The 60,948-nt window shown below is 37.2% G+C and overlaps 1 long non-coding RNA gene across 3 annotated transcripts; it reads right to left on the bottom strand.

Moving 5' to 3' along the window:
• Window positions 1-861: 861 nt before the first annotated feature.
• LOC113748155 (uncharacterized) lies at window positions 862-55,674 on the bottom strand. 3 transcript variants are annotated; one of them, XR_003464167.1, is made up of 5 exons: window positions 55,568-55,674; window positions 53,007-53,086; window positions 5,603-5,682; window positions 2,131-2,268; window positions 862-1,686 (listed from the first exon to the last, which is right to left on the bottom strand). It is a non-coding gene; the product is annotated as an uncharacterized LOC113748155 (long non-coding RNA). The 3 variants fall into 3 exon arrangements; XR_003464166.1 differs by lacking the exon at window positions 862-1,686 and adding an exon at window positions 1,698-2,032; XR_003464165.1 differs by lacking the exon at window positions 862-1,686 and having other exon boundaries at window positions 1,698-2,268.
• Window positions 55,675-60,948: the final 5,274 nt, after the last annotated feature.

Raw genomic sequence — 60,948 nt, 5'->3', positions numbered from 1 at the left:
TTCTTAGTATGTAATTTTTCTAATTCAGCCAATCAAGCTGAAACCTAAATGATTGCAGTTTGATTGTATGTTGTCGCTTGCATGTAGATAAAGAGAGGAAAAGAGTGTATGAAGAAACTGTTAACCGAAACTGTCACCAACAATAAATTAAATTTTTTTTTTTTTGAGAATAGATTCTTCATGTCACACTACAGTTAAAAGCGAGGCAGGAAAAACACATGACCGTTCTCTTTTTTACTACCTTCATGTATAGATACCATACTATTCCAGTACACCAGGCTATATTTACAGTGTGGCAAGTGGGAAATATGTGCTATGTACCCTTTCATTCAACTTACCGTCTGCATGAAATTAGTCTTTGATTAAGAAAGGCAGCAGGTAATTATGTAATCAGTGACTGGGTCGGTCTAAAATGTGCATTCTGGGTGTGTGAAGGATCACTCTAAAGATGCCATTCAGTGGTTCGAGAAAGGCAAGCATAGAACATTAAAACAAAAAAACAAAACAAAAAAAAAGAAACATTTGTAAAAATATTTTATTCGTAATAATTTCTTTATTCTAGATGTAAGCTTATTATTTTTTTTGTTAAGCAGATACAAGTGAATACAAAATTTGTTCTTGATCTTGTATTTCTTAATCAAAATATAGTAAAATCACAATGATTCTGCTTAACCACTACATATAGATATTGGTCAACCCTGGAAAATCTATTATGTCTGTAAACCCCAGGAAAAGTTGCTGCTACCGTGGATCCAAAAAAAGAATAAAGAAAGTCAATTTTCTATTATTTCTATGATGTCCAACTTTTATTACTTTAGGCTAATTTATGTTTTATATATTCTTTTATATTTCCAGAGCACATTTTACAAAGTTAGTTTAAAATGTCCAGTGTGTGATGCAGGTGGCTATATTTACAGAATAGGGCAAAGATGGACTATAATATGCATAACTATGTTTTTTTTAAATGTATAATCACCTGAAAATAAGAATCATTATGCTTTTATTACCTTAGAAATGGCATTTTACATCTACAGACTCCATGTTGTACCACAATGTTTTTAAAGTAGCCCACAGCAGAACAAATCAAACACTGGCTCTGGATAGTTTTGCTTTTTTCATGAAATTTATGGCCACCATATTTTCTCCTTCACACCTGAAATAGTGGAGAGGTTTGCAATCCACAACTACACGAGTAAATGGCACTAACACCCTAATCTTTTAAAAGTCACGCTGAATTTGGCACTGTAGTGATCATACAACATTTGTAAATATTTAAAATATGTGCAGATGATAGTTATAAAACAGTTTTGTTTTATTATAGTCTGACATTAAACAAAAACACTTTTTTTGTCCTAAAGCACAGTGCGCTGGTCGAAATGTAGTAACATCAATCACTGAGAGCATCCAGTTTGCATTTTTCACAAGAAAAACTGAATTAGATTTCCTTCACTGTATGGAGTTTTGGCAAAGCCTCGTATGTTTTTGCTGCACTAACTATTTATGTCCCAATTAGGAGTCTCAGAGTGTCACATTAAGAATCTTATTAATAGGGAGTGTTACTTATTTGAGCGATCTCATTTATTCTGCACTGTCTACCATTTCTGTCAATTTATAGCACTCCAAGGGAGGCACCTGATGACCAGCTCAGCCTTTCTTGTGGTTCACGTACTGCAGCGCCAGCATTGGCTGTCAGGGACATTTAACACAAAATTTGCATTATTTATGAGGCTACCTTTGAAATGCTTTCCTTAATTATGTTCCAAATTTCCATACAGAACTTGTGCAGACCACTTAAAACATCCTGAAAACACATGCCTAACGCAGCAATCGCAGAAACAGAGCTCGGTGTCTAAACAAATTGAGTCGTGACACAGTTGCTGATTGATCATGTTTACCTCACCCATCTTGCAACTCACATTACGGATAAATGAGTTTTAACCAATTTACAACACTTAAAGCAGTATGGTTTCCTTGGTTACTTTTTTGTCCAATCACAAAGCCCGATGCCTGTCTTCACCCCCCACCACTCAGCCTATAAATGGCAGATTAAGTTAGGGGACTTGGATAAATCCATTCTAAATAGCCTTGGGTTACACTAAAACAAGCAAAATAAGGCAGGAACTAAATTACCTTTGTTTGTGCCGGTGAATGATATCACTCAAAGTCACTTTCATATAGTGTATCAGGGGGAAATCCTCCTGATTGTTTGAGGGAGTGTTTAGTGAGGCAAAATCCAGTTATCCATATCGTCTCCATTGTGTTGTGGATCTACCAACAAAAATTATATATACTTTTTAGTGCGCTCAGTCATTAATGTGTCCAAATAATTAGGCTTTGAATCAACGGCTTTTAAAAACCTGTCACATGTAACACAAATAACTACAGCGTGACCCTCCATATGAACCCAAGTTTCAAATCTGCAGATTTAAACAAAACAAGATTTCGAGATTTCTCAAGTCTCACCAAGAAACCACTTCTGAAGAATAATCATCTATGATTGTCTTTGTGTTTTGGCCGCCAGCATAGCCATTTAAAGGTGACATTTAGGATTTAAGTGACTGTGAAAATGTTGTGTTACTGCCAAGTGAGTGATACAAGCTCAGGTTGCAATATACAGCTCACTATATAGTTCTGATAAATGCTTTCATATTAAATGACTTCAAAGGACACATTCTAGGATAAAAACTACCCTGTCTTATCTAACCTGGTATTTGGAGAAAAAACAGTCACAGGTATAGGACGGAAAGAGAAATGTATATTGTTCAGTGAATATTTGGCATGATTGAATTATATTTCCTTTCAAAGTAACAGAGAAGTAATCAGGTGCTCCTTCAGTATCTGGCAGAATGATGAATTTCCTCATTGGAGCCTTCACTGAAGTGTTAATGTATTTAACAAATTGCATTCTACTCTGAAACTGATCCATTGTGGAGAAGGTGTGGCAGCTGGGCAGTTGTTATTTGCCTTTGTGCTACTTTTAATGCAACCCTGTCAAATTTCACTGACTTTAAAGCCATCAGCAAGAGAAAGAAAAATGTCATGTGAAATTTTGCATATACATTTTAAAATTCATATGCTAAATCCCATATTAATACCCCTACATTATGTGCTTGATTTAAAAATGTCCCACGTTTCCTACAGTTTGTATCAAATAAGACACAGTGTCAGAAAGCAATGTTTACCAACGCTGGAACAGTAGATGGCATCTGAATAACAGAAAAATAACTATAATCATAACCAGACAAAAATCAGCACCTGGTACCTCATCTGTTATGCTCACCATGAGTCCTCTCCCTTTTTTTTGTCTGTCTCTACCTCCTACTATCAAATGAAGGCAAATAAACTCAAAACTATAACTCAAACACAATAATAATAATTACTTTAAAATCTACAGGAGCAAATTCTTGTAAAAGCGTGTCCAGTGAAAGATGATATGAAGACAATAGTTATAAGTAGTAGTGTGGTTATACCATTATGGAAACTTTACATTACATTACATTGCATTTAGCAGACGCTTTTATCCAAAGCGACTTACAGAGGAGGACATAAGCTGAGAAAGGTGTAAAGGAGCACAGAGTAGTTTTTAGTTTTGTTAGTTTTGTTAGGCAGGGAAGCATTCTCGAAACAGAAAGGTTTTTACAAGTTTTTTAAAGGTCGAAAGGGACGTTGCTGTCCTAGTAGCCGTTGGTAGGTCATTCCACCATTTGGGGACAACCACAGAGAAGAGTTTAGAGTGACCTCGCTTTGCGAGAGGCGAGGGTACAACTAGACGGTTTGTATGAGCGGAGCGTAGCGCCCTGGTCGGGACGTGAGCCTTTAGTAAGACGCTGAGATAGGCAGAGGCAGATCCTGAGATGGTTTTGTAGGCTAGCGTCAGAGCTACTGTAGGATCTTGTGTAGTTGGACGCATGAGAACGCATATAAGACTGGATAACTTGGCTGCATTTATTTTGACTATGATTTTTCCTAATTTGTCTCTTCTCAGTCTCAACTTTATGGAAGTACAATAGCCAAGACCACCTAGACAAAAACAGTCATGACCAATGCCAGACTGTATCAAGACCAAAAGTTTAAGGTCTTGAGACAAAGTCAAGACCAATAGCAAGGATATAGCCTACTCAGGTGAGTGAGGCGTAGTCATTGCCATCTCAGTAAGCATTGCATCACTGGTTACATACTCCTGTGTGTTTTCTATCTTGGCAGCAAACTGAGTTATTAGTTTCATTTGAAGCAGGACATTTAATATCCAATCAAAGTAATGATGGAAACAAATAATTCAGACAATGCACAGACACGTTAGTGTAATCCCTGCATTTGTGATCTTGACTGGCCCTGAAATAAAGTCAAGACCAAGCAAAAATACAGTTTATTTTCGAGATGAGATTGTAACCTTCAAAAAGTGGTCTCGAGAGTAATCTCAAGATGAAGATCGAGTACAACACTGATCACTGGGTTATCCCTTTTAACAATGTTTAGCCCTTGAGGGGAGGGTTGCCCAAACAGCCTGGTGAGTCAACCTCAAGGCAAACAGTGAGTGCTAAAGCAGGATTCACCCATGCAATGTGTGAAATGTGCATACCGACAATATAAGATTTTTATATCTGTGTGCTCTAAGTGTGATTGGTTATCAATATGCAACATTCTGTGTGACAGCAGTGCAGACAAATGGATAGCATCTGAACAGATGATGCATCCAATCTGTGAGCATGCTCTTGGCTTTGCTGTGAAGACACCTAATTTTTCTAAAGCATCGTCACACGGGTCGACTGCAACCCGTCTTCTAAGATGCCTTTGCACATTTCACATGTATTCACCAATGACAGGATCTGAACGGCGCAGCTTACAAAAGGGGAGGAGAGACAACAGAATCAACTGAGAGTGGGTGGTGTGACTGCTTTGAGGGGACAGAGCCAGAGATGCAGAGAGAATGTGGAGGAGAAACCTCTATGAAAATGAACACACACATAAAGAGAAAGAGAGATTTGGGAGATCTAAAATAATAGTGACATTGTCTCTAGACAGCACTCATTATTTCTCTATTCAGTGAGCTCAGTGCTGAAGGGACATGGCTGAAATACAACTTCAAAATACATTTGACAGCACGAGCTGAAATGAGGCGGTGGATTTACAGTGCCATACAGTATCAGCGTAATATTCAACTCCTGTCATCACAAATCACAGCGTACTGCACACTGGATAAATCCTACAACTTATTTGCAGAGGAGGGATATTTTCTGTTTGTTTAAAAGGAGAGGTAGGAAAGATAAAGACCATTTGATTTAAAAGCCCTGATCAAATCTTGTGCTACCAACACCAAACCAGAATATGAGATCAAGTGTCAAATGATTTGTGAGCCATCAGAGTGAAGACACCTCTCTGTGTTTGAGCTTGCTGTAAGAACTATTTGACCTAAGATTCATCCCCATGAGCTACTGGTGCATTTATCCTATGCACATAAAAAAACACGAGTCATGCCAACAACAAATCTTTTCAATTTGGATTGAGCTGTAACCAGAGAACGACTGGAATTTCTGATTGATGAGTGACTTTCAAGGGATAGTTTGGGATTGTATGACATACTTATGTATAGTCAGTGTGTTACCTTCAGTAGACAGTGGTCAAGAAGTTCCTGGTTTGGAGAAGCAAACAGAAATCCCAGCATGGAAGTAGAGCAAAGCACTTCTGTGGACAGGGTCAACAGAAAAAAGAGATTTTAGCCAAGTAGAAAAGGCCTCACTGACTTACCTTGCCATCAGATCTCCAGTGTAATGCTCCATGCTTACAGTTGGGTTTAGGCATAGGAATACATAAGTTCTATGGGTGAGACGTGGTAGCACCAACGGAAAGGGTTGTCTGACAGCAAGTTGCAAGAATATGCACACGATAGCGTATGCTTAAACTGATATTGATTGTTCTAGATTTGCCTTTTCATGTGGCTAAATAGCTGCTTCTTTTTTTTTTTTTGCTGACCCTGACGACAGCAGTGCTTTTCTCTGCTCTTGTATTGGGACTTTGGTCTGCTTCTCCAAACAAACCACCGTCTACTCTACTGACTATTCACAAGAACCCCATTCAACCACATAAAAAAAGAGCAATTAAACAACTGTGGCAGAGTAATTATCTATGAACTAACTAGTCCATTAATGAAGTAGCTGTTTTATTTCTAGTCATGTATTAAAAGAGTAAAGACAAAACACACATTTTACTCAGCACTGCAAGGAGCCAAAATACAAAGGATCCTTCTGAGTTCAAATATCATTCAGCAAAACACATAATCTGCTTCCAAATTTGTTCAGTATTATTTGTACAAGGAAGCTTGTGAGCTGATAGTACACTGAAAGTCACCGCTGTCTTGCTTCTTGAATACTTGTTGTGCCTGTCTTGTATAAAGTACTTTGATTGCATTAATATGCCACTGCTTTGTGACAAAATGGATGTCACAGTCTGGGCAGTAAACAGAACTGAACTACAGACTACAGTGTGACACCATCCTGTTCCACTGAATGAATCCTGATGACTACAAAGCCAAAAAAAAGGGGAAAAAAAACAGGGATAAGATCTAGGGGAGCTGTACTCTTTGAAGACATGAATAAGTAAGAAAAACAAATCTGTCTGCTCAAAATGAGTGGCCCATATTAATCAACTAAATGACTGCGTACAAGTTGCCCTTTAAAATCCCAGCTGTCCCTTGGGAAGTGCTGGCTGTTAATATTTAATACATACACGTGTAGTGTCACAAATCAATCTGTCATACAAATTAGTTAAAATTAATTCCATTGGTGGTCAAAAAGTCATCTGATTAACATGAAGTGCTGACATCGGTACTGAGGGGATTTACAGTGCAGTTGATATTGTCCCTGTGGCTTCTCTTGTGTGAGATGGTGATGGCTTTTTCCATTTTCCTGCCCAAACTGCATACAACGAGACCATTGTCCACATTTTTGTGCCGCTTTAAATGTGAATGATAGTGGAAAGTCATTCTGTGGTTTGTTAAGGTTAATATGGCTCAGGAACTATTAGAGCTAAAGGGTCATTTTGTTCCAGCTCTGCTTTGGTAAGCATTCGACTGGGCTGGGTGTTAAACAGATATTTCTAGCTGGCGTCAAGGTGGCAGCGCATCATAAATATGTATGTACCTGAGGCGCTCATGGAAAGCAATAAGACATCATCATCACAGAGATCACCCTGCTGTCACTCCCCTCTGCAGGGCCCATTAATAAACACTGACAATCAGAGCCCTTGACCTGCCCCTGCCACCGTGGAAGGGTGAGGGGAGCGGAGCATCCCTATGTCCCCGAAGTCTCTGTACACAAGCTTACAGCTTTTTTTTTTACATTTTCTTGAAGGTCAGGAACATATTTTAATAACTATCATTTATTAAAATCTTTAATGGTTGCAGCCATGTAGAATTTAACTGAGTGATGATCATCACAGAGCCCTTGTTAAGGTCTTTGTCATTATGGGAAAATTATATTTGACATAGCAGGAAAAGCACATTTGATTATAGATCACAGTAGGTGTTCAGCTGTGGGTGAATCATCAACCAGATGTACTGGCCACAGTTTTGCAGGTGTCATTACTACTTTTCATCATTACTACTTTTCAAAAGCCTATTTTATTCCCCTTTTTACAGTTTCGGTTGATTAATTCAATAAAAACTGTGTCCTCTTAGTGTGTAACCACCAAAATCTAGATGGGAGGCGCTTTAAGTTTTATCATAATGTTAAAATGCACATCTGAATCAGAGTGCAATTATTACTGTGCACTCACAGCACTTTGCAAGCAGTAACAAGAGATTTTGAAGATCAGTCCTTGTTCAAATAATTACACATACAAAGAGGCAAAGCTAGGGAACATTGTTGATCACACGGCCAGTCTTAGAGGAGACCTGGAGGAAAAAAAAGAATAACTGGTCTTTAATCATTAGGTGAAATCATTCATTCAACTCATCTTGAACTGGAAGAGGTATCTAGACAAAGTTCATTATGTAATCTAATCAAAATAAAATGAGCTTTTTAAATGTACTGGCAATTAAAGAATACAGCCTTAAAATTAACCTACAACATAAACTTACAGATAGAAACTCTATTCTCTGCAGTCAATCATGTCATTCAATATGTATCCCAGTTCAATCCAATCAGACAGATCTGCAGCTCTACTGAGGACTTCTACACACAAACTAAAGAGCTTGAAACAAACGGCTTCAAACAAAGAGGATATAGAAGCTAAGAGACTTTGATTAAAAGTGCCTAATCATGTTTTTTCAACAAACTCAATGCCTTGCCATTACTAACCCCAAAGAAACCCAGAGATGTTTGAGCTATTCAGTATTCACTGGTATCCAAAGCCAGTGTAATCAAAGAACATTGGCATATTATTGATACGAACCCAGTGCTTAAGAACTGCTTTTCTAAGCTCCCTTGTGTGGTATATAAGATACCCCCCTGACCTACGTACAATGATGGTGAGAGCAGAACTTCCACTCCATCAGCATCACATCCCTAGCTCTGTCCCCTCTGGAAATTACCCATGTGGTCATTGTCATTTTGCACACAAACTGATTCATTCATCCACCCCCAGATGGGAAGAAAATACAACATTAAAGGTGTTATTTCATGTTCCACTGCTAATATCACATACAGTGCATGCTCAAATGCCCATGTGGATTGGTAAACATCGGCATAACCACCAAATCTTTAAAAGCTCCTATCGCTGAACATTGCAGTACTGTCAGAACAAAGGAACACCTAGTCCTGCGGCTGTACACGTCTCCAAGGCGAAACACAACACTTCCACTCTCAGATACATGGGAATTCAGGTAATAAATCATTTACAAAGAGGGGCAGACGAAAACTCTGAAAACGTAAACTCTTCTGGATACATACTGTACACTGGGTACTTTGGTCACTAGAGGCCCAAATGAGGAGTTTGAAATGAGACCATTTGTTTGAGTACATACTACTTCTTTTTTTTTTTTTTTTTTATTCAAAGCTTCTATTGAGGTTTTCAAACAAAGCCTTAAATGTCTGGAGTCATATTTTAAAACATCATTAACCTAAAAAAAATTAAAAAATTGTTAATTTGAATAAAGTTAGTCATTGGATTAAATGAGTCTTTAAAGGTAGAATAGGTAGGATTTATCAATGTTGTCCCCACAGAGAGAGAAACTGACCAAGAGACAGAGCCAATATGAGTGTGTAATTAAGAGAAATAAAACATGAATTTAATTTTTCACAGCGACACGTAAAGTGCAAATAAACACAGCCACCCCTCTGCACAGCCTGCAGGATGGAGCGACCTTGCTGGATTGGAGTGCAGTCAGTTTTATTTTAACCATTAGCTATATGTTTTTCTAACAGTAACACTGCCATTCTATATGCTCTTCCATATTTTTATGCTTTAAGGTTTTAGCGTGATGTTTAAGCCAAACAACCTGCTTGGTGTTATTTGACCACTTGTTGACAACCATCTAACCATAAAGTCATAAAAGCTTATGTTAACAATTATTTCAAGTATCTAACCAAAAAAAATAATTCCAAGTATGCATACAGGTTTTAGGATTCTAGGACTCACTTCTGCAGCACTCTATAGGTAGTTTATACGTACGTCATGTATATACTGAGTTAAGTATGTAGCTATTGTTTAAAATATATAAACAGTATATAAGCAATCCTACTGTTAGTGTGGTTTTGTTGCTTTTTACTTTTAAACACACACTAAAGCTATGGAGCACGTGGATGTAGTTGACACATGTCTTTGTCCAAAAAACTCCACAGTTTTCTTTCTTGTGATTTATTGAAAGTCTTTCTATTGAGCATGACAAACAATAAAACTGCAGTAATCCAAAATAATAATCACGAGCACGGTCAAAAACTAGTGTGCTCTCCTCCATATTTTCCAACACAAAACAAAATACGCACATATCACGTTACACGTCTCAGCCAATAAGAAGAGTGCAGTTATTATTAACTAATAGGCATTCTTGTAACTTCAATATTTGCAATATGCAACAAATCTGCATTATTTATCACCTTATATACACCATATACAAAATGGCTCTAACACCAACTATTTGACTGATGACAATTTGCAACAGGTGTGGTGTATCATGCTTATCAAGTGCCTTGTGCTCCAAACATCGGTATCAATAAAAATCCTTTTGACGAGAGCTACTTGTTCTGCAAACATAATATTTATCAAAGAGTCACAGATCGCTATCAAGGAAATTTATTTTGTCTCTGTGACATCACCGATAAATTTCTGAAGAGCCATTGTGGCAATACCGCCTCCCAGCTAATCTAAAAATGGGCAAAGATGTGAATCATGGGTGGAGCTGAGGCAGGCTGTATAAAGCCTGAGTGCTCAAACAAGCCACCTGTGACAGCATCAACCTGTCAATCAAAGCATAACTTTAAACCGTAATATAACTTCAATAGGCAAATTATATGAAAGTTCACACTCAGTATAGTACGAATAGGGAAATTAACCACAGAGACCAAAACCGTTTTTTGTACCAGCTGTAAACATGTTTATTTCTGCTGTGATGTTTGGACATTTTAATATGACAATGATGACTTGTTTTATAGCCAGCCTTAAGTGGCCATTCCACAAACTGCAGTTTTTGGCACGTCGTGTGAGTTTCAGTGCACAGCCACAAGGGTTGCTCATTGGTTTCGCATCATGATCAGATCTCAGGTAGGTCTAACCACAAACTATATGGTTCAGCCACAATATTTAGAAAAAATCCTCCAAACAGCAAAGGAAGGTAAAGTTCATACACATTTCTTTGACTACCACGCATCATGCTTGTTCAAAGTCCACCTACTGTATCTAACATCCATATTACAATCTGATCTCAATGTTGGCAGTTGTGATAAGAATCTTTAAGATTTTTTAAAAAATTCTCATAAGAATAAGAAATGCAATGTAAATGCAGTGATCAGAAGCCATTATTCAGAGTTCAGATAGCTTCAGGTGGCATGTTAATGCAAGGTATGAGGTTATAAAGACAAATGTATAGAGCAATGAAAAGTGAACAGACCCAAGCGCACAGCAGGCCCCTCAGTTCAGTTTCTAAAATACCACAAAGCAGAAATCAGTTTCTAGGATTTTGTGGCAATACAATCAGTTGCATCCAAAATATTGTAAATGGCAGATGGACAAATACAGACAGAGAGAGCTGAACCATAAACCCTGCCAAATGTCATTACTGGGGACAACAATCCTTTATAGAAGCAACAGTGTGTCCATGCATCACTATTACAACAAAAAAACAATTTAAAAAGTACCTTTAAATGAATGGTATTCCAAACAAACAGATTTTTTGGTGATTTATGTATTACAGGGAACCTTTAGATGTTTCAAGTGAACAAAATGATGAAGATAAACAAAATGTACGAATTCCTGAGCAAAATTCCACACTGCATTTCCTTTCACTCAAGGACAGCAAGTGTCTATCCATGTTAAAGCAAACAGCCTTTATGGAGAGACAGGGAGGATTTTGCCTCCAGGTAGTAGAGGCATTGGTGAATGAACAGGAGACCTGTCAAACCGGAGTTGTTCTCCTCTGCCTGTCTGAGAGGATTAACCTTTGTTTACCTCCACACACGGGGCTTCCACAGCCATCCAGTTCCCTCAGAGCACTGGCAGCAACAGCATCTTCTCCTTAGGCCGCCACCCATCTCACATCCTCTCAATCAGACATTTTGTAGATGGGATTCATTATTTCTATTCCAAGAATTATTATTAGAATTATTAAAAGTGGATTAATAGTGCACTGTAAATGTTTAAAGCACATTACATATGACATATGTAAGATGCTATTATTCTGTGTATGCAACAAAATCATTTAATTTCTGGATAGGATTTTATTCTACATATATTGATGGTTTACTCAACAGGCCAACAAAAAGTTGCAAAGAAAGAGATGCAAAACAATCGCAAAGAGACAAAAAAAAAAAATAGTACCAAGAGATGCCCAACTACAAAGAAACACAAAACGACTACAAAGAGATGCAAAATTACACCACAATGAAAACAAAAAGAGACCAAATAAAACTAGTATAAAGAGACACACAACAGGCAATGCAAAAAGAGATGCATAATGACTACAAAGTCACACAACAATTACAAAGGCACATAGTTATTAGGCTACAAACAACCACAAAGAGCTATCACGGCTGTTACAGGCAGCAACCTATGTGGCTGGAAAATAAGGCCAATGCGGATAAAACTGTAAGGCCTTGAGCGGCCACTTGAGGCTGGCTACAGAACATTTCAATCTCCATAAGCACTTATATTAAAATGTCCAACTTCACAGCAGAAATAAACATGTTTATAGCCTGGTACAAAAAACTGTTTTGGTCTCTAAAGCTAATTTCACCATTCATGACAACTGTACTGAGTGTGAATTTTTATAGAACTCACCTGTTCAAATTATATTAATGGTTAAAGTTACACATAATTAACAGTGTGGTGGCAGGCGGTGACAGGACAGCCAACATGGCGGCGGCCAGCACCTCAGATTTTAAGCTTTAAAGTGGTGCTTTGGAAACCTACAGGTGACATCACGCATATGCTGTCCAGTCTTTATATGTTATACTGCTCTGTTCCCAGGGGCCCATTTTCTCCCAGATATAGTATTTCAATAGCACTATCAGCTTTATTTGTATTTAAATAATAGCCCATAATTTAGTAAATCACATACAGCAGTCATGGTTCTGGGGTTATAAAACAATAAATCATTGATGTAATTCCACCACATATTTGCTTATGTCATTTTTAAGTGTTGTGCAAACAGGATGGAGACCTCTACTGAAATGCTGTGCTAATGAAAACGTGAAATTAATAAATGTTCTACTTTGTGAAACCATGAAGTGCGTTTTAATCCATTCAAAGGAATATTTCATGCAGGACAAATATACAGATCTCCAATTTTATACTGCGTACTATGAATGCATGCCAAATGAACCATTAAAAGTTTCTATATTTTAGGGCTATTCTGACACCCAAAGGTTCAGAGTCCACTGTCAAATACAGTAAAAGAAATACTGGTCAAATGAAAATGCACTTTGAAGATCTAGGTCTGAGGAATTCTTTTTAATAAATTAACTGGCAATATACATGAGAGACAATTCCACTGAGGTAGCACATGTCTTTTAGCTTCTCTCCGCTCTCTCCCCTATTAAGGTCTGATTTATGGCTTCATAACCGTAATTGCTGAAGGGCAGCTGCTCTATTGCATGATTCAACTGAGTTTCCAGGGTGTCAACTGCTTCACCTGCTGTTCTGCTTGGAACTAGACATCACAGGTAGCACTCCTCTGATAAATAACACCATGCACATCCTGGCTGAGTTAAAGAAAACCACAACAAGAAATAACTTGAACTGAAGGGAAAAAAAAAAAAAATCTGTGTATTCTATCATTACATGTACTTCATCAAGTAAAAACGTCGGACCCCCTGCATAAACCTTGTGATTTAGAGAAGTAATTAATGAGATTACTGGATGCGTCCTAATATGAGCAGCCGGATACAGGAGATGACTGCCTGTTGTGTGCTGTCATTTGATAATACAGATGTACATTTAGGAATATCTAATAAGACCTTTGTGATGCAGTTGCATTACCTTACAGACTGCTGACAACTCACCAGCCCTCCTGCTTTAGGATGCTTTCCTTGTTTTGCATTTCAAATGCAATCATGGATAATTCTGCCGCAATTTATTTGAGTGACAGAATGACGGTGGAGTAATGACTGCAAAAGAGCAGCTCATCATGTCGTCACTTCATGATTCAAAATTAAAGAAATCCACAATATGACAATAGGTTGTATATTTTTTTTATATTTATTTATTTATTTTTTCTGGGCTGTTTGAAATATTTTGGATATTTCTATCATTTTAAGGAGCTTGCTTGTGCTGCCAGTCTAACTCAGAGTCATTGCCAGGCTGTTATACTGAATAATAAATTGTTTTTCAACGTCTGCCTGGTAAAATAAAGGTAAAATAAAATAAAAAAATAAAAACCCAAATATGCGGCTCATAAACTTGTTGCTTTCAAATCAGTCAGATTCCAGTTTGACAAACCAGAAGACCAGAGGTGATGTTAGTTTTTTTCTGTGCACCAGGGTATAACACACATCATAATTCAATCTTAACAAGTGAAATAAAAATACTTGACCTAAAAATCATGCCACAAATACTGGTTTCAACTGAAAATGTATAATAAGTGTTATTATTATGTTATTATCACAGATTTCATACTTACTGTAACACCTTGCTGAGTGAAGCTGAGTTAAAAAGAAAGGATTGCTGTGACATGTTGTCACCTTCAGTCATTTCTCACAGCTGACCTTCATATGTCAGAGCTGGAGATATATGATGTGTTGTACCTCTGTGCCATCCAGGACATTTTCCAATTGCTTGTGCATTTAAATCAAATCTTTTAATCTCAGCATTCAATATCTTGCAGTACATCAACATATGAAACACGTCTTTAAAGTAATTTAAAACTCAGTTCCTTTACAGAAAACTAAAGCTGAGAACAGTAGGAGTAGTGCTGTAGGAGCACTTCTGTCACGCATCAAGCATACCAAATATGACCCAGGTGATTCTCTTTTTAAATAAATGTATATCACATTCTTTTGCCTGTGTGCACACAAACTCCTGGCAAAGCTTTCAAGATATCAGCAATAAAAGACAGAAAGCATAGGTGTTAGAAATCAAATGGTCAGTGGAGGCATGTGTATTTATTCTGCTGTAAAAGTATATAAATATATATAAACAGAATTTTCCTTAATCCACAATCAAACAGACCATCTCTTGTCAATTTGGTCTTACGATACACAAATACACTTTTGAGCTGACAGGTTCAGAATTTGTCTTTCAGTCTAATTAGACCTGTAATGTGGATGGTTCCAGTACATTTCACCAGAAACACATTCATCTGTAGAAAATGCATGACATGTAATTTACACATGACTAAATGCAATTCGACATTCTGTAAACTGCTTGAATGCAAATAAAAAACTGCAAAATACATTTTCAAATTAAATCAGGTAGCATCCGTCCATATACAAACTGCTGAAGGTATTAAATCATCTGGAGTCAACACCACTTACACCAGCATGGTTGCTAGACAACATAAGTAATGACTTCAGGCTTGCTGACAGAAATGTAAACGTATGAACTAAACGAGAGTAACAAAGACATTGGTTAGGTTATCTAACACACAATTCTGGGCAAATAATGACATATTATTGATCACTGACAGAACGATAACAGCACAATATCGCAGTGTAGTTTGGGACAATAAAAACACTGGTGATATTACTATACATAGCATCATCAGATATTCTCTTCCATTATATAGGATTGTGATTTTTGGGCATTTCATTGGGTAATAGCAGTAATATAATGGCAGCGATTCTAACTGGGTCACAAATGACAAAGAGCTCCATGTGAATTTTGCTGTCCAAAGGAAAATAAATAAAAATGAGTCTCAGACCTCTAAAGAGCGTCTGCAATGTAATACATCTCATCTATTGATTCCTGGACATCAGAGCCTTGTGTTTAAACAATAATTGATTTGTTTCCTCGCTGTGTTTCTGGAATTATTGATCTGAACACAGCAGCCGCTATTGTATGGTGCTAATCGGTTTGGGAGGGGTTGTTCAAAATGTCATTATGAGTGAAAAAATGGAGAAAGACAAGCTGTGTTATGCTTGTGTGATACTAAAGCGATCCACAGTTTGAACCATGTCACTGTACAAAACAGTTTACTTCTAAAATGATGGACTCAACTAAATACTTTATACACTGCGTTGTCTCAGACCTCACAATAAGATGTTGATCTTTCTACTTGTACCTGAACTTGTTTAATGCACCAACGGTCCCTTATGGACTCTTTGTTGGTCAAAAGTTTTCTATCCTTGCTTACTTGTTGGCATTCATACCATGCATGTAAAGAAACATTTTGTAAGCTTCTGACTTCTGTGTGCAAAATACATGCACAACATTGTCTTATTAACATAAGATTATCATCTTATTATTCTGGAGCATCTGGGGAGTCCTGAGCACCAGCAGGCCTGCTAACTAGGTGTTTGTTTGGAGAGTCGATGACTAATTTCTTAAATGGTCAAACAGGTCATTAATTCAATCGGTTTAACACTATTATTGTAGGCAATTACTCTGTAATATTGACTTTTTCTGTGTAAATATGACAGTGGATGCGATGACATCTGGCTAGAATCTAATGTTGTGGAGCCAGCTCATAGTTTTCTTGCCAACTTAGACAGCAAATTCTTGGATGCTAACTTACAGTTATGCTGTGATATTATCTTTCTATCTTTATACAAGCTCTTACACTTTTTGTTGCACTTAACCCTAAACATAGTAATTCAACCAGTGCTGTGATAATTGCTTTACTGATGAGTTTGACACAAACCCATATTTCCACTCCAGCTTATATTTTTATCCTTGCAAAGAATGCCACATTATTCTGTATGTCAGGAGGTAAGCTGCAGAGTAAATGGAGCACTTCCATCTTGCGCACACACACACATTAAAACGAAAGAACTTTGACATACTTGAAAGCAAGTGCGGCATTTAATTTTTTTATTTTTTTTTTTGATAATCAATTCTTAAATTTAAAGAGTGCCTTCCGTGACACTGAAAATAAACTAAACATTTGAAGTCTGCCTCTGTCACAATTTACTGCACACTTGAGCAGCTTTTCTTCCTGCTTTTGCCAGTACTTTGTTCTTTCATTTAAATTGGAGCATTTTCCACAGAGATATGCCCTTCATGGAGTTGGGCTCTGAAAACATCCACTGATTATCAAACAGCATTGCAGTGTGAAAAATGAACCAACCTCTCCCAGGTTAACCTCCAGACACCCTGCAGCATTCACATGTGAGCCCATCACTTAATTGCCTAAAAAACATTCACCCATTTGGAGCACAAGCTTTGATTGGCTGCAGATTGTAAGTATTAATTCTTTTTAAATTCAAATTTGAATTTAAACAAGACCAATATTTTAATGACCAGAGAAGGAAGTGATGGGAGATAACAAAGAGATTGTGCCGCCCCAAGAAGTACTAAACTTGGCTGTGCAAGCTGTTTTTCTTTCTATTAGGGTGAGTTATAATAATGTAATAGTGTTGTTATAATGCAAGTGACAATTAGTGGCATAAGAAATATTGGTGGCATGACCATTTGTCTAATCTGGTTTCAAAACAAGAGTTCTAACTTGAGGAAGAAATTTGACCATATTCAAGATGAAAGACAATAAAAATATTTGTTTCATTGCCAACACGACTGTTGATTAGCCATTACTTCAATGAAGGATTTTACACTCTCTTCCATCATTGTAGCTCAGCATAACATGGGGAGACTCTGTGAATATTAAATCTTTTTGGACTCATTGGCATTAAATAAATATATAAAAACTACATCAACTGTTTTTTTTTATTAAAAATTAGGTCTGCATGCACTATTAATTAGCTGCCAGTAAGATATTACAATATTTTAATTAGATATCCAGCATCAATATATTTTCTGAAAGTCAATACACTAAAATGTACAAAAGTCAAATGTTATCCAAGACATGTAACTAAAAGGGAGCATTTGATACAGACCTTAGAGAAGGGAGACGGAGAGATGTTGGGGAGAAAATGGGTGTTCAGGGTGTCATTTGAGTCATTTTTCTTTATACCACAAGTCTCTCTATTCATTTTTACTGTTTCCAACTGTGACAAAAGCCAAGTAAACCGATAAAAACCACTTCATAGTATTTCATCATATTACACTGACACAACTGTCACAAAAAACTGCTTTGCATGATGCTAATAGAATATGACTTCCCCTGAGCTGTATTTTCTGAAATCATACACAGCTATTCTGAATTTGAGGGCAGAGGATATGTTTTTGGCTGCTCCCAATGGCATGCTTCCATCACATTGGCTGTGATTGGTACAGTTCTCGGCAGCTGGGGGATGTAATCTGCTTATTTTGAGGAAACTAGATGCACAAGAATTCTGGTTGGGTGTATAAAGAGTCAACAACCACCTACTGTTGTCATGACAGAAGACAATAATTACGATGGACCAAAAAAGGACATGAATCCTGTGTTGACAGAACGCATCAAAGGATCTTTTTGAACTATGATTCAGACAACCTGTCAGGTCAACAATCTGAGTAAAGACACAGGACAAAAAAAAAATTCTGCACAGTACATTTCTGGTAAAATGGTTCATACAAACAAAAGCCTAATCCAGCTTTTTATCAATCAACATCTTTTTCTTTTGTTGTCTTTTAAGTGCTGTCTATTTTACAGCTTGCTCATTTTTCTATGGTAAAAAGCATATTTGTATATAAATGTGTATTTGGCCTCTCCTCTGACAAACATTTCAGTCCAAATACAACTTTCAACCGCTAATGAAAAATTATTTCAACACAATTATATTACACTGTTTTATCTGGGACGGTTGTCATTATGTTTTTTTTTTTTTAAGAAAAGCTCCATAATAATCTAAGCTCAATGGCACTTTGAAATGCAAATATTCCTGAAAAGAGACTTTGCAAAGCAGTGAAATTAATAACTGGTCATACAAAAAAAATGGTTAGTCTGTTAAAACAGAAACTGCAAGGATACTTGGATTGGGTTCTGAATGCAGGGTCAGATCACATCCCACAATATGTAGTCACAGCTCACAGTGATGTCTTTTGAGAAGGACTCTTTTAATTCCCACTTTTTTCTCTGCAATCACAGTTGTTAGTGCTGATAAGGCTTTAATTAATCAATAACCAAGACCCATTTGGTTATCTAAACAGTGACCAGCCCTCTAAACACCTTTAGAGAAAATGCTTGGGTTAGCAGACCCTGCAAAAGACACCACGATGCTTTGCATCAAAAACTCTACGTGAGTGAGTCATTTTCAAAACTGGGCTTGTTTCTATGAAATATCAATATGGTCTTACTATCTGGTTGAAGTGATTCCTTACCTACCTTCAAAAGAACAAATGTACAAGGGTTTAGATCTTACAATATTTGTGTACAATATCTGTATATTTATCAGAATCTAGACGATATGATGAGCACTGATTATAAGTAATTGGAGCCCCGTTGAGGTTTTTAAATTGCTTATTTTGTCTGATCAACAACCCAAAAACCACAGGAGGTATTCAGATCAAATCGTGAAAAAGATAAAAAGAAACAAAACCTCTGAAGTACAGCACAAGATAACTGATAAAAACACTAATGCTTGATCCTAAACACGTATAGGAAGGAAAGAAAGAGGCTGAGGTGGTAAACCATGTGAGCACAGGAAAATAACCGCATACAGCGAAGGCGTGATCCAAAATTATAACACCCTCATTCTCTGCTGGGAGCCGCTGTGCTGTAGTGTAGCAAAAGTGATATTCTGTTGGACATGTTCAAATTCAAAACTATTAGAAGTAGATTGTGATTCAAAATGCAGAAAAATACAAAGACTGCCTGCAACGAGCAAAATGTACAAGTAAAAGGAAAGGCCTGGCAACACCACTGAAATTTGGTCAAAGAGTGGCAAAGTGCCAGTGCAGTTGTATTACTTTTTATTGATCCTCTTATCTTTAATTACAGTTAATAAGATAAAATTAGGCAAACTGTTGTTGTTGGCTGGAGAGTAAGGATTTAAATTAGTGTTCACTGAGTAAAGGCTGGGTACACACAAGTTCCTGTAGCATTATTTCAATAAAATGTTCACAACACAGCCTCAATTATAAAATTACTGACAGAATTGAATCATTTTAACTGCTTCCAATTATTGACGTCCTATAATAAAGACTAAAATGGTGTAGTGTGACCAGATTACTTTGTTCTGTCGGCAGAGAGCTTGTTCAGAATGCAAAGGAGTGCCAACTACAGCGAGTTGTTAGCTACTCCAACTTTGAAACATCCGGTAGCAGTAAGTGACCACTTGACTAACTGCCAAGCTGAAACAACTGCTGCTGTTAAGGATCACTATTACTATGTCTATTTTTATTGGTATTATATTAAGGTAATTATTTAAGCTCCTACTGGGGTGTAATAGGTTTCCTTGAAGGTTTTAATGTTAATGTTAATGTTTTCAGCTAGCTATAGTCCCTCTAATATATTTAATATATATTTTCTTAGCCTTTTCCAGTCCCGTTACATTTCATTCATTTGTTTTTTTTATTTTTATTGTTGCACTGAGTCAGGAGGATATTTGAATTACAAATGACAGATTATCAAATGGAAGCCAAATTTTGATGACACTATTAATTTCATTGATGGGATTTTTACAATTGTTCTCATAGAAAATATAAACTCTAGACTTTTAATTAAATCAGTTTCACACATATTTTCAGATTCAGCTGGTAATGAGACATTGTCTGGGACATGCAAAAGCTTAACGTGCATGGATGGATTTTGCAGTTTTCTGGACAGGATTAAAATCACTGGCTAGTGCATGCAATAATACAATCATTGGAGCACACAAAGAGACATAAATCCCAATAATTCTTGAATCTAAAAGTAGTTGTCATGCAGCCGTTCAAGAAGTATTTGGATCTTTTACTTAAAGTCAGTGTTAAGGCACGTCTGAGATTTCTTTCAAAATACAATAAATATGTTGGAAAATAGTTGATGGAAACATGTGAAAAGACTTTGAATGATATATGATATGAACATAAATGAATACATTTACTCTTACCTTACATGGACTTTAAGTAAAAGCAATTATTAGTATAACATTACCATTCATGTTGTAGCTGGTTGAGGTTGAGCCAATTCTAACTACCATACTTGTAGATAGACCAATGACAATCATTTTGAAATCATTATAGTTTTTTTAAATAAAATTATATATTTTAACATACATTTTAACATACCAAGAAAAATACTGTACATCAAAATTGTACTTAAGTACACCACTTGAGTAAATGTACTTAGTTACTCTCCACCACTGCTGTCATGTCAATACAAATTACAGCTCAGAATGGAAATCACAAAGAACCAAAGAGGGACATGGCATGCCAGTCCAAGTTGTAATGACTGAGCATATGTCTGTACATGCATCGTTGCTCATGATGCGATCAGTGAAATTATACTTGGAGTCAATAGACATGATCAAATTGTCGCTAATCTGACAGGCTCATTCATCACCCAATGGCAGATTCCTTCCTGTCAGCGCCAGCCTCTCAACCTGTTCTGCAGAGCTGCACTGATCGAAATATAAAGTATTGTTTGGTGCAGGTGTTGAGAGTTTTCAAAAAGCTCAGAATAAAACTTCATTTAAAAAAAAAAAAACTTCTTAATATTTAGTCAAGGACAACAGACATCTAAATGCGCATGTCTTCTAACATATGTCATATTTGTATTTTTTAAATTAGTCTTTTATATGTGCAAATGATCGTCTACGTGTACTCTCTTTGACACTCACCTACCTTGAATTGCCCCTTAAGGGATGAATAAAGTATTTCTGAACGGAATTAAAACACTACGTCACTATGTGACTGCAGATGCACTGACAAGGGAACAATGCAGAATTCATACACAGTACTATTTAATTAACTTATATCATTGATTCTCGTGTCCCATTTATTTGTGCAGCTGGAGCACAGGCCAATCTAGCACTCCTCCTTGCCTCTCTTGCCTTCACCAACCGTTACAATCAGTAAGAGCAAAATATTTATAAGTAAGCTAAACTGAGGAAGAGATTTAAATTATTGAATAGGCCTACTTATCATTTCTTTATCACTCACAGAAAATGGGATTGTTTGCCATCATGCACTCAGTTTGTGCTGTGGAGATTAATTCCTAACTGAAAGCAGGTGATGCACAGCTCCAAATAAACAATAGTTATTAAATAATTTACTTACACCCCTTATATCCTAATTAGGCATGTTTACTTTGGCAATAATCATTTTCAATTTCACGGCATTTTAACTTGAAGTTAATTAAAACAAGGTTGTTCATTAGCATGGTTCCAGACCCTTCCCACCTGCACCATAATGCAATGCAAATAGGTAGCAGGGGGAAACTGAAGTGCTTTCACATTTCCTTCAAGGAAGTCTCCAATGAAATGACCGGAACCGAAAAAGAGAACACAAACAATTAAAACTAACTCCACAAATGTCCTTGCAGATGGCACAAAACACAGTGTGAATTATGTTTGTGTTCATAATAAACATATGGACAACTTGAGCTTCCTTTTCTCTGCTGAGGAGACATGTTACATTACATTACATCTGCATTAGAGCATAAAAAAGCTAATTATTTCCAAAGCTGTATGTCACCGCTGCCCACATGTTATAACATCATGCAGATGACAGGCAGGAACAATCAGGTGCTTTTCAACATTGTAAATGAAATACTCTCCAGAGGGCTGTGTTTGGCCGATGAAAAATAACCCAATTAAAAGATGCTTGACAAATGACCTTTCTGGGGGTAAAAATAATGAGCAGAATAGTGCCTGGTAAACAGTTGTACTGAGAAACACAAAACACACAGGTTCTGTGACTTGAAGCAGCGCTGATGATATTTCTGCTCTCAAACGACAAGCCGTGATATGAGTTCACTGCAATTCATAATTTCTAGGCTGTATTTATTTCTCATCAAAGCCAACACCTTCCAAAGAAAGCGGTTCTAAGTTAATAATATTTCTTGTATAGCTTTGCTAGGGTTTCTTAAAACTAAGACCCTTAGGTTTCTGTGAAGTGGTTAGAGATAATTGAAATGATCTTTGAAAAACAGCAAAGCATCCAGTCACAGTTGTGCAAAATAGATTTGCCGGTATGAGACATTTATACAACAGTAGCAGTGATGCAACACATGCTATTACTTTCATCTGTAAAAATTCAAAGGACAAAATACTTCTCGAAGCTTACCTCGGAAAAACCCAGAGAATCCCAAGATAACTTTTAAGATGCTTGTATTTTTGAACGAAGCCACTTCCACACAATGATGCTAGGCTTTCTGTTTGTCTGAGTGATGCCCTCCCAGTTTGATGCATCATGCAATGAAGTGCCCTTAAGTTTTTAAATGTAATTAACTTGTGGGCCTACTTCTTGTACAGTAAAGTATGACTGTTTGGTACTGCAGTGGAGTCTAGGTTCATTGCAGGTTTATTTATTGTAATCCAATCCTATTTGAAATAGGCCTAATGAACTGTCTCCCCTCCTACAGCTGAGATAAAATGTGTTTTGGTGCAGCCACAGAGAGTATTACTACAGTACAATACTACAGTACAAAGACGAATCTTAAAACCAACGTTGACTTAATTTCAATATTACTTCATTTCAGGTCGCACATAGAGTCACATGGTAGCACTGATGTTTACTTTCATATTGTGTTTTTTGTTGATTGTGATTTTATGTGATTGACACCATGGTGTGGTGCATGTTTGTCTTCAGCTCTGCTAAACAATCAAGGTTGCGCTCTGGTTTGCATGATGACAGTGTTGTAATAAGTTTCTTCTGGATGTAGCAGCCATGCACCACGTCATTGCCTTCATTATCCCACCAAAGGAACCCTACCTCCCTCTGAGGCAAGTCGTTTTCATAGTGTGAAGTGTTGGGGTGGGGGTGGGGGACTTCTGGTGTTTCACAACCCACGGCTTCACAGACCATGCACCCTGATTGATGTTTTTATAAGTAAGACCTTGCACTGCTTTCCCCCTGGGCCGTGCCTATGCTTCCTGGTATCAATCACATATCATTTCCATTCTTGCGCCGTCGCCTGACAGAAATACTGTAAAGGTGATCTATGTGTGTGTGTGTTAAGTAATTATTAAGTGTCCAGCTACACTAATAAATCATTCACATCATACCAACACCCCTCCGTCTAACCTCTCTCCTTTGCCCCATTCCCCACTTGCCTTTTCACATTCTCTCTTCTGCTTTCTGAAACAACATCAAAGCTGCACAGTAGCTGTGGTATGGTCTATTTCTCTTTCTCTGGAGTACAGTTAGTTTCCAGAGGACTTTTAATTGCAGTGAAACAGCCTGAGTGAGGGAGGACGTGCCGATCGGACATCTTAGGAGGCCTTGGACTGCTGTGGCGTTAATGAGATGGCTGCCATCAATCAAGTGCTGTGGGAGATGACTGTAAATAAGGCTGTGATCATGGGAGGTGTGTGGTTGACAGGCAGGGTTCCTGGCCCACTTTACTCCCTCACATCTGATTTATGTAAACATGTGTCAAAGGGTTTATAGAGGCCAGAGATCAAGGATTGGGACAAACACCACATCATACCCCATCAGCCCAGCAGCTCTGGAGACAACCAAGAGAGCTAGATAGATAGAGTTGTACAAGTTAACCAACAAAGTAAAGAAAAGAGACAGGTGGTCATACAGTATGTCGGCTGTGGTCGTCTTCAGACATGTTAAATGTGCTACAAGGAGTCTTCTGCCAAAACCCACCGGGAGTGTTTCAGAAGCACCAGATTTGTCAGAAGTTGTCATTTTCCATGGTTCAGGGGTTTCTAAATATGCTACATTGTTCCCTTTTGGTTATCCTCTATATAACCTGCATAAACAAACAAGACCACAAGACTATCAACAAGAAGATTGTCTATTTCTACATAGTTACTCTTAATGCCTCTCACCGTGTTGAATTCAGTCAGTTCAACAAGGCGGTGGAAACACAGAGGTTGCCATAATCAGTAACAAATTAAAGTTCCTTGCAGGGGCTTTAAAGTTCATTAAATAATTTGATTTAATTTGCCCATCCATGACATTACTTGCACTCTCATGGAAAAGGACACAAGCTGTTGTTAGCTGTGATTCATGGTTATTAAAATGGATTTCAATGGTGACCCAGTTTCGCTGCGGGAAAAAAAGGATGTAAATAAAAACTTCTTAAACCACTCCTGCATCATGACATTCTACTGTCCAACTGTATGGTCCCAACCTTCATAAAAATAGGGACTCCTCAACCTTTTCAAGCTTTTGAATAGCTGCATGAGTTGTGCAGCTTGATCTGCTCTGTGCTGCTTGACGCAGCTTCCATCAAAAACAAATTGACTAGAACAGCTGCGATTAGCTGCAGCTGACGAAGTGCTGCGTTGTCCTTCTTTGTGGATTCTACATTTTCGCAGTGATTTACTTTCAGAATTAATTAACAGCCACTGTAAAAAGACACAGCCCTCTTAACTTGCTACAGTTTTGCATTTGATTGCCGGTATACAAGTGTGTTAACTACAACTGAACATCCTCTGTTTCACATTTGTCTTATTATTTTATCTTAATGCATATTGCCGTCTCTGTATATATTCTTTGGGATCTTTTTGTTGTATATTTTTCATTTTTGTTATGTGACCGCTTGACCTCGTTTTCAGTGTTATTACATGAGTGATTCATGCTGTTTTTTCTCTTCGAACTAGAGGCCTTGCTGATTGAAAATGAGTAAGCAACTTATCTTTTTCTTTTTCTAGAATGTTTTTTTCAATTTATAGCCTGGTATTAAATTGTTAAAAAAATCTCAATGTAGTGTTGTAGCATGCACATGGTTCCTGTCCTTCTCCTTCTTTCCTTGCAAACTATGTATGTAGCCCAGTGTTATATGAAACCGGATCTTGGATGTGAAACTAAAGTCTATGTGTGTGTTTTATATCAATTGTTAAAATCCAATAGTTTATTAATCATGATTTAAAATGACTGTATATGTTTTGTTAAAAACACGCATTTAATTTTAGTGTTGTGACATATGTGATGGTCTGTGTCATATGTGACTATTTTTTTAATGGGAAGCCTTGGGAGAAGAGACCAAACCTCCCAGTTGGCAATGGTTCTGCTTTTATTTAACTCCAGATATAAATAATGTAGACCTTGTAGCATGGCCGATCAGATGAGCTACATGTGTGTGACTATATGTCTGTTTATTGGGCTGGGGGAGTTCACAGCAGTACTGTGGCTGAATGGATCCAGTACACACAGAGACATGACTACAGCAGCTGCTGTTGTTTTTCTAACATGCTGTGTTTTGCTACAGGGACAGCATGTTATATTTTCACCCTCTTTCTTGAGAAAGTAGCAACTTAATCACAACTAAGTAATTTGTCATTCTGATATAAATATTAAAAGTAGAATCAGAAGCAAAGTAGAAAACAGAAAAGAGAGAGTGTGTATATGAAGCCCACCCACTAGTCTGACTTAAGCTTATAAAACATTACATGACAGTTTTCGGTTTCTATCAGTGCTGCCAGATTTACTGTCGACCCACAGGTCGGCCAGCCCACAGAGGAAATCCCACAATTCCAGATGGCCTGACCACCCCTGCTGTCAGATCATCGACTGTTTTGTTTTTTTAAAGCCAACTTTAATCACAGTTAATGAGTGACAAATTACCATTTCCCTTTCCTGTTTGTTTGTTGATGGATAGCAGTCTGGTCTGAGCAGATCAGGGATGCAGTGTTAGACACAGGAAAATGAGCAAGACTACCACGTGATAACGTAAATTTAATCTTGGATGAGATAATTTTTGCCATGACAGATCAAATTTATAATTGTGGCAGGTCACCATGATAAATTTTTTTCTATATGAGGGAACAACTGATGCACAGGTCCATTTCTTAGAGGTTGACTTGAAAGTTGATTTGTGAGGTTTCATGAAAGGCTGATATTTTTGAGAGCTTGTGCCTCTCCAGCACCTTGCCTGTCCTGCACACCTGTGGCCTTCCCTTTCTTGCAACTACAGCTACTGATAGTGGACTTTAAGCTTATGATGCCAGTGATGTCTGTGTTATAAAATGGCTGTTGTCAAGCAAACCCTTACTTGGTCAGTGGTGCCCCAAAATTTACAAAAACCTTTAAGACAGTTTGAAGATATGTAGGCACTATTGTGTGGTATAACAACAATAATGATTTGGAGGTTTCTTGCAAGAAAATGACAAAACAATAGGAGGAAAAGGAAAAACATATGTATACAGCAGTCTGTGCAGTGTCAACACAATTATAACTGATTAAGCAAACATTACTTTCCAGCCTGCTGCTGCTTCTCAAATAAAACACCAAATGACGATGTGACTTATGGAGATAATTAAACATTACTGTTCAGATGGGCTGTTTTCAGAAAAGATTAGAAATCTAAGTGAGGTGATAAGGTCACCAGAGAGGGTTTTGTAACATGCATTAATACGTCTACTATAAAGCGAACACTGTACATGCAAGCCCTGAGGGTTCAGAAGGCTCTGGATTTCAAGACTCAGTATGCAAGCCTCTAATGCAAATTAGCTGTGAAATTACTACTTTTGATTTTATGTCCTGGGATAAAGAAAAAAGAAGAAAAAAAAAGATCAGCATGTTTACTAACACTTCAGATAAAGTATTTGCTTTCTCCCTCCATTTTGGAGATATACACAAATTAACCATCATCACAACTCATGCTTTTTCATAAGTCAGTGCAAATGTTGCATTTTATTAATAATAGAATCTCTTGGCAATTGCTAATATAGGGAAGCATCAGAGGAGCCTCTGGTATATCAGGAATGAGTACAGAAATTTGCTCCTGACGTAAAGTGCAGCCATGAAAATATGAAAACAAATTCCATATTTTCTGAATGTGATTTGATCCGGGACTTGCTAAAAGCACTGCTTGTCCATCTGGTTAGTCTGGTGAAGTGAAGAACATGGCCCCCGCAGGAATCTGTGAGAGGTAGGCATAGTTGATGTCTGTTTACATCCATATGTACCAAAAATGCAGCAAGTTTAAGTACTATAGCTCCATGTGAAAATCTCTAGTCTACTGACTATCTCTTAACAGAGGTAGTTAAACAGATCCCTGGAGCCTCTCAATCAAAATGTTTGGATTAGATTAAAACAGTGTGCCCTTATACACTCTGGATCACACAGAAAATTTTGAATGATGGCTTTGTTGTTTTGGTCTACAACTTCTTGGATTTCAACTAAACAACAAAATCAATTAGTATGAAAGCCACTGTAGAGGCTTGTCTCTCCAGTGAACAAGTGCCATCAGTCATGATCTGATGCAGAAAACTATTTCCAGTCCATTATTTCTCTTGCTTACTGCCTCTACTACCAAGACTATAGTCTCTACCTTCACTCACCTGAGAAGGCCTGAGTACCAAACCGAGGATATAAATCTACTGCTGAGCTGTGGCAGATGAGGTGAGCGATGTGATACTATTAACACAGAGGACTGAGAGAACAGGCAATGTTGGAAAGTTTTTCCAACAGTTAGGCTTCATCAGTCTTATCACCTGTTTTTAGAAGACGTCAACCTAACACTAAATTGCTCTGTTCTTCTAGAACTTCTACTTTTAACTGTGGGACGGACTGCACAAGCAGTGACACATACACAATGTTTTCACTGTTGGTGATCATCTTTTGAGCAATTTTTACATTTACTTAACTTACACTTTATTTATGTACTTCAGACCCACTGTTCCTCTCCCCAGGGTTCAGGCTTTTGAATTAAATGATATAGAACACATCTTATTTATTTGCTCAGATTTAATCTGAACCTACTCATATTCAGAACAGCTGTGGCTCAAGAGGTAGAGTGGGTCATCCACCAATCACATGATCAGTAGTAAGATCCCCAGGCCTTTCAGTCAGCAGGTTGAAGTGTCCTTGGAGAAGGAGCTACATCAGTACAGCCCATTTACCATTTACTCGCATTCACAAACGACCTTTTGAAAATAATTATTTTTTGTCAGAAATATATAAGGTGTGATTGGGGTTATTAATAAACTTAAATGTTTCTAATTTAAGTTTTGCAGTTGCTTCTTGGATTTAAAGTGAATAATGCATAATTCAGGTGTGGGAAAAACAAATAATACATTACTATAACAGCTGCACCCCTCAGTGGGCCCCTCCAGCCCTGAAAACTCTGACTCTGAATCAGACTACTTTAAAACTCAACACATGCATTTCTGAGCTGATAATACAATACTGACCAGCTCCCAAACACTGTTTGTGTGCACAGTTGTTGCTGTTGATGTACTTCTATTGTGTTTGTTAGTTTTATTTGTTCTCATATGTTTTGATGTTTCATTTTCATTTGGTACAGGGGACTGGTGAAAACTGCCCTCATAGAGGATTAATTTGCCATTTAGAGAAACACTGCCAGAAATGCACGTCTAATTTAATTTGATTTTCTGTGCTCAGCTCATGTTACAGATGCAGAGTTCTCTTATTTTCCTGCTATTTAAGTTTGTGGACAAATTTGGACACATACTGTAGGTGTTTTAAGTCACACTACAGGATGTACTGCTCTTTCCCACTGCCTCCAAGGTCATAGTTCAGGCTTGGCTCAGCGTGACCCCACTCATGTAACTGTGACTGCACTGTTTTATGAAGCATGTGTCTTGATACAATGCCGGTGTGTACCATTTCTAAATGGTAGCTTATGAGGCCTTGGCCATCTGTATTTGGCTCCTGCTAACTGCCACTGCCTACGTGGTCTCTTACTCTTCATTAACATTAAGATGATATCCACCCTTTATACACAAACAGACTCTATTCCTTCACTCTGCATCCACCTCTCCTCACCCCATGCACTTCTGTCTGGAGGAAAAAACGAAGAAGCATTGATTTTCGAAAAGCTGCCGTCTGATGTAGAATGATTTAGCAGCCCCTGTGCCCCTCCCTTGGTATGAACTCTACGTATGATCCTGTCCAGACCAGGGCAGGGCTGAATAACTCAGACTCGCTGATGGATTTGGATGAGACCTTGTCCGCCCTCCTGTCTCCATAGCAGCGGTAATGATGGCAGCAGAGCCAGTTATAGTGCGCACCATGCAGACGGCCATCCATATAGATAAGAGGAACAAATCACAGCTAGTGTCTCTCAGTGTAAATTAGCGTCCATCCCCTTAAATTACTGAGCCAACCTGTGCCTTATCTGCCATTATCAACACACCATGCACACAAAGTCTGGTTCAACTAAAGCAAGAGAATACAATCAGCTTATCATCCAACACAAAACAAAATCTGATACCAAGTTACCACTCTTCATTCATATACCTCTGCTGGAACAGTGGTGAGGCATGTTAACATCTGCTGGATTCACATATGTACATCTGCAGTAATGACTTTTGGAAGTTTGTATTATTCGAGCACTACAGACCATGAGTGTTACATACATACTTTAACATGGCTGTGTATCTTTTATACTGAGCACGTATTGTGTACTACAAGCTAAAGAGGCATGAGGATAGAATGTCAAAAATAAAGACGTTGCAAATACAAAGGTTTAATCTCACTGTGTCATAATTCTTCTTTTTGGGGGTCATACTGACAGCAGTTTTGCAAAGGGACAATGGACTGAAAAAATAGCATAATGGCTCTGGTGGCTTAAGCTGTTCGTACGTTATCCTTTTAGCTGCTCAACACACACTTAAACATCAACCAAAGGTGGGTGTATGGTGATTTTCCAGTTTAAACATAAGTGAAGGGGGAGGAAGCCTTAGAAATAGGCTGTATTCTTTAGCAGTTTAACATTCTGGACATGCAGCAGCAGAGACATGAGAGAGAAGGACTAAAAAGGTTTAGTTTGGGTTACAGAATGAAACAGCTGTGTGTCTATGTAGGTGTGTGTGTATATATATATATATATCTTATTATATATATATATATATAAATATAAATGTTGAGGTTGCTCTGTAATAATTAGAGAAAGGACGGTTCAGTAGGTTTAATAATACTTTCCAAATCAATTTAGCATGGCTATAAATGAAGCTGACTGCAAGACAGACAATAAGTCGTGCAAACCTCATTAGGCTTTTCTTTTGTGAATGTGCGTCTGCAGTGGTTATTGCATTTAACTATAATAAAGATTATGTGATAATAGCTTATTAAATTCAAAGTTCACTGTGGTCATGGAAATTTATTTCAAGGAGGGAACATACCTTTCTGTAACATTTAGGTATGCAAGACTTCCTTAATTGCATGACAAACAGAATTACCCAAGCAGATAAGCTAATATAAACATACCACCACTGCATTATCATCTGTTTTTTGTACTGTAACCCTGAGGGTGGCCGTTGGGTGTTGTAAACTCAGTGAGGTCCAGAACATCTCAAGCTTAATCAGGGAATGTTTACTGTAGATGAGAAATTCATTCATATTCTGTGCATAACTATTTACTCTAAGCATTTCCTGTCTTTTTCCAGGACTGAATGTTGAATTAGCCTGAATGTTTCCTGTGCGCACTTCAAACAGCATAAAATTGTTACTGAACTGGTTTCTTAGAGGCTGAAACTTTTACCAGTGTGTAGCCACTCTTGCTCTATTTACTGTGGCTCACCACCCCACTGTTTAACTTGTTCTAACTGTGAAGAATCTGTGCTGAAAACAGTATGTTCTCATTCTTACCCTTCAAGGTCAAAATGAAAAGTCCTTCTCTGCCCATTTTTAACCATTGGACATTATCCAACATTTCCTTTGGAAACACTATACTCAACAATTATTACACAATGCTTAAGGTTGAGTTTTGTGTTTCATGAAAGCCATTTTAGGAATAACTGAAATTGCAGTAGCTTTATAAATAAATAATACTAATAAATACATTTAGAAAACAAACTACCATCTTATATACCAAATATACCAAACCTTTTAAAGGACATCAGGGAGCAAGTAAAGCCTTCTCTGAGCTTTGCTTAGAATGTAAATAGCTTTCAGACTGAGTAAGACACTTGGAGATTTGTATTCAGGAATTTAAAACAAGTCACAGCCTCATCAGCTGTACTCTCAATAGTTATTGGTAAGTGGTTCACACTGTGCTTCCTGAAATCAATAATAATCAATTTGGTTTTGTCTACACTGAAGGATAAATTGTTTTCCCTATACCATAGCAAAGTTCTCTACCCACTGTCTTATAGGTCATATTTCTTCACAGCTCAGTCCAATCATTATCGTATCATTGAAACTTGGCTATTAAAATTTTCAGTGACGCAATCATGAGGGAACATACTATAGTAAAGGACAAAGGCAGTGTTTAACCTATCTTTAAAACGTCATCTGTCCTAGCTCTGCCAGTTTAAAACAAAACGACCAAGCACAGATGGAGTGACATATGTGCAAATCACAGAGTTTAAACAGCAGTTTTAAACTAATTAATACAAACACCTCTGTTGGCACAATGGCATTAAGGCAGAGCTGAAATCAATTAACTGAATCTGAATGAATCTGACATAGGCATTCCTCTTGTCAAGGTGTTAAACAGTGGTGTGCAGTTGAAAAAATAGGTAAGGATGAAGCAATTTACCAAATTCACGATTCAGATCAGTTCAAAACGTCACAATTTTGTAAGTGTAAAGGCTCAGTTACACCAAGTGTTTCTGTCACAATCAAAAAAATAGCAGGGAGTTAAGGGTTGGGCTTTCAATGCACCATATACTGATCAAAACACTAAAGTAGCATGTAATCCCCTCAAGGGCAGAACACCACTAAAAATGCAACAAACAAACAAAGTTAATCTCATTTATCTGTACCGCTGTGAAATAGATTAATGCATTATAATGAAACCTCAGACATCAAGAAACCATCAAATTCTATAATGGCTGCATCCCTACAAATATGTTGCTAATTTTTCATCCTAAGCTTTTGTGAAAAATGCCTGATTACCCGTTTAAGCTAAGCAGTGGATCTTTCAGAAGTACATAAATACATATCCAAGTTTAGAGACCTCTGGCTCTTGCTGGGCTTTTGCTGGGACATGTGTGGGAGATCTGCTTCTCATCTTGGTTAATAACCATCTCACTCAAATCACGCCTTTCCTATTAGAAACACATCTAGAGCTCTTATACTGCCAGTGATTTTAGTATAGATGGGGGTCTTCTCAGATCATCACTCTTCCTGAATCTCTGAACCAAGGCTAAGGAGCTGAAAGCCTCTTGTGAGCTACTGGGTCTGCACTGTACATCTCTCTCCATTAGTTGTGTCAGCCAGTCCCTCTCTGATCACAGCCACACACATGCACAAAAACAGAGATAAATGCCTGTGCACTAACACAAAGCCATAGACACACACTAGAGATACACACAGTTGGGCGTTGCAGATGGGTAGTGTCAGATAGCCTTGCTCTGCAAACAAGCTCAGGAGGACAACATCATGCCAAAACAGCTCATTAAACGCTATTAGCCTGTCATTTCATCTAAGTGAAGCCTTTCTCGATTCCTCTGCTTAGCAAACAGCTTTAGGGTCACAGCTAAAGATGAAGAAAAAAAGACAGGCAAATGAAGCAAGGCCACTCACCCTAATAGTGCTTGTGGGACTGACATAGAGGATAATGTGTTGTCAACGATCAGAGAACAGGATTTGAATCTAATTATATACAGAGAAGAGCAGTGGATATTAGATGGACTGTTTTAAGCTTCTGAGAACATCCATCTCCCTAAAAACCTACTAAATTAGAACATCCAATGAGCTGTGTCTAGCAAAACAGTGACTCATGTTAAGCAATTAAACAACATAGTTATATGCCAATTGCAAATTAATGTTAAGTGTTGAATGAATAACAGTTTGAAGAGCACACAAACTACATGAATACATGGACAAGTTGGAAAAAAACTCGAGAACATTAATAGTGAATAAGTGAGTCAGCAACAGGGAGAAGGTGGGCTCTTCAGAACATGAAGATAAAGTTCTTTTGAAGCTGTGAAGAAACCCAGAAAGGTCATTACGCGCCAGAAAAAGAAAAACTGTTTTGAGATTAATGTGAAGGGGTGAAGATCTTCCTGGTCACGCACCTTGAATGTAAAGATAATCTATACTCACAGAGACCAGACTTAAGGTCTGTGAAACTATCAGGAGTTAAAAAATGAGCTGTCAAATATTTTATACAAAAATGTAATTCTGCTCTTCTGCTTCTACTGTTCTTTTACTTTGCATTTCCAAAAAAAACATCAAAAATGTAATTCTGTGAAATCAGTGCATGTACTGCATGTCAAGGCACATCATATTTCTAACTTTCCTCCAAAATCCCTGATGGCTCAACCGGCTTCTGAGCTGACAATGTCTAAGACAAACAAAAAAGATGAAAAGTGAACCCTAATGGCCACCATTTGAAGTCCATGGATCGTATATAACTTTGAGAAACACAGCAAAGCCTTTATAGTTAAATCTGTCATGATGTTACCAATTTATTTATTTATCTATTTACCCTGATATACAGGATGAAATGGCGCCATTCAGCCCTATTTGAAAAGCTGTTGTCTGGTGCCTCTCTGCAGATGGCCTTACAAATCAATATGACTCCACAGAGTCAGAACAAAGCCTAAATGGAGACTAAACACATGATTAATATGGCTCAAGGTTTTGATAAAGGTCAATTTGGTTAAAGTATGCATCGGTTTGAATCAATTACCAGCAGTGATCGGGCCCCACCTGCAGAATAAGAGTTGCCATGGATACTTGCTGAGCAGGAAATGGTGATGTTTACAGTACATGACGACAACTTCAATGTATCTATTACTATTCTGTGTTTATCTGTGGGTAAAGTTGGACACAGGTATTTCTCCTAAACAGTCCACAAGAGAAACCAGCATAACTGTAGAACATTACCCACATCATACTATGTGCTGTTGTATGTGACTCATTACTGCAAAGCTCTACAGGTAGGATAAGAACAGAATGTAAAACAAAGCTACACATAACTCCAGATAAAACTGTATTGTCCCAATCAGTAGTAGCAGGGTAAATAGTCTTAAACAAAGAGGGAGATTAGTAGTAGTAGTAGTAGTAGTGTAGTAGTGTAGTAATACACAATCATTTTCTATACAGTCAACTTAAAATGAAACATTTTTGAAATATTAAAAAAATACAACTGCCGACTATAAGTGGTGATAGCTCATCAGGAGTTCAATGTATTGCACTGAAGTTCTGTGCTTGGTCTCTGTGTCCAACCAAAAAATCCCGATGACTCAGACGGTCTTTGAGATTGCACATGCCACTTTTGCATGTTTGTTTGTGGCTCAAAATAAGAACCGGAGGCAATCATTTTGTCAACAACTCCAAAATGGAGTGTATGTCTCAATCCACTCCCCAGTTACTGTGCCTAAGGGGTCAGAGACAAAAAATTTGCTTCCCAGAATGCACTGTTTGCTAAGTATTTGGAACAGCATACAATTTAAAAATCCTTCCTTCCTTTCTAAAGCAATAATACAAACACACTATGTCACGTGTTAACATTTATTAAACATATTTTTTTAAGTTGTCAAACCTTCTGTATACTTTCTACTCAAGTCAAAAGTATGTAAGGCAGGCTCATACTGGCAAGCTGGCAATTCTGGCCAGATGGGCTGAAAACCTAGTGGGACACAAGGCCACCACCAGAAATGTGGGGAAAAACATATGGGAAAATGACCTGGTGGCCACAGCTAATTTGTTGATGTTGGTACAGCCCATCTGATCTACGCCTTCAAGGGGATCTGTCTATCGTTACAGTATCGGGGTCAAATGGGAAAAAAATCTGTTGCTCAAAGAGGAAATAGCAGATTTCTAACCAAAAGTACAAATTAAATGGCTAAAAGGCCAAAAAATCCAAGCTGAATATTTCCAGGACTGCATTTTATCTGACCCTGATGGAAGGTGGCACTGACCTGAGGTCAGTCAACAGGTCATTTATGTTCACATGGGTGATGCAGCGTGATATAGGAATGGAATCAAATCCTTATTCACACTTGTTGACGCTCAATAAAATAATTCTATTATCTTTGCTGTTGTCTTATGGTTGGGTTCTTATGAGATGTCTGTTGAAGATTAGAAGGCAACATTACATGAAACATTCAGGGCTAATAATTAGGTGCTTTATTTACTTCCACTAATGCTGTACTGAAAATGAATTTCATTGCTCAGATTAAAAATATTGGTCTCTAGTATCTGTACAGTAGTTCTATCTGAGACGTTTACTGCATGCTTCTTCTAAGCTCACCCCTCAATATCATGAGATATTCAATATGCTGTCTTATACATTGCCATACTTTGTCTGATTGAACATCAGCATTTTAATTGGAAAACACATATTTCTATCCATTATTTATGTATTATTTAACTGATTACATTGATGAATACAATTGTAATTTACGTTAACAGAGGACAATTACACATTTATGACCAAGAAGGTCAGAGAAGTAAACTTCCATATGTACTGGAATATTAGAAGTGTCAAGCAGCATGCTCCCTCTAGCCTTAGGGACACCGATAGATGTGAATTCTCAAGCAAACCAATCACTTCAAGTTTTCCACCTTATACTGGGCAGCCAGAAGGGAGATACCACACCACATCCCTGTAAAAGTGAGTCTTGACCATCTGCTATTTGTACAATCTTCAAAAAAATCGTCCACATTATTATCTTACATTTAAGAAAGTAAGAAAGACTCTCACTAGGTTTTTAGTTAGACTTCAGTGTTTCCTCGCTGGCAGAATATTGGATGTGACTTTTTTTCCCCCTTCTGCAATATCTCTAAGATATGGCTGTCATCAAAATGATTTGCCAACATTGTAATTCAACAGATATTAACACAGGGTTATGACAAACATGATGATAAAACCTGATCTTTTTTTTTTCCCCGTGGAAGATATCTCAGTGCAGTGACAGTGTCTTCTGAGTGAGCAGGGTTTTAATTAAACCCTGCTAAACACAAGAGCTATCGATAAAGTCTTCACAACTTAATGCCTTGTGAGTTGCTGCCATGGATGTGAAGAGATTGGTGGGGTTATTTACACCATAGGGGCAGAGTTAATCTGCCTTGATGCTCTTAGATCTCTATTCAAATAGAAAGAGATTGTAAATACCACAGAATAATCCACCTAACTCTTGTGGCAGGAGTGATGACTTCCAGAGTTTGAAAAAGAGTTCATTTCTGACAAACACACAGTTATGTGTAGTAAATACTCTTGTGAGACTATTACTAAGTGTGCTCCTCTACAACTTGGGTGTCAGGCTAATCATAAGAATATTAAATTCTGATCAACAAAGGCAACTGAAGTCCACTTCCACTGACAATTGCAATTTGCTAATTCAGTCTGAAGGTAATATGCCCTTTCCCTCCAAGGATTTCTTAATGACGAAACAAACAAGAATATTTATCACTTTACACTGAAATACTAGATAGATAATAGACTAGAATGTAACTTTGGCATGGTGGAAATATAACACATAGCCATCAAGACTAATTGGTTTAAATAAAAGTTCATCTTTTTGACTGTCATCATGTGTAACCAGAAATATTTCATACACATTTCATCAGACATGGACATTTTTAGTTGTTTTTCAATTGTTTTCAATTGTCAGGTGCCTGAATTTAAAAACTTCTTTTGCCGATTTAACAGAATTTGGTTGAGCAGAACCCTGAATTGGAATTAATTTCCATCAACTACCATTATGTGATTTACAGAAGTTGGTTCATTGAGATAAACAGCTGGTGGTGCTAATTCTCTAGTGCCATTAAACCACTGAAGAAGAAGAAAGTGCAACAAGATGATGCAATTAAATGAGTGCCATATTTGTTTGATGTATTACTTTGAAGAGGCGAAAAATAGCGTCAGACGGAAACATCTGATTTTCATGGATGTTTTTGGATGATTGACAGATGCTTCATGTGATACCATGGTTTTTATAACCAAAATGGTTGTTAACAAGAACACCAAGACATCTGACTGTTTGAGGTTTTACAATGCCAATAACTCTGCTTAAATAAAAACAACTTTTCACATTTATATCTCTGACTGCCACCACGGTTGTGACATACATTATTATCTTCATACACAGTGGACCACAGAGTTAAGTATTAGTAATTGTTATCTATTAATTTAGCCAGGAAGCTTCGTTGTTTAGTCAGATGACTGAATGGCAATTGCAACTCAAGTAACCAGACAGGCATGTGTCAGTGTACTGTAGCAGTGACTGTGCTTTTAGATCAAGTTTGACCACCATCCCTGTGATTTTTTTTTTGGGGGGGGGGGGGGTTTATTGGTTTAAAGATTACTGAAAGTTATAGAACCATTTTTGTTAACTTTTGAAACCTTTCTTTTTTTTACAAATAAATTCAACAAGTTGGGAGTGCTCAAGGCACAGACTTTTACCTGGTTCATGTTCTGCAGACAGTTGTTTCTATGGGCCTCCCCCTGCTGATTATGACCATGAACAGATCATTCATAAAATCAAAAACTATTTAGCACTCTGAGTATGACAACTGCCTTTGGGACAACTGGACACTGACCATGGTGCTTCATTTGTATAGCTGTATATCAAAAGCTTTCCCTTGGTATACATACAGATATACAACTAATTTTTAACATGGGTCATTTGCATACTAAACTGTCCCTTACCAAGTGCATGAACCTTAGTAAATTCAGCAGAGTATACATTTAACTACACTAATCATATCACCCTCTACGTGGACAACCACTGAAATGCAAATGCGTTTGAGAGGCGTTACAGATACTGCATTCAAGATGTGCCACAAATGAAACCTACCTTTTTGGTAACTATCATGCACATCTCAGCATAGGAGGCATGAAAAACAAGGCTTTGTAAATCTGGCCTTTTGTCTTTTATACCAATTTACCAAAAAGCTGAGTTTGAACAGAAGAAACTATGATACGTCTAAATAAACAACTCAAATCACACATAAAAATGCATTTTATTGTATGTGGCAAGTAGGCACTAGCCAAAAATACAAAGAAAAACAACAGTACGACAGAAAAAAAGGTTTTCCTTTGATGTCTAGTTACTGTCTTTATAGATGAAATAGTTCCCAGTGATCTTGTCCAAATTGAGGCAATGTGCACATCTTCTACACTGGAAGAACTGGAAGAAAATAACTATGTATGTATATCTCTTATGAAACCAATCACACTCTGAAACCAGGTAAAAAAAAATTGTGGGGGGGGGGGGGGTTATGAGTCTTTGATTCTTCAATACACTGTGGGTTTTTATGCATATTTTTTGGTTTATTCATATCTTCCATACAACTGTGAGAGCCTTAAGGCCAAAACCTCTGCTGAAAGGATTAAGTTCAAAGGCAAGCGAGGAAATTACTCACAGACTCAAAGTCTTCAGCCGTGCAGCAGGCCTTCTGAAAGCGACAAGACTTCACCATGTCCCACAGGCGGTGAGCTGATCAGCTGTACAGACTTTTCCAGTTAAACTGACCACAGCATGGTAGCTCTGCTTTGGTCCTAGTGAGGCGTTCAAATCTTCCCCCATTCACCTCATACATGGGAAGTGTGATCTTCTCTGTATGCTCGGCAGGTATACACCCGATCTCCCTCAGATGCTCTATGTCACAGGCAGTGAGTGGAGACTTGGAGGGGATTTATATTACAAAAAAGTAAAGGGAGGGAAGGTTTTCTCTGTGGCCACTTTTTCTTCAAGCTTGGTGATATGAGGGAACTGAAAGCAGTACACAATCCTGCCAGTCCTGTAGTAGCCAAAGAAGATGAGACACCCAATAAAAGCAAAAGTCCAGAAGATTGCTAGACTCAACTGGATTCCTTGTTGACGACATGCACCAGACCATGAAGAGAGGTCTTTCTGGCAAACTGCTGCAAACTCCTTTCCTCTGGATTAGTGTGGGAACGATTGGGACAGGGGGGTGACACTGGGTCAGTTTCACCCCAGGCCCCAAAAAGTGAATGTGTTGTTGTGCAGCACATAATCAAACAAAATGAAAATGTATTCTGTGGGCTTTTATAGGAGACACTGGTTGAGGCAAGAAACAAAGAAGGAGAGGGCATTTCTATTCAAATACATTATCTCTATCCATAACAAATCCTTTTTCATCAACCATCCATCTCACATAAACAGGAAGCCAAGTTCAAATCTATGCAGCCCATTAAAGAAAATAAAAGCAAAGTTCATGCAAAATGAAAGTTAATGAAAGCTCCCATTAAAGCTTTCTTTCGTCTGAGTGGGAGTGAAGAATTTCTAATGAAACTTGTTCCCACTAGTCCTGATAAAGAGGCATGATAAAGGTTCACTGATCAACAATTAAGTTTAATTTATCTGCCGAAGCAGCAATAAATTTGAGAGTATTCAAAATGTAGTTTTAGCTTGAAAGCACTACAGCAAAAACAAATTTGTGTTGTAATTGTGTTCTTTGAAAACAATGACAGTATAACTCTGACTAGAGTTCTAAAAATCAATACAAGACTGCCAATGCCTACATGTGTGTGTTGTTTGTGTGTTATAGCACCTAAGAGAATAAGAGCATTATGTAAGAGCAGGTGTCTGTCCTCAAATTAGGTCTGTGTATCATATACTGCAGTTAAATGACTCGCAAAAAAAGCATTTTATTCATGGTGAACTCGAACCAAAATCAAAAACCAAAGACTGGAATGCTGAAGTAGAAAGGTAATGTGCAACTGACCATACAAATAAGTCAATCTTCCATACTGCTTCTACATTTACAAATACTGTACAATCCCAAACATTGTATATGTAACAATATCTAAAATAAGAACACAGCTTTTGTCACACAACTACTACCAACAAGTTACCAAGTCTATCACAGACAGGAGATTGATAAAATAAACTCTTCGCTCAGTGTCAGTGGGCAACCCTCACAAACAATATATCAGATGAAGTAATGACAAATCTGCACAGCAGCAGACACTCCCCTAGTCACGCCTATGCTCATAGTCAATCTATCATGGCTACTTACATTATCCAGTCTGTGTGGAGTTTACATTTCGACTATCAGTCGATGCAAAGGTCAAACAATTTGACCATCGTGCAACATTGTCCTTATATCCGGCAGAATCGTTTTTTTAATTTAACTCTTTCAAATCGTGATTTCAATATCTCTAGCATGGAGTGGAAACTTTTTGAGGGGGTTTATTAGTTGTCCAGCAAGCATACAATCACAATAAACAATAACACAACAATAGCTTAGAAGGGCTGAAGAGGATGTCAAAGAAACTTTATGAGGTGAAGGTACTTTGTCTACTACCTAACATTGTTTGTGTTTTTAATTTTGGCTGCTGCTATAAAATTTATGTTTATGATGGTATTTTATTTAACAAGGTTTGATGATCAATATTACATGCCAGCAACAACAGTGTGCCAGTGTGCCAGCATGCACAGTACCAGGACCCTTACACTGAAGCAGCTAAATGGAATTCAGCGACCATTACTTTTATTATTTGCACCTGCACTTGTCCTACTGTGACATATCTTCAGTGAAAACTTTGATTTTGACTTTGAAGTCAAACTTGAGTTCTAGAAAATATTGTGACAGGACAAAAAAAAAAAAAAGAATGTGGCCCATATAGAAAAACTAATGAATGCACTAATGAAGGAGTGTCATATAATACAGGGCACTCCTACATTTTAGTAATGTAAGTTTTAGTAATGCATTATGCATTACTATGATGGTATTGCATCAGTTTATTGTTTTGAAATTTTAGTGTACTAAATCAGAGTGGATGACAACCAACCTGCTGAGCAAGTCTGAGGTGAAGTTGGGATGGTCTACAAAGATAATGATTGATCATAATATAGTATTTTCATTGCTTTACTATGGGTATCTCACTGGCCATTGTTGCAATGAAAATAACATTAATTCAATGTTTAGGTCATGTTGTTTAGTTGAAAATTTTTAATTCCCCAAAGCCCCCATAATGACTTTTACAGTTTCCTTCAAAGCAGGCGATATCAAAACAAGCAATTTATCTTGGTATGCTAACTCTGGGTTTTTGAAGCATTATTTCTGCTGTGCTCATTTCTGAGTTGTTAATTAAGTGAAAAATAAATAAATAAAAATCAGTCTTCTTCTAATTGTTCCTGATAAAGCCCCAGGCTATCTCTCAGTGTCATCACAGATTAGGGATTTAACTCTCTTGTCTACAAACACCAAATGAACAGTCCACTAACATCTAGATGACATGTCAATTTTGTTTCAGGGATAGACTCTCTCTCAGGCCAAACCAGTGAATTTTGACATGTTAAAAGTCTATTATATAACTTTTATTAACAATTATTATTTCCTAATATTATTTGTAGCTTGCCGGCTGCAGCCTTTCCATTCCATTACTGATATAAAGTCATTCACCAACATGATTATAATTTTTTGTTGTTATTGGAAGCATGTCAAGCCATCGGGTCATGAGCATACACTATAACATGGTCTGTTAGACAAAGTAGCAAAATAGAGAAAAATAATCTGTAATCTTCTTAGTGTTTGTTTATTACTGCTGCAATGTATAAACATTAAAATCACAGGGTGACAATGGATGTTCATTAAACAGTGATAATGATTTTATAATCTCACTCGATTTGAATTTCTCCATAATTCTCCCAAATTACCCTGAACTAGCTGAGCAGAACCAGCCATGGTTTTACCTCTTATCATCCCAAAAAGACTGAAAATCCATGTTCTTTCTATATAATTGGTTTCACAAAATTATAACACCCAGCTAATTAATATTTGTATCTGTCTACGTTAATAAAATGATGGATTTGATGCCCCCCTCCCCAAGTTTCAGCTTAAATGACTATAAATACATGCAAAGAGAGGCACATTGGAAGTATATTCATGTATTTGCTTTCCATGTTCTGTCTGTGAAAGAGGCTACTGAAACCTAAAAATAAATTCTTAAGGCAAAGTCCAAAGATATTCTTTCCCCATCAGTACCAGGTCATGTGAAAATATTATAGGATGTTAACAGGTCTCATTACTGCACAAATCTTGAGAAATGTGTCATATACCTACACCCCATCTATAGCTTATCTTAGACAACTTGATGAAAAATGTTGTGCAACTGCATTGGTGTACTGTATGTGTGTAAATCCTCTAGGTTCTTGTTAAATCTTTATTTAAATCTGTCAGCTTTAGTCATTTCTCATGTCTTGTGAGTAGGTGACTCATAAGCATGATATAAGGTCCTTCGCTCATTAAACTGCACCACCATCTGTATGCAGCATCACTGATTTGCTGTCTAGAAAACTGGACAACATCCATTATGACTAAAATGGCAGATTGGTTTGTAGAGACATCAGAACTCCCCAGAAGCAGTCAAAACTATCCTGGGGTAGTTATCCTTGGGTTTTTCACATTTTGTCAGATTCACCAAGCAATGTTCCAACTCTGTTTAACCTCTCCGAACTGTCCAGTGCCACCACAAGCTGCCATGGAGGCATTTTATGCTAATTGATGTCTCCTATACTATGTTAACAGTATACGACCCTTGGTGCGGTGTAAAATGCAAATAGAAACAGAATACAATGATTTGCAATTTCAGTAACCTATATTCAGTAGAATGCAAAAACGATAACATACATTTAAACATTTAAAGTTGACTGATAAACGTTTTTGTTTTTTGTAAATATACACTCATTCTGAATTTGATGCCTGCAACACATTCTAAAAAAGTTAGGACATGAGCAGGAAAAGAGTGTGGCAGTTGTGTAATCTCAAAAATCACATGTTTGGAACGTTCCACGTTTCGTGATTGGGTATGAAAGGGGCATCCTTGAAAGGCTCAGTATGATGGATGGGGCATGGTTCACCATTTTGTGAAAAAATGTGTGGGTAATAGTCCAACAGTTTTCACAGACAATTGTATGGATCTACAATCCCTATCACTATATAAAAAACCAACAAGTCTGAACCATTTGAGGGTTTGTGAAGCTCAGTGCAGGAGCTCTGGCCATTACCATCTTGGCAGTCTGGATCCACTGGCCAGGCTCTTAATTAAGAATTACTTTAAGCCCTAACATAATTTGAGGAAATGCAGTTTTTGGCACTTCTTTGTTGACTTCATTCTACAGCCACAGGCTTGAGCTCATCGGATAGTGTGGAAAAGTGTTCAAGTTGTTTTTGGAAATCAGGGACATTGTGTCATCCGGGCTTAAGTGGGAAAGGACCATCCAGATTGTTACAAGTTCAAAAGCCAGCATCTGTGCTGGTATGGAGGGCTGTGTCCATGGGTGACCTGCACATCTGACATCATTAATGCTGAAAGGTATTTACAGGTTTCGAGGCAACATATGCTGTCACCCATATGAGATTTTTTCCAGTGCAACCCTGCTTATTTTGGCAAGAAAATGCCAAGCCACAATCTGCATGTGTTAAGAAAGGATGGTTTCATACTAAAAGAGTGCAGCTGTTAGACTGGCCTGACTGCAAAACATCTACATTCACATTCAATTGATCAAAAAGGACTTGCAATCTACTACTACTACTACTACTACTACTACTAGCTGTATTAACAGGTACATTGCTATTAAAAATGTCACTGACAAAATGGTAGCAGGGCTGAATTAGTATTGATGTGTATATGTATTGACATTTATTCACTCATGGCACGGCAAGCCATGTTGTTTTTTATTGTTTTACTAGGACAATAATTATAACGTCTATTTCAAGTCCCTCTATATGTGTAGGGAAATCAGTCAACATTCAAAAACTACGCAAAGAACAGAAAATGTTGGATTTATTCCCAAGAATGTGTGTAATGAGTTTGACCTAAATTTTATTCTGGAGGTTATGGCTTTAATTAAGCAATATTATATGTGCTTTATGAGTACCGCACTCATTCAGAGCTATCATAGCATGTTTTTGCTTAGCTTTGTCTAATCTTATAATCTTATATCATTTGTGTAATTAAAGCATGCAGTGCAAACAAATGTTTAAGCACATTGGTCATAGCCTGAATTCAATCTTTTGTCAAACAAGGAATTAGACTGAAATCTAAACGATAAATTGGCTGGACCACCATAGTATACAATAGTAGATCCATTGGAGACAAGTTTATTTATAGCCAGCAGCAAGCAGCATGACAGTCACAGTCTGTTGGTACACCACTCTGAAATATCTCAACAACTATTTGATGGTTTCGGTTTAACTTCATCAGTGGAAAATTAGTAAGCTTATGTTCACATCGCACAGTAAAATAGTAAAACTATAAAATGTCCTCAGGGATTAGCAAAAAAATTAATTAATAAATAAATCTTCTTACTGAAAATATTTCAAGTCATATTCCTCATCTACAATTCATAAAACAAGTTACAGAGGAGGCCCTCACATTAGCCCTCTATACCTGCTAAACAAATATCACAATGTGTAAAAGCTCAGCACCATCTAACATGACCATCGCTGTTCTTTAATGCATCAAGTTGTTAAAAGGATTTAACCTACCTAACCTTTAACCCATTTTATTAAATATTCAAGACCAATAGCATTTTGAGGAAAATATACTTATGAAGAGCTTTTCTATTGCCTGTTTTTTTGGTAATTTTCACTACCCATTCATTTGCATAAATCGTAGTGGTTGTGGTGATTCAAGTGAGAGATTGAGATCACTTTAAGCCATATAAATTGATTAAGAAATGTTTAGCTATGTAACTACAATTCCATTATAGTGATATTGTATGTTTTAGGTTAAAAAAATGTTTTTTTTATATCTACAAACGGAGGGGAGAAGATAAAAACTGTTTAAATATTTACATATTCACAAGATATAGATACATGCTAATCCAGTGATTCAGATGGGAAGTGTAAAAGAGAAGCATCTCTGCTCAATCCTGCCTGCGATTCTTCTTCCTCTATTATTTATCCAAACTGGTATTAAAAAAATATATATGTATATTTTGCATTGCACTGACCCCAATTACAGAAATCCATCATAGCAAAGAAGAATTTCAATCCCCGTGACCCACTCATACATAGACAAGACATACTTTGGGCAAATGCAGTAACATATGAACAAATTTGGCTGGTTCAGGTTACACAGTATCAATAAATAAATCTAAATCTTAAATATTCATATTTGAAGAAGGTTCCATGCACACAAAGATTGTGTGTAATTCACATAGTTCACATCCATGAACTCTGCCAGATAAATGCAACACATTACAAAACAAAGAAGAACCTTGCACACTTTTTATTCTGTAAAGAATAAATGCTATGATTGAAGTGACAAAGAAATATCACCACCACCACGTCAGTAGGGAGAAGAGGGTTTTAGGAGGGATTCAGGTGACAGGTCTTACATCTGCAGTACAGGTCATGATGAAAATGGTATCTTGAATTACATCTACTTTAAAGTGAAGCAAATTTCATGCCCTCAGTTTAAGGAACCAAACTGCAAAGAATACATTGTTGTTGCTGTGCAATCTTCTCTGGACCTTTGGCACAGTAGTAACACTAATGATCCCAGATGCCCAAGAGGGTGGCAGAACAGCATTATCTATTTGGTTAGAAAATAACTGAACCACAATTTTTTCATTTGTGGTTATTTTCTCTGATCAAACAATATAGCCATGTTATTATTTCCCATTGTTTATATCATTGGCAAATGTAACACACTGCCAAAGCCAAAAACAACACTAAATAGCTCTACATTATAAAAACTAAAAGAATGTACTTGTGTAGATGGATAATATGTGCCTTCGAGAGATGCGTTGATACATTTTGGAGTGTATTCCATTTTATTAGTATTGTTTATCGTAGATTGTAACTAATAGCATCTTGTCAGCCACATTCATAGAATATAAAAGCACTAAACATGCTACTTTGTGGGTAAATGTCACTGCCTCACAGGACACTGTCAAACTTACTATTCTCATAAGTCATTAATATACCGTACTATCACTTTCCTATTATGTAATATTCAACAAAGACATCCCACAACTGATTACAACACTTTCTCAAGCTGCTGGTTAGAAAAGAATCAGCCATTCGGTCCAGATGTTTCCAGCATACAATAGCCAACCCCACTGGACCTTCCTGCCCCCATCGCTGGGACCTGGTTTTTACAAAGATTACTTTTATTCTCAAAAGAAACATCTCAGATGAACAGAAGAAGTATGACAATCTCCAAAGGGCGCTGACTGACCCTGCTTGACCTTGAAGTCAATGACAGTCTCACTGTTTTCCAAACAAACGTATGCTGATTAGAAGTCTGAATACAATTTAGTTATCTGGGTAGTAAAACCTAAGAAATAAATCAAACAAACTCAACAGACACAGCACTGAATGTTGAGGAACTGCAGTTTTTAATATACTGTAACTTGGACAAAATCAATAAAAAAAAAAATGCTGACTTGACTCCTTTAGTATTCATAAATTTACTTCACCTCAGGCATAAATAACTTAAGTAATGAAAAACACTGGCAATCTAAAAATCTATGGCATAGTAAAACGTTTACAGTAAATGCTGCCAGATTTGTTTCAATGTAACTGAATTTGTAATTAATTTTGTAATTCATATGTGAATTAATTCATTCACTTTTGTTGTCTCTAACACTCTTTAAAAATGTAATGCCTTGATGATCTACTAAGGTGAAATAAGCGGAATAAAACTTGTAATTACAAACTTGATTTGCACTGCTTTCCCCATCTACCCAGACCTTTTCTAAATGCTAAACCCATTCTGAAAAAAGCTGAGGGTCCCCTGGAAACCAGTTTAATGTTGTAACTCAGTGCTGTTTTGTTCCAGTAGTGTTGCTTTATTTGCTTTCGTTTTTTAGATTTGGAGCACACTTTTGTGACATATGTGACGTATAGTTGTTGTGTGGGCGTGAGCGGAGGCATTTTAAGCTTTCTCAGCCCTTAATTTGACATAGGTCTTGGAAGACATGGCTGCTTCAGTGTCAGGTCCATTGCTAATACTAGTTGACTGTCACACTGTGATGACATACTGGGACACTTGAATAGAACTGAGCTATTGTTAATGTTATTAGTAACACATTTTCACACTATGACAAGTCTAAATATGTGCTGTGAAAAAGGCCTATCCTGACATCGAGTCTAGGTGTATCTCAGGACTGAGAGTCAGTAAATACTACCAAGTACAATGTGCTGTCTGTGAAGATAACACCATAGTGTTACAAATGTTCTAACAAGAACTGAATCAACATTCTTATTTTGAGTTTTGTGTTTATCCTGAAGAACAGTTTTCTATCAGGAATTCCACTTTTAAATCAACAGTATCAACTCTCGGTCTGTCTCATTGCACATGAGATGGGCTATACATTTAAACACTTGGCTGTTTAATGTGAGTTTACTGTTTAATGTTACTGTACACACACGTGAATTAAAAAGCTTGGGATTGACAGAGAGAGACCAAATTTATGTTTGGTAAATGTGTAGTTTGTGTTTATTGATAGCGCAAGACAACTGATTAACAAGTTATGAAGGCTATGTTGAGTTAGAGATGAAAAGACCATTGCTTATCAAAGAAAGTAGTCGCACTGAATCCAAAAGGGAGCATGTTTAAACACAAATATTCTTTTATCACCCTGTAAAGGAGTGTTTCTTCCTCGAATACGGTATGTTTAAACTATGTTTCATCACCAGTGGAACACAGTTCTCTCACAAAATAATAACAGTGTTTATCATGCTGGAAGACTGAATCTTTTCTTTTGTTGAAAAAGAAAACCAAAATGTGTACTTAGACCATTAAACCTGCTTATTTCTTATAACTTAAGAACTGCTGAACTTCTAAATGTACATGGAGCTTATTTTGGTAAATAGCTATGGACTTCATTGTGAAAACAATGCAGTATGACCATGAGTTATAGACTTTAAAAGTGTATCATTAAGTTTAACCACATACCCTCGGCTTATTATTGATTATCTTTAAGATTCGGACCGCATTTTTAAAGAGCACTTGGAACTTTACCTGTTCCCTTTGTGCAGTCAGTGTGTTTGCTGTTGATTTAAAACTCATCTAATTAATTATTCAAGGGTATTATTTTCTACATTGAATCTATTTCCTGCATCAGCGATGCCAGTAATGGCTCCCAGAGGATTCTGGAGTGCCACGCTTTCACCTCCTCTGCTTATAACAAACTGCCTTCATAATGGCGCTGCAGACAAATTCAACATGCATGCACACACACACACACACAACTTAATGTTTCAAGGGCTTGTAGCATTTGGCAAAGTACTCTACAAAGTGAATATCTGTTGTTTGAAAAGTGCAGGGTTTTTGTCAGTGTTCTCGGGTCCAACTGAACACATTTCAACATGTTAAAGACAGGAATAATATGGGTGAATTCAAAAAAAGCTATTGGTCCTGAATTGAGTTTTATGTGAGTCATCATACTATTGCAGAACCAGTCTTAATGCTCACTGAGTTGCATTTCTCAGAGGAGGTCCTTTGACATTATTCAGTTCTAGCTCAGGACCCTGGGAATTTAGTCCCAGCTTTTCTCCCAGCTGCCTGCCTCTTTCAAGTAAAGTATAAAGTTAAGTACAGTATTTGTGAAGTCATATTGTCACTTTATCACACTGAAACTGAAAAATATATATTTCACCTACTTCAGATTAGATCAAATTAGATCAAATTTAATAAAGAAGTGTTTAGCACCAAAACCAATATAATTTAGCAGAGAAGATGACATGAATATAAGCACAGTCACTGAATATATAAACATAAAATAAAAAGGTGCTTTTGAACAAGATCCTCAGCAGAGCCGTTGTTTTAGTTTTCACAGCAACAGAAGTATATGCAGTCACAAACTAAGAAATATTTTCCATAAGGGAAAACAAGCTTTAAATGTTACCAAGTTATTATTTTCTATAAGTACAGCTATGCTTTCATAAACTTCGCTTGTTTAGTTTTTTTGCCTCTTTATTGTTCAAAGAACATTGTGAGCACTGTGTTTGAAAAGTTGTCAATCAAAGTTAGAAGCACAGCAGCTGGAGATCATACTGGAGTTCCCAATGTGGTGCATAAAGGCTTTTTACCCTGAGCCACGAGGGTACTTAAGGTGTGATCCTGAATGGTGAAAATTAGTCTAGCCAACTGAGCCACACTGACTAGCTGAATATATAATAATTTCCCCGTTTTAACTATAGGGTGAGGAACTTTTTACAGGTTGGTTAAGATTTAAATCAGGTTAGAAGATAGGTCTTTATTTGGACAGTTTTAGTAGTTTTGTTGGTGATTTGTTGTGCTTATTGTAGCTGCAGTTTAGGTGTGCCTCAAATGTACACGATGAATCAAGGCTATGTCTTTTTTAGTGCAAGTTAAGATAATGCAGTGCATCTTACAAATGCTTTAAAATGACTAACAAGAGAAACAAAGGCAGAGAAGCTACGAGACTCGGGCTGCCCCTCAAAACTTAAAGTCTAGTGTTTTTGCTACATTACTACAGTTTGGTAGTCCATCATGGCTAAATTTTCAGCATCACAGGAGGAGTTCTACATTACTACATTTCTTTAATATATCATTATTTCCTACAGTTGTTCTATCACTTAAACAGCAGTGTCACGGTAGGTCTGTTCTTTTCATTGTGTTAATGTGTAAAAGCTATAGCTGAAATGTTAATAATGAATACTCGATTAATCATTGACAGATAATGAAACATAAAAGACTCTGGGCAGGTCTTAATATATACAGTTATATCAGTTATTGTCTCATCCATAAATGTAAGTGCAGCTCAATCAATAAATTCACAGTGGTTCTTGAAGAGGCTGCTCCCAAAAGGCTTTTTTGTCTTGTGAAATTATATCAAACACTACAGGCGTAGGCTTCTTGTCACCTCTGTCACCTCTAACACTGAGTTGGTCGGGAATTTATTGAAAATCCTTTCAAGTAAAAGAACAGCATTTTATCACAGTCACCTGCTGTTGTAATCTGTATTTCATGACCGCTAACAGTGCTCATTGTTGCCACATCCGGTCTTTACACTATACACAATTGTTCCATGTACAGTTGTGCTTTTCAGTGGATGTCATATTCATTTAAATAATTCAGTCAAAAAGAAAAAGAACATACACATTTTAAGTAAATAAATAAAAAAATAAATAGAACAAGGGAGCCAGCCTAAGTAATTAGCTTGAAGCAAGATAATTGTATTTCTAAGGATTTCTTTTAAGAATTAATCTCTACAAGTCAGATATACTGACAGAAGGGGGAAACCACCATCAAGGGTCTAAATAGCTTTTGTGGTAGCTCTGGATCGGTTGTGAGCTCCAACAAACACAATTGGTAGTGTTCAAATCTAGGAAGCCAGCAAGGGCTTATGTCGTGCGCTAGCATACAAACTTGTACTAAATTGGTTGGGGCAGTTTGAGGATAATGGAAAGGAGAAAGCTCTTCTGATAAAGCTCACTACAAATAGGTGAAATACACAAAGACTATGTGACACAGACACATCTTTATTGTGGTGAATCCACACAACTATCAGCACACAGATCTTACAGAAATCTTTTTCTTGTAAATTTGTGATTGACCTCAATAAGGTTGATCGGAGTTAAGACAGATCTTTTAAATGTAGATCATCGTCAAAACACTGTCACCAAAATAATGTGTAGCCTAGGTAGCAATACTGTTCCTGAATAATGATTTTTACAGTATAATTTTATATTATAGTATATTCTTAACTTCACTTTAGTTGCTCACAGTTAAGGAACACAAGCGTTTGTATATAGTGAATCACAGAGGACAGGCAATATACAATGTATGAAACCTGGTAAATCCACATACTTACCCTGTTAAAATACTCTCCATATAAATCATTGTATGTTTTTGCCAATTTACAGAGCCTGTGTGTGTCTGCCCTAACGTCTAAACATGCAAAAGTTAATGTTATGAGTAATATGAAGCAAGATAATACAGCCAACATAATGTTCCATGTCCTGTCAATTATCTGGTATCTATTTTATAGCCTGTTTCCTACAGATGCAGAGTAAACCAACTTGTTAAGCCAAATATTGTCCTATCAAGACTTAACTGCAGTAAGGCCGACAATTAACAGCAATGTCAGTTCACCAACAAATAAGGTCTCGCATAGATAAACCCCATTTCATTTAAATTAACGTGCCAAGTAAATCCGATGTCTTATTACTGCCTGCTGATAATTTTGAGTGTTTTATAAACAATGTTTTGTACATAACAGATTCTGCATGACACTTCTCATAAGAATAACATTTTTTTTTTTCAAAACAACAAGCCTCACTCAGCAATGGCATTTAATTTAGAGGGCAAAACTCTATTCATAATCACGGTAGGATTATATACATAGCAAAAAAATAGATGAAGAAAAGGGGGGGGCACCAATAATACAATATATATATATATATATATTTTTTTTTTTTTTTTTTTTTTTTTTGTTTTTTTTTTTAATGTGTGTTCAAGTGCAATAAGAGGAGATTAAGGGGTGGTAGGGTATAAGTAGAAAGAAAAAAGTGGTTAAAAGAGAAAGATAAGTCAGAAATGACTCTACACAAAAGATCCAAAGGGTCCATTAATATCACTCGCCCATTTCTCATTCAGACAGACAGCATTATACAGAGTGTGTGATGAAAGTGGTAGTAGAGCGAAGACTCGCCTGAAAAATTTCAAATAATTATTCTTTTCTGATGTGTCAATTCTTATTTGCATCACATTAGGTAGTTATATTAGTCATTTAAAAATCTTATAAAAAACATTCAGATTTTTGCACATTTGGTCTGTATTAATCTTTGTGTCCGTGCTTGCATGTCAAATCACTGCATATCCGGAGAAAACGCAGTAGCATAAGTCATGAGATATTTAGGTTTACGTGTGTGAATACACATCTCAGTGATATGTCTCAATGTCCTCATGAATATAGACTAAACAAATACCTGCTTAGGCATGCATCTGCAGCTAGTGGTGGGATCCTTATTTGCAAAAACGGTCTGTTAGATTAATAAGAAATGTGATGTATTTTAATTTTGTGAGTTTTGCTATCTTTACAGGTACAAAGTGGATGCTAGAAGTAAGGAAAGGAGTAAAAAAAAAAGCCTCTAATGCTCCTAATGCTACCCTCTAGTTTATTTACTGAGTGCCATAAAGTCAACCAAATACAACAGACAGCCTTCCTCAAACACTGTAATCATTGGGCACTGATGGATGGGAGGAGTTGGGGGTGGGGGTGTGGGGGGGTCACACACATAGACACACAAAACATATCTGGCCTTAATGAATACCCACAGTGCCCTCTACTGGAGACAGAGAAATGCACCTTTAAACTTCAACTTTGACAGGAATAATGCTGAACAGGAGTCCCAGTTTAGAAAACAGGTGTTCACATCAATAAAAAATGAAATTTTGTTCCTACCTGTAATTGCACTGCCCTGTGCCTGAGTCACAGTCTGAGACTAGGTGTAGAACCTGGCTGCATGGCGAGTCTCTGGAGATCTGTGAAAAAGTTCAAGAAGCAAAACATAAATAAGAATGCAATTTAGTTCATTGTGTACATGTTTAAATGAGCAGTCTCAGCACTGGTTCAGACTTGTAGGTAATATTGTTGTGATATTGTTTTAGTGTCAGCAAAGCTCAGTTTTTTGTTGCAGTCATGTAAAATGTACTGTTGGACATATCTCCGCACAGCTACTGCAGACCCACATTACTAGTTTCAGTGATTTTTTTTGTAATTAGCTTCAGCTTGTTGTTGCCATGTTGGCAGCTTTTTGTTAGTGTTGTTACACTTGTCTGCTCTTGTTTGGAGAAAACCAGCTCCCAGCAGTAGGTTCCTTTATATTCCCAAAGTCTGACAAAACAGCTTTATAGTCACAGTATAGTCATAGCTTTATTTACAATTCAATAACTATGGCAAGTAAGTCTTCTATCTAGAGGCTTCTATGTTTGTTGTTATTTTGAACATATTACACACTGTTACCGGTAGGCAATGGCACAGAGCACATTATTCTGACTGCACAGCATGTGGTCCGTTCTGGTTAAGTAATCGGCTCACTCAGGGGAAGGCAAGTTGATGCGTTAGTGAGCATAACTATACTTTGACGAGACATCAATATACATAAGTCTATTTTAATGCAGGAGCTGTCTGATAACTGCTGCCAGCACAGAAAACACCCATCCCACACATCCTGGTACAGGGTGTTCCTCACATGCTTTAATCTTGGATGTACAGAAAGTGCAAAATTATGATCTTATGGAAATGATGCAAATAATCACACTGCCATCCTCCATTATGTGTATGTGACAGCCCTGCATTATGCAATGCAATGCATAGTGTTCTGTCCACCCACCGCAATTGAATTCAGAATGCAGAGTGATGGCGTGCATGTCTAATAAATATTGCAGGAGGATACATTTGGACCATCTACCCCACTGCATAAATCAAGAAGCTTTCCAGCCCCACATTATCAAGGCTTCACTTGGCTGCATGGCTGCTTTGCCCTTCTGCTCTCCAGCAACTGTCGGTGGTTACTCATAAGCATCTGTGTGACTATGCCTCTACGTCTGTCTCCTCTTTCTATGGAGAAAGAGGTCTACACCATGTTACATGAGGTTCACTGTGTACGTTTATTTTATTTACTTGAAAGGGGCAGTGTGAAGAATTTAGTGGCATCTAGCAGTGTTGTTGCTGACTGTAAGTCCCTCACCTCACTTACTCTCTTTCCTAGTGTGAAGGAGAAGCTACAGTGGCCATAAAAATACACAACAACACATGAAAGGTAGAGATGCTCTGATCACTTTTTTTGTTGCCATTTCCCATCATCAATGCTCTGTGAATGATATCGGCCGATACAGATCGTTGTTTGTTTAGTTATAGTAGCTGGTATAGCAGCAAGTTAATTACTGGAATAGCATACCATACCAATGTTATACCACATAACATTGTATAACAACATTTTGTTCATCGAGTCATAATCAGCTTTTTCTTTTTCCATACATCCATAGACGTGTCTGGAAGGTCTGCAGAGTAATTCCATACACAATATGTTATGATCCACTAAAATTATGCAAGATGCAAGACAAATAAACCTGTTTTCCCTGTTCTACTTTATTCTGTAAGCCACTTAAATCTGACACAGTGGACCTTTAAGTCAAGTACATTACAGTTGCACAAGCTTGCTATTTGCAGTACATAAGTGTGTTCAGTACATACTGTCAATTATGGCAAAATGCAGTGTACTGTACTGTGAGTACTGAAGAAGAACAAGAAAAAAGTGGTAAAATGCTTTCATCAAGTGCACAACAGCCGTACTCGAATTAACACTAACACTACCCCGCTGAAGTTAAAACACTACGCCAAGACGTCCATAGTGTACACAGTGTATGAAGAGAAGTATCCAAATTGAAGCATAGTTAGTTATAATGACTGAGCAGTATAAAGTCTGGAGGTTCTCCTCTGTTTTTTGGTGAGTTTCATAGAAAACACTTAGCACTTCATACACTTTATATACACATATACAGATGTAGCCTACACAATTAAAAATTATTGACCCTTTTTTTTTTCACAGCAGCAGTATTTGACTTGTCACAGCAGTAAAATCACAGGTTGAACTAACTAATTAATAACATTATTTATAGCTGTCCTCCATTGTCCGAGAGTCATCGAGTATGCTCAATACAATGACCCTGAACTGACACACCTGTTGCGGCCAATTAGTAATGATATTAATTACACCTGTGCTTTTACCGCCAAGGTATTATATAGCATTAGTTTCCTTCGTTTGACGAAAATCACATTACAAGTTAAAGAGAGACCGTGTGCACGGTTTTGTTTTCATTATTATATAAAATACGTCATTATTTCTATCAACGTTTAGCTACAAATATTTTTCTTCCGCATACTAATAAAGAAACGTTTAAAGTTGTTACGTTAAGGACGTTTCTATTGATTATTACAGGCAGTCACGAATATTATCTCACCTCTGAAAAACAATAACAAGTCGTTTGACGACATCTCGCCGCAGTTAAAACTTTGAAACGTAAATACGTGATTAGCTCATTAACGAACCGTTGCTAGGTTGTTGCTAGGCTAATGGGACGTCACATTAGGACGCATGCGTAGGAGCGAGTTGTAAATATAAAAGGTCATGACCTTACACTGTCATTAGTCATGACCCCCCCTGTTTCTTTTTGCGTATTACAATAGGAACAACATTCAATAACAGAGCCAAGTTTGTTTTTCTACTTTGCTGAGAAAATTCAATTCATGAATAAATATGCCAGAGTTCCAGACACATTTACATAATAAAAGGACAACTACTGTATGCTGAAAAATAAATATTAAAAATAAAGACCCCCAGGGTCTAAACAATTAAATGTCAAAGTAATCTTGCCAGTTTCTAATTCTTGAGTTTTAGGCCGTATCATTTTGTAAATATAGTATTTTGTTAAGATATTAATAGAGGCTTTTCTGTAAATAATCCAATAGAATTAGCATTTAAACACATGTTCAGTAGTTTCACTCCGTGAGCCTAAGAACTATATCTGTTGTTTACATTTGGGAAGAAATGATGAATTATAGCTTTAACAGGGTGTGTATAATCTTAAACAGACATTCTTTGATTTGTTTGGAATAATATATTTATAACCTAAGAGACACATAGAAGGGTTTTTTCTGTTTAAATATAACCACTTATATTTCCATTTGGGAGTAGTAAGTTAATATCTAACAAAGACATTAGTGCAGTTTCTATCAGACCCCAGGGGACATTAATTCAAAGATAGTGCATCAATATGATTGTGTTTGCTTTGTGCTAAAGACTATACTATTATACTTGACTTGATAACCATATCAAACTCCCTGTGCAAAATGTGAATATTATATTCAATAAGAAATTACGATAAAAACAAAGTCAAGTACAATACGTCTAACGGTGACTACAAAACTAACCACAGTGATTAATCAACACAGTATGTCCTTACCTAAAAGGTTTGGCAGAACTCGCAGTACAACACTTTGCACTTTAGACAGAATAGAAGTGAGATAATGGATTTTCACTGTGGCTTTTCCTTATCTCTCAAAGCTGAAGTGCTTTAAAACTTTGAGGCAACTCAAAAGCCTCATGCTGAGCTGGAGCTAAAGAAACACAAAGAGCTGCTGATGAAATCAGTCATGACCAAAGCCATTCTCGACTTGAAACTGAAACCTGCCCACAACTAGGTGTGTATATTAAGAAGTAGCCTACTTCAAAACTGAGGCAGCAAACTCATGGTGAGACTGTCAGACAGCAAAGCTGGAAATCAGTGGTTGTTGCCCACACTCTATGCCCTTAAATTACATTTCTGCAGGGCTAGACTATTTGATTTATTATTAAAATGAGAGAAGGATATGAATTAACAATCAGCGATATGGAAAAGTTTACTTTTTTTCCTCAGGCCAAGTTGCATTCAGCTGTCATCTTCTGGAGTGTTGTGTCATGTTATAATTTTTGCACTTCGTTGCTTGCTTGCTGGGTGTTATTCCATAGTTGAACGGCTGCATGACTCAAGTTCAAGTGGGAGATTTGAGTTTTTTTAACCTGGGGGCAGGCTCAGACTGTATCCTGTTGGTTTTCAAGCAATTGTAAATCCAGCTGATGTGTGATCTCTGGTCCATGACTACAAGAACACTTCTTGTCTGAATGATGCACAGAAGTCTCCACTGGCTAATTTGGACCACACGGGAGATGGTGTCACTCTACACAAGAGCAGTAAACTGTGGTAACATTGCCCTCTTGCAAAAAAACAAATATTTTGTCCTTTGTGATTAATTACTGGATATTTTCCCACTGGTTGTCAGTTGTTTATGTGTTCTATTTGACACTTTCATAGCTGATGAGAACATTGCATGCTGAAAAAAGATGTTTAATGCATCAACTAGATGACATCAATCAATCAACAAAGGCTTCACCCCTGCCTTGTAGTTAAATTAGACCTGGACGCAGCTGTAAATCTCACACATCTGAGAAAATGCATTACACCACACAAACTGTATGTATACAAGTAAGAAAGATTAAGAGTTAGATGACATTTTACATTTAATTGTTTTACAATTTTAATGAGGTCAAGTTTGTGTTTATGGCTCACTAGCCTGATAATCAGACTGAGTTTCCATTTCATTTCACTTAATTATCATGCCATATAAAATTTAATAGACATGTGAATCACTGATGTCAGACCGCAATTATTTAGAAGTCCTAAATGTGCCTATACCACCAAGTCCTTTTTTACCAGCATGGGTCAGATAGAGCAAATGTCAATGTGCCTTCTCAAGTGCTTTTGGACTTGATTACAGAAACAAAACATCACAGGGCGGTGTTTAGCTCAGCTGGTAGAGCAGCCGCCCCATGTGCGAAGGCTCAGTCCAAATCCAACCTGTGGCTCTTTCCCACATGTCATTCCCTGTCTCTCTCTCCCCGCATTCCTGTCACTCTTCAACTGTCTCTATCAAATAAAGCTTGAAAAGGACAAAAACAAAAAAGAAACAAAAAAAGAAACAAAACATCACATTTAAGTGACTTTCCAGCTTAAAACATTAGTCCACATATAACTGCTGTGATAGCTCTTTGATCCACCACCTCCTGGTCCTCCCATATGGCTTCCTAAATGTTCAACTCTCTTCATCAGCCACTGGTTTACTCTGATTCGCCACTGATTAGAATTGGACAGGTAGCATATCTGCCTGCAGCTACCAATGTTTTTAAAATAAAGAGAATGGTGGGACTCAACTATAAACAGCTGTGACTGAAATCTGCACAAAGCTGCATGATTTCCAGCGCTCAATTTTAATTAAATAAGAAATTAGCATGGTGTAGTAAGATTCCTAAGCGACTCACTCTTTGTAGTCCAGTAACAAAAAAGAGATATGAGATGAAGGGCGATCATAATGACCAGTATAATGTAATTGCAGCAATTACAGCGCCTGCTTGGATAAGACCTAAACCATTGCATTGTTGTGTGAAGTGCTGTCATCTTACTAAAGGTTATCCATTTTGCACAAATGACTGATCTAACAAAACCAGCCAGGACTTATAACACCACAATAATATGTGAACCAGTGGTGGACTGGAAGTACATTTACTCAAATATTGTACTTTGTACTGAGTACAAATTCAAACTACTAGTCCATGCTATGTCCATTTTATCCAACTTTATTCTTCTATTCCACAACATTTTAAAGGCAAATGTTGTACCTTCTACTAGATTTTGTCATACCTTTTCTGTCCAGTGAAGACCATGTCTTTCCTAATCTGGTCATTTTTAAATGTGTTCTTTTGTGGGTAGAGAAAATTCTTCTATTACAACCTTGTACTAAATGTCTAAAGGAGCACAGGGAGCAATATAAACCAAACAACCTTTGACCAGAACACCAAAAAAAGGCTGCTTGAACATTTACATAATGTAATGTATATAACAATTGAATAAATCCATTTACAAAATCTTGATTAATAAGAATAGACAACCACAATTGCAAAGAAAATAGAGGCAAATAAGACATCAGGGACTGTGCCGAATCAACAAAAACCTACACTAATTAGAAAACAAAGTTCAAGTTGTCTTCAGGATTTAACAGAAATACAATACTAAACTTCCTAACTAGCCCAAACACAGGAGGAAACTGGGGAGCAGAACAAATGGCAGAGAACCTCTACTTTGCTTCTTTAATGCTTCTATAGTTGAACAGACATGTCTATCAACTAAGCAGCGACTAAAAAACAGAGTTGCAGCAGTAGCAGTAAGCTCATTACAGTAGCGCCAACACACAAACAGCTCAGTGGCCAAATGGCACAGGGTGCTGTTTCTGTGGGATTCACATACAATTCCACTGACAAGCAGATGGATTTCAGATGTGGGTGATCCAGGCATTTAGAGAGAGGCGTGGCAGATTTGAAAAACACAGAGGGAAATAAAGGCCAGAAGTCAGTGGACATAACATCTCCTACTTCTTAAGATACATAAACTATTTAAAAACCCTCTTGGATTAGCTGAGAAATGCATTGTCAAAAAGCTGAGAAAATATGGTGCACTAACAAGCAGTATATGAAATACTTAAAAATGATCCTTTTATATCTACAGTGGGAGCGGGTCCTCTTCCATGGATGCCACCATGTTGAAACACCATGTTTCTACAGTAGTCCAGAACAGAAAAACTAAATAGACAGGACCTTTCAAGTGTTGTTTCTCCTTTACACTGGGAAGGTGAGGTGATGTGAGGAGATTGCAATGCAGTGATTACACCACTAGATTCAACTAAATTCTACACACTGGACCTTTAAGTAGAGTTTTTAATGCAGGTTCTTCCACCACTAAAGTAGTTAGTATAATCTGAGGAGTTATCGTACAGTGTTTTCGTGATGTATTTATCCCTAGATTAATTCTTTCTTATAAGATTTCAGTGAGCAGACAAACTACAGTGCCTTACAATCCAAGTTTAACACAGCACTGTGAACTGCAATTAAAAAAAGTTGTTCATGCAGTCGCACTGCTCCAGGTTTAATGAATTCTCTTAGTTTCAGACATTGTTTTATATTAAATCCTGTGCTAAGAGGTATTTGACCAGAGAGAGAGAAGCTGAGTTATGGAAGTTCAGTCTGCTGAGAAGTGGAACTAAGACTGTTTTCAGTGTGGGGATTCTGAGCTTAGCCCCTCAGCATGAAACTTCCCAACGCATACAATGAAAGGTACAACAATACAAAAGGAGGTACAAAAAAGATCAAACTGCATGACATCTTCATGACTTTATGTTTTAAAAACTGGAATTAATGCTACATTCAAAGTCAAATGAAAACATCACACATCTTTTTAAAAGATATGCTCACTGCAATATTAGTTACACTGTCAACAGAAAAACAATACTGTGTTTATCTTGTTGAACGTTGACTCAGTGTGCTCTATAGAGGCTGAAATGATCAGATGGTGTTTAGCCACTGATGTACACTTCAAGGACAGTTTATGACGACTACTTGACAAATTTAGACTTGTAATAAGTTGCTTATTGTGTCGCTGTTAATACAATATTAAGTGCAACTTCAAAGTGATACAATAATACAATATTGTTCAACATTCAATAGAGAAATTGAACTTGCATTTTAAGGATTATAAACGAGTTTAAATACACATTTATACACAGTGCTGACAGAATGCATGGTCATGTTTGTGACATGAATTCAACTGAAAATCTTCAGGGAAGAGACAAGTTTGTCATGTGGTTGGTGTTTCTGTTTCAGGGGGCAGCACAAAGCATTTATCAAAGTCAGAAGTCAAAAAGTCTGACTTTACATTTCTGGAACACAACACATCTGCTGAGTGGGGAACAAAGACGC

The sequence above is a fragment of the Larimichthys crocea genome, chromosome XVIII, assembly GCF_000972845.2.
Source record: "Larimichthys crocea isolate SSNF chromosome XVIII, L_crocea_2.0, whole genome shotgun sequence".
Taxonomy (NCBI): domain Eukaryota; kingdom Metazoa; phylum Chordata; class Actinopteri; family Sciaenidae; genus Larimichthys; species Larimichthys crocea.
Note: the sequence above shows the minus strand (reverse complement) of the source record. Positions and strands in the feature narration are given on the sequence as shown.